Below are 71250 nucleotides of genomic sequence, written 5' to 3' on the forward strand. Positions count from 1 at the left end.
TGATAGAGTACGGCACAATACTATTCAATAAAACACAAACTATATTTATCCACCTGTTACATCCATCTGCTCTGCCCTCAACCCCATTCATAAACAACACAAAAACACATATTTTGAGATTAGCACTTCAATTCCTTTGGTCTGGGGTAGTATATGTATTCATTGTATGTATAACTAATCAGGAAGTCCAGAGAAAAATGCCATACAGTTTACAATGACTTGTCTTTAATACAGTAACTCTCAAATAAAACACATTTCTTTCCTCAGAATCAGTATTCTATATATACAGTATTATACAGTATAACTAAAACTGTATAATATATAAAATATATCCCTTTTTTCCCCCCTTCAAACGAGAGCAACATTTACACACTGGGAATGCGAAAAGCCTCATATATTATTCATACTGTATATATTTGCGTTCGTTTAGCTTGGACTGATTCTGCTCTCGGCATTGGCTAGAGATCAGACTTATTTATCCTCGTCATTGTCATTGTAAATAAACCATTAGCAATGCAGCTGCAGCTGATTATTTGAATTACAGTTGGGGTGTAGAGATTTAAATGTGATGCTCAGTGGTGGGCTATGGAGAATTATTGTCATGTCCGTAGGGACGAGTCATTGAGACCAAATCTGTTTCTGTGACCTTTCGTAAAAGAGGCCTGGAGTATCATATGGAAGTGCACTGCAACATTTCGATAGCTTTATCCATGAGAGAGAATGTTGTTTTGACAGTATTATACAATAAAACATGTATTCATTATTTGCAGTATATGGCAATGCACTCTTGGTGATTATTATATTTTTTTTAGGCATAAACAGTAAGTTATACTGTAAATTCCAAATAAACTTTGGTTTAACAGTACTTTACTGTAACCCCACAGCATTTGGGCCTCCCTACTGGCACCTGCATCTTAGTGCAAGAGGTGTGTTCCTGGCTCCTTAACATATTTTGAGGCGTATAAGAGGCTAATGAAGAGGCTAAATTTGTGCCGCCCGTGAGCGAGAGTCCTGTGCCAACTAAACTGATTGGCCGTAGCAGTGTTTCTACACTTAAATGTGTATATAGGGGACAGATTGGAGTGGTGGCAAGTGTCACTATTTGCCACGTCCTTTGGCCTGTTTTACCCTGTATTCACTGCCAGTGTGGGAGCCTTTGTTAAGGCCTCTTGAAGTGAAAGTGGTATTATACCTTTTATACCCCCTAAAATTACGGTAAAATACTGTAAAAAAAAAAAAATTCAAAAAAATCTCTTCTCCCCCTTAGTTGTTTGTAAGTTACAGTAAAAACAACTGGAAAGGTTTTTAATGGTGTAGCTAAAGTCTCTGCACAAGTACAAAACAATGTGCTTTATACAATCTTCTTCTTCTTCATTTATCTATAAGTACATATCCTCTTCTCTTCTCAAGTCAGGGGCAAAAAAGCTGATTTCCATGGTGTTCATGTTGAGCTGCAGCTCTGCTCTATACTGAACAAAAATATAAACGCAACATGTAAAGTGTTGGTTCCATGTTTCATGAGCTGAAAAGAAAATGAGCTGAAAATAACATTTTTCTATACGCACAAATAGCTTATTTCTCTCCAATTTTGTGAACACATATGTTTACATCCCTGTTAGTGAGCAATTTCCTTTGGCAAGATAATCCATCTACCTGACAGGTGTGGAATATTAAGAAGCTGTTTAAATAGCATGATCATTACACAGGTGTACCTTGTGCTGAGGACAATCTCTTTGTGAGACGCGATGTGGGTGAAGGTATAATCTCCACATGTCTATTTCCCACCGTGAGCATAGAGGAGGTGGTGTGATGGTGTGGGGGTGCTTTGCTGGTGACACTGTCTGTGATTTATTTAGAATTCAAGGCACACTTAACCAGCATGGCTACCACAGCATTCTGCAGCGATACACCATCCCATCTGGTTTGGGCTTAGTGAGAATGTCATTTGTTTTTCAACAGGATAATGACCCAACACACCTCCAGGCTGTGTAAGGGCTATTTGACCAAGAAGGAGAGTGATGGTGCTGCCTCAGATGACCTGTCTTCCACAATCACTCGACCTCAACCAAATTGAGATGGTTTGGGATGAGTCGGACCGCAGAGTGAAGGATGTGTGAACTCCTTGAAGACTGTTGGAAAAGCATTCCAGGTGAAGCTGGTTGAGAGAATGCCAAGAGTGTGCAAAGCTGTCGTCAAGGCAAAGGGTGGCTATTTGAAGAATCTCAAATACAAAATATATTTGGATTTGTTTAACACTTTTTTTGGTTACTACATGATTCCATATGTGTTATTTTGCAGTTTTGATGTCTTCACTATTATCCTACAATGTAGAAAATAGTAAAACTAAAGAAAAACCCTTGAATGGGTAGTTGTTCTAAAACCTTTGACTGGTAGTGTAAATACTGTATTCGATTCTACTGTATTTCAGTCAATGCCACTCTGACATTGCTCGTCCTAATATTTATATTTTTCTTAATTCCATTATTTTACTTTTAGATTTGTGTGTATTGTTAGATACTAATGCACTGTTTGAGCTAGGAACACAAGCATTTCGCTACACCCACAATAAAATCTGCTAAATATGCATATGTGACCAATAAAATGTGATTTTATTTTATTTGGTAGTAAGTGGCAGGTGCACCGGTGTGACTGTGTCAAGAACTGCAACGCTGCTGGGTTTTTTACACTCAACAGTTTCCCGTGTGTATCAAAAATGGTCCAACACCCAAAGGACTTCCAGCCAACATGACACAACTGTGGGAAGCATTGGAGTCAACATGGGCCAGCATCCCTGTGGAACTCTTTAGACACCTTGTAGAGTCCTTGCCCCGACGAACTGAGGCTGTTCTGAGGGCAAAATGAGGTCCAACTCAATATTAGGAAGCTGTTCCTAATGTTTTCTACACTTTAGTGTACATCCAAATGGATATTGTACAGAGATGAGTTATTCTTCTAACAGACTACTTACTCATGAAACATATTAGAATCTCATTAAACCGGAGCTCTTGTACATGTATTCTAACAGCACAACTGGCTGTAGGTAGTAGACATCTGCCTTAACTCTTTCTTTCTATTTTTACACCTGAATGACCTCGGCTCAAAATAATTCTGGCATCTCTTCTGCATACCCCCAAGGTTATGTGAGCTACCAGTAGGTATGGAGAGTGGGAGTGGACACACGGTTTGGTTTTTGTCGGCAGCGACAAAATAGCTTTAGAGATACTGCTCGTGTCTCCTGTGTTGATATTTCTTGAACAGAATGTTCCTTCACTGTGTGGACACAGCCATTGTCTGAGCTCTGTTTACCAATGACCTCGTTTGATGGCACTGCTGAAAATATACAACATCCATACATATGTTTATAATGCTCTTTCAAATGAATTATAAATCCCCCAAAATTTTGCAACATATTTTATTCAACATACTGTATGTAAGTGAGGTATACTTGTTTGTTTTAGGTAGTTTGTGCACTAGAAAGGGATTTGACAGATTCATTCCCACTTGATTTGAAAATCAACTTCCTCTTTTCAAGCTTCTTCGTTGTGCACTGATACAAATATTAACTTGTGAGGATAAGGTCTGTTTTGCTGTGTTCTGATCTCTACAGAATCAGACAGCTTTTCCACGTTTTCTGTTTTCTCTTCAGCTGAAGATCTAGGTCCAGCAGCAGAGCCAGGAAGTTCCTGTTCGGGTAAATAGCTCTTTTCTGGATTACTTTCTGAAGAGCACAATGGAGGGGGATGTGACAATACAACATGAGGTACGCCAACACCAAGGTAGACGATCTGCTCATACCCATAATGCAATGGACGAGAATCTTCCCTGGAGAGGAGAGAAGAGGAGAGAGGAGAATTGTTTGTTTTTATATATTTAACCTTTATTTATCCAGGCGGGTCAATTAAGAACGAATTGTTATGTAGAATGACGGCCTGAGAAGTGGCCAGAAAAGTAGAAAAGAGAGAAGAAATTAGTGAGAGGCCGTGTTATTAATATCATACATGACTGCCTGCCTCAAACTGTGGCCTTTCTGTTCCTTTCAGAGATCTAAAAATAGTTTCCATAATTCATTGCCTTTGATCATTTAAGTTGCCTTTGCAGAGAGAGAGAGAGCGAGAGAGAGGCCTAGGCTGCTTGGCTGTCACATCATTCCAATGTTGTCTGTCCTCTGGTGGTGAGGCTCTCTGAGAGGATCCATGGTTAGACTTTATAAAGTTCTGCAAGGTAAGATGTCTTATTCTTCTTTGTGTGGATTGGAAGTAGTTACTGTATAACTAACTATTCAATGTGCTTTACAGGGACAGGCTCGGGTACTGTGGGAATGGGTTGAGGTCGGTGCTATACAGGGACAGAGTGGTGTACTGTGGGAATGGGTTGAGGTCGGTGCTATTCAGGGACAGAGTGGTGTACTGTGGGAATGGGTTGAGGTCGGTGCTATACAGGGCCGGAGTGGTGTACTGTGGGAATGGGTTGAGGTCAGTGCTATTCAGGGACAGAGTGGTGTACTGTGGGAATGGGTTGAGGTCGGTGCTATTCAGGGACAGAGTGGTGTACTGTGGGAATGGGTTGAGGTCGGTGCTATACAGGGACAGAGTGGTGTACTGTGGGAATGGGTTGAGGTCGGTGCTATACAGGGCCGGAGTGGTGTACTGTGGGAATGGGTTGAGGTCGGTGCTATACAGGGACGGAGTGGTGTACTGTGGGAATGGGTTGAGGTCGGTGCTATACAGGGACAGGGTGGTGTACTCTGGGAAGGAGTTGAGGTCGGTGCTATACAGGGACAGAGTGGTGTACTCTGGGAAGGAGTTGAGGTTGGTGCTATACAGGGACAGAGTGGTGTACTGTGGGAATGGGTTGAGGTCGGTGCTATTCAGGGACGGAGTGGTGTACTGTGGGAATGGGTTGAGGTCGGTGCTATACAGGGACAGAGTGGTGTACTGTGGGAATGGGTTGAGGTCGGTGCTATACAGGGACAGAGTGGTGTACTGTGGGAATGGGTTGAGGTCGGTGCTATACAGGGACAGAGTGGTGTACTGTGGGAATGGGTTGAGGTCGGTGCTATACAGGGACAGAGTGGTGTACTCTGGGAAGGAGTTGAGGTCGGTGCTATACAGGGACAGAGTGGTGTACTCTGGGAAGGAGTTGAGGTTGGTGCTATACAGGGACAGAGTGGTGTACTGTGGGAATGGGTTGAGGTCGGTGCTATTCAGGGAGAGAGTGCTGTACTGTGGGAATGGGTTGAGGTCGGTGCTATACAGGGACAGGGTGGTGTACTCTGGGAAGGAGTTGAGGTCGGTGCTATACAGGGACAGAGTGGTGTACTCTGGGAAGGAGTTGAGGTCGGTGCTATTCAGGGACAGAGTGGTGTACTGTGGGAATGGGTTGAGGTCGGTGCTATACAGGGACAGAGTGGTGTACTGTGGGAATGGGTTGAGGTCGGTGCTATTCAGGGACAGAGTGGTGTACTGTGGGAATGGGTTGAGGTCGGTGCTATACAGGGACAGAGTGGTGTACTGTGGGAATGGGTTGAGGTCGGTGCTATACAGGGACAGAGTGGTGTACTGTGGGAATGGGTTGAGGTCGGTGCTATTCAGGGACAGAGTGGTGTACTGTGGGAATGGGTTGAGGTCGGTGCTATTCAGGGACAGAGTGGTGTACTGTGGGAATGGGTTGAGGTCGGTGCTATACAGGGACAGAGTGGTGTACTGTGGGAATGGGTTGAGGTCGGTGCTATACAGGGACAGAGTGGTATACTGTGGGAATGGGTTGAGGTCGGTGCTATACAGGGACAGAGTGGTGTACTGTGGGAATGAGTTGAGGTTGGTGTTTTTGTAAAGACCAAATGTCAGCCTAACAGATTAAATGTGTCAACTTCAAATTATCTTTTTTGCTGTTCATGCATGTAAAGATATTCTATATAAAATGACAGAACCCAAAATATAAGCTTGTTTAACACCAATGTTTGTAAACATTGGAAATGTAAACAAACAAGGCAAAACACTTGGTTATAGTTTCAACTGCTGATTGGCTCTACTTGACTTAGAATAGGAGTCTTACCATCTGGTTGTTTCAATGCTTTGTGAATGAAATCAGCTGCGGGCTTGAAGTAAACATCCAGATCAAAGTGAGTCGAGTCCTCTGCTGGAATACCATAATAAACAAAGCTGTTGCCATAAAATCTGTGGTCCCCTATGCTGCCTGGCTTGGCATGAGCAGCGTTTAAAACATGAGTGACGCCTAACTTCTGTAAGGTACTCCTGTTTTGGGCTATTGCCCTGGTAAGACAAAGAGAGAGAAGGTGGTGAGACTGAACTATTGTAAATGTAGTGCAGCACTAGCTATATTAGTTTGTCAAATAGTTTTCAACTCGTCAGAAACTGTACCAACGATAAACAATACTTCTGTTGAATTACATTAGATGTTTGCAGTAGCCTGTGATATGACCTTGGGTTATACTTGATCTGTTTACTGTGACATCGACATAGAATTGATCATAACTGCATGAGTATTTTTATCTACAAATGCTTGAACTATAAACTAAGTGTAATGCGATTTAGATTAATAATTGTTCAAATGAATACTTACACATTTCCTATGAATATGTTCGGCCAAACCTCATTTATCTGGGTCAACCGCAACGTGCAAGAATCCAAAATCTTTTCCAAGTCCTTCACAGATAGGTACTCTTTCCTGGGTTCTTTTTTGGTCTTCCGGAATGCCATTATTCCAATTCCAAATTCCCCTCAAATTACAAATGAATGACTAGGCTACTACTCAATGTTTTCAGTGTGTTAAAGCAGCAGTACACTCTATACTCCCACTTCAGCTGATAGGTGTGAGCTGGCGTTTGTTTACCCTCACTGGGACAGTTACCCAATATGGAGCGCTCAGGCTATGCGTGTGAGTCAGGCAGGATCACAAACTGGCGGCTGTGACTGTGTCCTTTCACACCACCCCGGGTGTGTGTCCGAGAATGGCACCCGATTGCCTATGACTACTTTTGATCAGAAACCTATGGGCCCTTGGGGCGGCAGGGTAGCCTAGCGGTTAGAGCGTTGGACTAGTAACCGGAAGATTGCAAGTTCAAACCCCCGAGCTGACGAGGTACAAATCTGTCGTTCTGCCCCTGAACAGGCAGTTAACCCACTGTTCCTAGGCCGTTCTTAATTTAATTAACTTAATTTGTTCTTAACTGACTTGCCTAGTTAAATAAAGGTAAAATAAAAAAGAATTGGTCAGAAGTAAAGCAGTATACAGGGAATAGGGTGTCGTTTGGGATGCAGACAAAGATCCTTAATTCAGTAAGCCACAAACAGAGAGGCAGCACCTGACGGACATGTTAAACATGTCCAGGTAATCTACTGTAGAGTAGTAAATCATTTTATTCGTCCACTTTCATGTCCAACCGAAATTTGACTTCCACTTGAACCCAACCTACCGAAAGACACACACATATTAGAGAGGTTGGAGCCACCACACTGGGTGCCCGTGGAGCAGTTGTTGTGTTTTTTTTTAAATGGCACTGGATTTTGATACCCCCCCACCCTCCGGTTGCAGCATCCAACCAGATCTTTCCCGTAAGATCCAGGATTCTAAATGGCAACTCTCCGTTTGCTGGCTCACGTCCTTATCCACTAGACTACCTGCTGCCAATACCTTTTTGACATGCGGTTTTTTCAGGATTTTTGGGGGGGTTGTTATTCTGTCTCTCACTGTTCAAATAAACTGATCATTAAAATTATAGACTGATCAATTCCTTTGCCAGTGGGCAAACGTACCAAAATCAGCAAGGGATCAAAAACTTTTTCCCCTCACTGTACCTGCACACGTTTGTCCACTCCAAAGTAATTTTAGTATCCAAATCCATTTGCCGAATGGAAACACATCCGTTATAAAACACACCAAAAAAAAAGACATTCGGCCATTGTCATTAGGCCTACACTCTTGTTGCCCAAATTAGTTGGTGCGTCCTGCTGACAAATTGACCTTTTTGTAAAAAGAAAAGTCAAAGACACCTGAAAAGGGGCTGAAATATGGGACCGTCCCGGGTGCAATAAGTCCAAGTAACAGATTGGAATAGTTTAGAAAAATGTATGTTATTTATATTTAAGTAGCATTAGATTAATTCATCAATCAATGTACATGCAAAAACATTGATATTGAAACAAACAATTATAAAAATCAACCTGCAATAGAGTATGCTGGAAAATATAATAATGGTTCAACTCTGGTTATTAACCCCAACACTGAGGTTCTTTTACAACACTGAGTGTTAATGTAACATTTTACAGTGTTAATTTACCTGTAAAATTTACCTATCACTAGAAATGTTATACTGAAAACAATCTACACTAGTTAACACTGGCCAATTTGCTGTGTGCTATGAAAGGGACACATCTGCAGGCTTCCAGAACCTTTCAAGAACCTTTTAGAATGAAGAAGAATTCTAAACGGAACCCCACACGTTTAACTCAAAGGTTCTTTATCAGGCAAGAGTTCTCCAAGGAACCATACGAGCTGAGGAAGAACCATTTAAACAAAGATGACTTTTTTAAAGTGTACCTACAACATACAAATCAAATAAAAGTGTATTTGTCATATGCACAGGATACAGTGTAGTGTAATATACAGTACAATGAAATGCTTACCTGCAGGCTCTTCTGTCAAACAATGCAACAGCTGTACATTATATTCAATATAATACATTTAGAAAGACAGGAACACACATACAGTCTGGTAGAAATGGTTCTCATGAGACATCCGCTATCTTTCCTTTTCATGTTCTGGTGTTGTAGGATGGTAATTAGCCTAGTTGAGGCTTTAGGCCTATGTATAGTAACAAGAACAGGTGCTGTTCCTTCGCCTCAGTCTAAAATTAAGATTACCTGATTGATGTCTGTTTGTGTAATTGAACTTAGACCTATGTCTTAAATTTTACATGTGTCTTGCAACTTTACATAGAGCTAATGTTGGCTACAGTGACTCACCTCATTTAAATCTATTCTACATTATGCAACCTGGACTCAGGCTTCGATGTAACAAAGTAAATGTAAATCCACCAAATGGTATGTGCTATGTTACATCTCGTATGGTATGTATTAATTTGTGGGTGTCAACAACCATTTTGTAAATGTTACAAATTACAATTAGTATATGTTACAAATTGCAATTAATTCAATATATTATGAATTGTAATTCTTACAAATAGTTACAAAATAGCTAATTCCAATTTGTTGTGGCTAATATTAGCTAGTTGGCTAACGTTAGCTAGGCTAGGGGTTAAGGTTAGGAGTTGGGTTAAAGGGTTAGGAGTAAAAAAAGTAGTTGCTAAAATGCTAAAGTTTTCCGTGATGAGATTCAAACATCAAATACACAACCTTTGGGTTGCTCGACATATCTTTCTGTCTTATGTATACATACCAAACATAACATACTGTAGCAACCCGCACAGACAGCGAGCGGTGTGTTAGGCTATTAGTGGGTTGTGTTGTACTTACCAGTGTTCTTGGGTTCGACATGCCAATCAACCTGCTATCAGCCAATCACCGGAATGCCTGGAATGTTCTGATGCCGGGCATCCTGGTGGTTGGCGGAGTGGCGTGGAGGGGGTTGGGCAGGGGGAGGGAGGGAGCATTGGAAGTTAAGACCAGGTTTAGCCATTGTTCTCTCTCTTATGTCTGGGTTTCACAAGAGAAGGTCACGGTTGGCTTATCTTTAATTTATTTGGCGTGGGCTATGGCCAAACAGTAGCCTGTGTAAAGTTGGGTTAATAAACCGTCAATTCGTAAACTCTGGATTGACATTTACTATGTTACGTCTAGTTTCTGAGACCAGGCTGACGTTAGGTTACTTCACTGGTCATGAACAATACATTGTTTCAGTGTGAGTACATGCTGTGCTGTCTTTGCATACCGATACTGTAATTTCACCAGTAGAGGTCAGTGTAGTGACTATAAATTCAGCAATGAGCGACGCTCGATTCAGTACGAGAAAACTACCTGGTGCTCGGCTCCTTCCAGTGTTGTCAACCGCAAAGCGGACGAAATGATTTGCTTCAATCGTCTTATCACACTAAACGTAAATATAGTTTCGTCAGACTCATGTGAGATGCCGTATAGTCATTTTTTACTCTCCGCGGCAGCTCATTAAAAGTTGAGTCTGAATTCCGGTGAGTATTTTGCTGTTATTATTGCTAACTAGCATATCAGGCTAACGTTAGCATACCAACAAGCTGATAACGTTATGACCGGAATGTACACGTTGTTGCTGATAGCTAATGTATTCTGAGCATTGAAATGTGTTTTTGTATAGTTAACTATCCACACAGCAAGATAATTGGGCTTTTGGTAGTATATATCAGTCAGATGTGTATGGCTAACTAGCTAGCTACTGTTAGCTAACTAACCCCTCTGCCTGGCCTGCTGGAGACACAGTAGGCTGTTGCTAGAGATGTCACCACCCTTCTCTGTCTGTCTTGTTGTTTTAGTATTAATGACCGACTGTGCTATTAGCACCCAATACTAGTTTTCTGTATTGCGTTTTCATGTTTTGCAAGGAGGTGAGTAGAGACATGACATGGGACAGTTTTTCTTGCCAGGGGACACTGACCTCTAAGTAGTCTGATTTTTAACTAGGCTTTATTACACAATTACTCGGTATATACAGAGGTTTTCTGACAGTGTACTGTAGGCTAGACTTAACGTTAGTCCTTAGAAGTTTCGGCTGAAAACTGCGTTGAGTGACTACAATTTTAATCAGACTGGAAGAAATGGAGAAGATTGTCTTGAAACAGTGTGAAGTCAGTGCCTCGTGTAGAAATATTGTATGCTAGACAGGGAACCAGACAGTATTGCTGAAATGCTGATTCAGTGAAAAATGGTGACTGCCTAGTTCTCCGTGGCTTGTGTAATGACTGTGTTGCAGTGTTTTCTCTTTTGAAATGGTACTGGCTCCTCCAATCGATATGGGGACTTTGTCTATTCCACACACTGCATATCTTTTCATGTGATATGCATGTTACCTGTGACCGACTTAAAGAGCGACTGCCCTTTTTAAAAAGCTTTTCTCGTTTTGAAAATGGCCTATGTTGCATCGTTATGAGTTTAAAAAAATGTTATTCTAGTGTCAAAATTTACTACAAAGTGTAAAGTCAGTCTGGTCCAAAACAGAGATTTGCAAGATGATTAGGGAATAGAATGTTATGTCACGGAATGAAGGGTACAGTAAGTTTTCCTTGTGTTTATTTCAATCCAGCTGGCAGCACCCAAGTAATGAATTCAGAGCGCAGCTGCACTCGACCGGATCCTTTTCATTTACATTTGAGTCATTTAGCGACTTACAGGAGCAATTAGGGTTAAGTGCCTTGCTCAAGGGCACATTGATAGATCTTTTTCCCCCCTCTCCACTTAGTCGATTCTATAGATGGGTTTGCTGAAACCGCCACGAACCCCATGCTTCAATGGGACAGACGTCCGTGTTGTGATTCTGGATGGCCAAATAGCTTGCAACAATGACGAACTGCCACGTGGGGAATGCTAAGGGGTCGTTCCATTACGTTTTTCATCTTCTTGATTCCTTGTTTTGACTATGCTAATATGGCGCACACAAAAATTCGCTAACCAACAACTGTAACATTTATATTTGATAAACAAGTGCTCATTGTGCAGCTGTTTGTTGACGATGTTTATTGAATACAGTATAAACCAACCCGTCTGTTTTGTCCCATAGATGCGCACGCCGCGGTCTTGTTGCTGAACAACCCAACCTGTATTGTTGGAGACCAATCAGTAAATTGCATATGGAACAATATTTTAACAGTTCAATAGCTCCAAATTTCAATGACTTTAACCTCAAATCAACTATACATTTTTAGAAATTCCTATACAAATATTGAAAGCCTTTAATGAGACAACTAAAAAGATGTGCGACATTAAAATATTTTCTTGTGTAATTTGAGGGTCCCGAACTATCCCCAGAGATGAGGTAACCAACTTTGCCACGGTCAAACACCAGCCTGCTGAAGCTAATTGGTGAAATAATTTAACTCATCCCACCTGTGAGAGCCACATCAAACCACACCCCAGACACAAACTCATGTTTTGAATTCAGTCACTGCCACTAGCATTTCTTAACGAATCAAATATAAAAAGAGGTCAAATCAGGAATGCAGTTGCCCTTTTTAAGAGCATGTTTGATTTGGTTTTGGAGTCGAGATTAATCTTTTATTTTTTGTCTTCTACAGTTTACAGAGTGAAGGGGAGATGTCTAGTAGTACCCAGCTGAGCATCCAGCATTGGACCACCAAGCACGTAGCCAAGTGGCTGAAGGACGAGGGCTTCTGCCACTATGTAGACCTGCTGTGCAACAAGCACCGTCTGGATGGCATGTCTTTACTCACCCTGAGTGAATACGACCTCCGCTCTCCCCCGCTGGAACTCAAGGTGCTGGGGGACATCAAGAGGCTGATGGTGTCCCTCCGCAAGCTGCAGAAACACAACCTGGACATCCTGGAGGAGCTGGGGGTCCCGTTCGACGGGCACTCGCCTCAGGGTGGGGACTGGCACTGCAACGGAGACTCCAGTAGAGAGTGCGATAACTCGAACACAGACACAGCACCGGTTGGAGAGCAGTATCTTCAGTATAGGAATGGGAAGTACAAGCACGGAGGGAGCAGGAGGCTGGACCCTGAGTACTGGAAGACGGCGCTTAGTGCCATCTATGTGGTGTTTGTGTTCGGATTTACCTCTTTCGTTATGGTGATTGTGCATGACAGGGTGCCGGACATGCGCACTTACCCGCCCTTGCCAGACATTTTCTTAGACAGGTGGGTTGCTCATGCTGTTCCTCCACATCCTAAGCAATGTGTGTGTGTGTACATTTAGACTGACTTGATCTTGTGACTTTTTTTTATTTTTATTTTTTTCACCTTAACGGATGCTTTGGTGACGACATGTACGACCAACCAAATACGAGCAAACGGAATGAAACTGGGAGGAACTCATCTGAATTTCATTAATATAAACTCTATTTCATACAAAAATGTTTTCCGTTTGGAGTAAATTCGCTTCTGTTGCAGAATGTATTCATTTAGTCTGTTTGACTAATGAATACAACCCTGACTAGGCTTGCAGAGCAACAGTGAAAGTTTATCTTGATAATGAAGTGAAACATGATGGTGCGGGGGGGGGGGGGGGGGGGGGGGGAGGAAAATCAGTCTGGATGGACATTGTGATACTTGCCCTACTTTCTGATAGCAACTGTCTATTATAAGCCTGACATGGGGTGTGTCCCAAATTGCTCCCATGAAGTGTACTACTACTCTATGGGACCTGGTTGAAAGTAGTGCACTATATAGGAATGTGGTGCCATTCGAGACGCAACTATTGCCTGTTCTGAATCTCGATAGCATGTCCTGCCATCAGGTGTTCTTGGATTGTCTGATCTTCTGTTCACAATGACCTCCAATTGGGACAGTAGATCTAGCTGTTCTGCCATAATGAATGTCTGGCTTGTTCTCACCGAGTGCTGAGTCTGACTTACTCATGGTGTGATAATGTGTCAGATTACTGTTGGTGAAATGACTAAGCAGTAATTAGGCTAAATGTAGCTCCGTATGTTTATGGTCGAGCAAGACTAGAGGTTGACGTCGAGACGCGGCATAGTGTGAAATAGCGAAAGGGTTAGCCTTTTGTGAGAACTTCATGCAGGTCTGTCAGGTATTATCCCAGTTGAGCTGGATGACCCTATGCATCCTTTAAGTGGGATAGAAATCTACGAGGCTGTTTCGTTTGTTCCAGTCAAGTAATGTTGAATATAGGTTAATACTTTTCATTAGGTTATTAGCGATTAGGCTTGAGTGACACTTTTTGAAAAAAAGTAGAGGTTGGCTAAGCCTGGGAGAATAACCCACAGTGCTCCGTAGCAGACAGCTTGAAGATCAGCCTATAACCATTTATCTTTCTTTTTAACAGTGTACCTAGAATACCATGGGCCTTTGCCATGGCAGAGGCATGTGGAGTCATCCTGTGTAATATCTGGCTGCTAGTTCTGCTGCTGCACAAACACAGGTAGGGTACTGGTTACTGGTCCACAGGAAAACATGTTCATCGCACAGCCTAGACATTTAAAAAAACATTTAAGCTAGTATCTAGAATTTCTCCTCGACTAGAATAGAGGAATTATGTAGAATAGAAGTGTGTAGTCCAGCAGTTTCAGTTTCTTCTCCAAGGAACCTGTTTCGTTTATTCAATCTATTCCAGAGCTAGCACACCTGATTCAACTTGTCAACTAATCATTAGGCTTTTATCTACTTGAATCAGGTGAGCTAGTTTTTAAGGCTACAACAAAAGTGTGAAACTTCCAAGGGTCCCTGAGGAGAGGTTTGAAAACCTTTTTGGCCTAGTTATTGAAGTTGTGGTAGTATGTTCTATGTTAATGTGTGTAATGTTTGCTCTGCTGAAGGTCCATTCTACTGCGGCGACTGTGCAGCCTCATGGGGACTGTGTTCATGCTGCGTTGCGTCACCATGTTTGTGACCTCCCTGTCAGTGCCAGGGCAGCACCTGCAGTGCTCAGGAAAGGTACCACCGCTCTACTAGCTAAATCAAAACTGTGTAGAAATGATGACGGAACTACATTTACAGTCTTTTCACTCTGTCCAGCTTGATACGTCCTCTATAGTCACTTTTCATTCTGTCTAGCTTGCTAACAGTAATCGAAATGAAAGCTAGACAGTCAGAATCGCAAATTCTAAAAGTGATGGTCAAATTTTGACGCTGAGCAAATGTAACCAATTTTAAGTTTGGCCCTCTGAACCCCCCCCCCCCCCCCCCCGCCCCCTGCTGTCCACAGGCTATAGATGGCAATTTATACTTCTCACAACAGGCTAGAATATCAATCGTGACTCTTTCCTTCTCTTTCCCCCTAGGTGTATGGTGATATGTGGGCCAAACTGCATCGAGCTCTGGTCATATGGAGTGGATTTGGAATGTCCCTCACAGGGGTCCATACGTGTGGGGACTACATGTTCAGTGGTCACACGGTGGTCATCACCATGCTCAACTTCTTTGTGACAGAATGTAATTGTTCCATATCATTTATTGTTACTGTCTTCTTGGTGCAGACTATAAGATGTCATTGGCTGTAGTGGGAAGAAGGTCTGTGTCCATCAGCTATAACTACATGAAGACCAGACCACTGACAGCTTTAAACTGTTGTTATAATCTACAGGATCACTTGAAGTTGTCATTCAATTCCTGATTGGAACAGAACTGAAACTGAAAACCATCCTAACACATTGTTCAATGTTCTGCTTGTATGTCTTCACTAACAGACACCCCGCGTGGCTGGAACTTCATCCACACCTTGTCCTGGGTCCTGAACTTGTTTGGCATCTTCTTTATCCTGGCGGCCCATGAACACTATTCCATCGACGTCTTCATCGCCTTCTACATCACAACCAGGCTGTTCCTGTACTACCACACGCTGGCTAACACCAGGGCCTACCAGCAGAGTCGCAGGGCCCGCATCTGGTTCCCCATGTTCTCCTTCTTCGAATGCAACGTCAACGGCCCCGTGCCCAACGAGTACGGCTGGCCCTTCTCTAAACCCGCCATGATCCGGAGCATGATTGGGTACTAGGTGGTAGCGTACACTGGTCCGCGATGCAGCCACGACGACGTTGATCTCTTCTAACACACACACTAACGCTGTTTACTCTGAGCCCCGTCGTGCTATTTTGCTGCTGTGCTGCCTTCAAGGAGTTGCCAACTGTGGTTGTGTGATATTGACTTTATATTCCAATAGCTGCAGAGACTGTAAACTGAGATGTCTTTGTAGGATCCTATCGGTGCCACAGTGAGACAGGGTACGGGGAGACTTGATTACTCCTATTCGGTGACTTAGTGGTTGGCTGGCGTTTGTCCCACGGCAGCCTGTTGAAAGGGATTAAACTAAGGATGTGTCCAAAATGACACCCTACTCATTTATAGTGCACTACTTTAGACCAGAGCTCTATGGCCTCTCGTCAAAAATAATGCACTACATAGGGAATAGGGTGCCATTTTGGATAAATGCTAAAGACTAATCCTCTCCACTTCCTCTCATTTGAAAAGGGATTGAGATTTTTGAAGATATTTCCCACACCTTTTGCCATGATCAATAACCAGGTTACAGATGTGATGTAAGTGCTTTAGTCAACTCCTCGTCTCTTGTTATGCCTTACTGTTTATGGCATGACGGCGAACTCGACAGAGGAGTTGGCTACAGCACAAACTGACCTGCTACTGCCAGGCTAGCATTTCCACGCTTTTAACGCCTCTTAACTTGCAGTCTTGAGTGAATGTCGACGGTAATAACATCAAGCTAGAGGTTTGGGGGGAGAAACATGAAAGCAGAATTCTCAGGCAGCCTATTGTAACCAAATTTTTTTATTTTTTAAGTCCAATAGAATTTGTTTAATCTGAAGTTCAACAGTATTATAGTAAAAAAAATAAAAAAGCATGTGTTCATTTAGATATCCTGAGAAATTAGGGTATATTATTGTGGTGTTCATCTGGACTTTGGCTCTTATACAGTTATGGCCCACCTTTTTTTGATTTTTTTTAAAAGGAATTTTCAAAATGTCACAGATACTGTTCCTGAATTTCTGTGTAACAATATCTAAGTTCCAGATGTTGCGAGAGGTATTGTTACTTGTTTATCTTTATTACTTTAGGTAGTGTGAAAAGTTTCTGCATTCCTTCAGACACTACTGTGGGGTTTGGCTGTACTACTGTATTATTGAATTCGTCATGTTGACATGAACTACACTACATGACCAAAAGTATGTGGACACCTACTTGTCGAACATCTCATTCCAAAATCATGGGTGTTAATATGGAGTTGGTCCCCGCCCCTTTGCTGCCATAACAGCCTCTATTCTTCTAGGAAGGCTTTCTGCTAGATGTAGGAACATTGCTGCTGGGCATTAGAGGTCGGGCATTGATGTTTAAGCAATTAAGCCGGGCTCGCCATTGGTGTTTCAATTCATCCCAAAGCTGCTCGATGGGGTTGAGGTCAGGGCTCTGTGTAGGCCAGTCGAGATCTTCCACACCGATCTCGACAACCCATTTCTATATGGACGTCACTTTGGGCGGGGGGCAGTGTCATGCTGAAACAGGAAAGGTCCTTCCACAAACTGTCGCCACAAAGTTGGAAGAACAGAATTGTGTAGAATGTCGTTGTATGCTGTAACGTTAAGATTTCCCTTCACTGGAACTAAGAGGCCTAGCCCGAACCATGAAAAACAGCCCCAGACCTCGGTAGTGAGTTTTTTTATTTTATGTACGCGCTTCAGCACTCAGCGGTCCCGTTCTGTGAGCTTGTGTGGCCTACCACTTTGCGGCTGAGCCGTTGTTGCTCCTAGATGTTTCCACTTCACAATAACCACTTACAGTTCACCAGGGCAGCTCTAGCAGGACAGAAATATAAGGAACTGGCTTGTTGGGAAGGTGGCATCTGAGCTCATCAATAAGGCCAGTCCACTGCCAATGTTTGACGTGGCTGTGTTCGATAAAAATGTTTATACATCTGTCAGCAACGAGTGTTGAAGAGGTGTCCACATACGTGTGTGTATAATGTATTGTTCAGTTCTTACCTTTTTTCCGAACTACACCTTGCCGTAAAACGGGGCTGTTACCAAGGAGATCACAAAAAGCAGCCAAAACTATGGAATGGAAAATGGTGAACAATCGTTTTTAAATATCATTCCATTTGCCAATAACTTTAGGTGTTTATAGTAACATTGTCTTTTTATAAGAAATGCATATCTCAGATGTTGCGTACTTGCTTGTAATTTAGTAAATGCCTATGCTTCGCGATAACATACAAGGATGTAAATTCTTATAAAATAATAGTTTTACTTCCACCACAGATCCCTTGGTCTGTCTTAATTTATTTAATTTTGTATATGTCAATAGAATTTTGTTTTTATTAAATATTTGATATACATAAAGGATATTGCAATATACACTTGAACAGGAATATGTTTACAGTTGTGAGGAAATATATTTGTTTAAAACACAATGTGCTTTTATGTATAGGGTTGATTTTTTTTTTTTTGTTGAGAATCACCCTCTCACCCAAATCATTAAAACAAATTCGAACCAACACAAACCCCTGCCCCACACAGTCACTCAAATCAGATCTGAAACGACCATTAATGGTATTGGTTTTACAACCCACTTTTGTAAGACAATTAAGTATTACTTTACTGGGCAAAGATGTCAGTTCAACGTCAAATTTTTGAAATGTATCCTACATTTGATTAAATTCACGCAAGTTGACAACTCGATGTAAAAAAAATATATATATATATATATATATATATTCGAACCATGAAATTGGATATAAGTGAAAAAAGGACACATTTTCCAAATTCTTTTTATGTTGAGAATCGAATCCGTTTTCCACCATGCTTCATCGTCATCACATTTGTTTCTATGTCAGATTTTTTTTAAACATTTTTTGTTGTTGTTGTAAGTAATATTTATGGTTATTTAACCGGTTTGTGTCCAGTGGGTTAAGTCTCATCTCCATCCCATGTTTTATTTGGAATTTCAGCTGTGGAATAGTTACTAGATCCCTTACATGCTATGAGTCTTTTTATTCGCCCCCCCCCCCCCCCCCCCCCCCCTAATAAAGTGATGCATTGAACTTCTGGCTTGACTAATGCCAGCTTGTCCTAACTGCAAAACTATCATTTGCTGCTAAGATGTTTTTTTTTAGACATGTACAGGAGAATTGTGGCTTTTCTCTTATGTATTTGTTCTTGTCACTTTTAACCCCCTATAAAAAATGGTTTCTAACCCTTATCACTGGTGTGGTTATACTGGTATGTTACATACCTCCAAGATGCAGTAATTAGCTACCATTTTGTAATGGAAATGTAGCAATCACACAAAGTGTGGTTGTATTGGGTAAATGGATTAATGTCTTTGCCATCATTAAACAGTTGACATCAATGATGTGACTTGGATGTGATTGTTCAGAAGAGAAGGGTTTGAGTGTAGTGTGACATTGTCCCTGTATGCTGATCTTGTTCCCTACAAATGTTTAAAGTTAGTATTGTGGAGGGGAAGTTGATCCGAAATCTTTAACTAGTCAAAAGTCACCCGTGAGCACTGTGGGCAAGAATGTAATTCAGTTAGCTACATGGTTAGAGGACATGGTGACACATCTGCACGGGATAGAGCCAGAGTGCAGTGGGATTTAAGCGGATTCTGGGAATCGGCTCAGAGCTATCCTGAGCAGTTTACATATTGGAAATCCCGTCCAGTTGACGGCCATGGTTCCCACTGCGTCTGAGGTCCAGTGTCTAATCATGGATTTAACCTACTACTGAGTTTACATGCCAGGTCGGTCTGCTATGGAAAACCAGCATGTCTGTTCAGCCTTATCTTATTAGCTTAGTTAGTACCACTTCAGGTCAAGTCCTCTGACGGTGCTGATTCAGTGTTTACTGTTTTTGGATAGCTAGACCATCTGTTTCTGTTGTGACCACCAAAAGCTTTTTCCAACCCATTCTTCTTCAACCACACTGCAGCCCTCCGCTAGCAGCACAGTGATCAGCTCCAGGAAATGTTTATTTCATCACAGCTCAGTTAGTGTAATTCCTTATCATGCAGAATTCTTCTAGTTAAGGTTTCTTGAAGTGTTTCTGACAGCCCCTGTTATAGTTGCTAATCCAGCTGTCAACAAAATGCTAACCTCCTGAAACTGTACAGAAAAAAAGATGACTGCTAGATATATTACCAGGATGTGTACTCTGAGCATGTGCTGACCAACTGGCAAGTGTCTTCACTGACATTTTCAACCGGTCCCTGACCGAGTCTATAATACCAACATGTTTCAAGCAGACCACCATAGTCCCTGTGCCCAAGAATACTAAGGTAACCTGCCAAAATGACTACCAACCTGTAGCACTCACGTTGATAGCCATGAAGTGCTTTGAAAGGCTGGTCATGGCTCACGTCAACACCATTATCCCAGAAACCCTAGACCCACTCTAATTTGCATACCGCCCCAACAGATCCACAGGTGATGCAATCTCTATTGCACTCTACACTGCCCTTTCCCACCTGGAAAAAAGGAACACCTACGTGAGAATGCTGTTCATTGATTACAGCTCAGCGTTCAACACCATAGTGCCCTCAAAGCTCATCACTAAGCTAAGGACCCTGGGACTAAACACCTCCCTCTGCAACTGGATCCTGGACTTCCTGATGGGCTGCCCCGAGGTGTAAAGAGGAGGTAACAACACATCCGCCACGCTGATCCTCAACACGTGGGCCCCTCAGGGGTGTGTGCTCAGTCCCCTCCTGTACTCCCTGTTCACTCATGACTGCATGGCCAGGCACGACTCCAACACCAAGTTTGCCAATGACACGACAGTGGCAGGCCTGATCTCCGACAACGATGAGACAGCCTATACGGAGGTCAGAGACCTGGCCATGTGGTGCCAGGATGACAAGCTTCCTCAATGTGATCAAGACAAAGGAGATGATTGTGGACTACAGGACCGCTCACACCCCAATTCTCATCGATGGAGCAGGTTGAGTGCTTCAATTTCCTTGGTGTCCACATCACCAACAAACTAGCAGTTCACAAACAGTCGTTAAGAGGGCGCGACAAAGCCTAGACAAAAGACTCCTGAACAACTAATCAAATTGCTACCCAGACTATTTGCATTGTCCCCCCCCCTCCTTTTAAGCTGCTGCTACTCTCTGTTTATTATCTATGCATAGTCACCTACAACTCTACCTACATGTACATATTACCTCAATTATCTCGACGAACCTGTGGCCCCGCATATTGACCGCCTGTATAGCCTCTCTCCTGTTATTTTTACTGCTGCTCTGAATTTTTGTATATTTTTTTACTTCTCTATTGATAGGCTTGATAGTGAGCATGTCACTAAGGTCTACCTACACATGTTGTATTCGGCGCATGTGACAAATAGAATTTGATTTGTGATTAGCTGACTGCTAGACCTATCGTGTAAGGTGAAGCACCGTGGTTTCTATGGTGATAAAGACATCTTCTAGTTGCCAGATATATTATTTGTAAAGACAATTGTATTAAGTAAATTAATACACAAATATGAAAGTGTTTCAGTCTTGTATTAACAAAATAATTAAATATGGACATAGAAATACTCAAATAAACCCAGAACTCAGTCATCCTACTTTGATTTAGACAGGCGAAAAAACGAACACCTATATCTATAGGGTCCTGCGATCCTGGGGTCATGAGAGGTTGTTTTGCTTTCGCTGTTTCTCCTTCATCGCCCTCCAGCTGGAAAGGACTGTCGCGACTCGGTGTTAGAAACTGCTTGAAAACAACGAACCAACTATCAGCACCAACGCAAAAAAATCCAGTAAGTAATTGCCATAGTTTTGTTGTTCTTTCTAATTAGATACCTTGCTTGCCAGCTAACTAGCTAAACGTTAGCTAGGTAGGGGACATGGCCGGGATCCAGCGCTGAGAAATCTGTAGCCAGATAGCTACCGGTTACATGGATAGCTAACTAGCTAACGTTAGTCCCACTGTCAAGGGTAAATACATATCCCGATCTTTGACACATTAACTACAGTATAACTAATTATATTTTTGACTTCGAGGTGGAAATATGATGTACCATTGCCTAGCTACGTCTTCTTATTGTCTAGTTCAAGTTGAGAGAACAGATTGCTGCTGTGAGCAAATGCCTGTCTGATGTTAATGGCTTGTTAACTTGCTCGCCGGCTTGCTATTTTGCTAACGGCTACTAGCTCGCTAACTTGACTTTCATTGAACCAGCCGCCAGTCACATTGATATTGCATATTGTAACGATCTACTGTAGCTAACTAGCTAGGCAGGCAAACAACTTGAGACTTGGCAGGGGCTTTGACGTACTAATATCGACGTCAAGATGGCTGCTGGCAGATAACCTTGTTCTTCAAAGCTTTACGTTTGTAGAGATGGTTGTGTAGGCCTGGCTATATCCCTTAAAATGTGTTCACAGTCCTACGAGAAGATGATCCGTACATTCCCTACTATCTGATCATTTACTTGGTGGTGGAGTACACTGCTACTAGTCAATAAATGGCGAGCATTTTAGGACTATCCCTTTGTGGCAATACCATCTTTGTCCTACATTTGCTGCAATAGGCTACATGCGGAACTCGGTCAGTAGTACTATGATAGCATCATTTGTCATCTGCCATTTTCCTTGTCATAGGTAGAATGGCTGTTCCTCCATCATATGGTGACCTTGGTAAATCTGCAAAGGACATCTTCAACAAAGGATACGGTAAATGTCTTTGAAACTGGTTGGTTTACCCCTGTAGGAATAATGGGCAGGACACTCATTAATGTAACAGGGGCATCTTCTGACAACTTAAACTGTTCACATCACTTTCGTTTGGCCTCTCTTGAGCCCTTGTAAGGGAATGTTTCTGTCAATGCACAGAACACATTTCACACTGACGTGACATTTTACAAGGAAGTTAACATCATACCCGGACATTCAATTTGTTCAAGACGCGTCACAATTGGGCCGAATGGATCAGTATTCTCCATGTAGTAGTCCATTTGGCAAGTATTTAAATGTTAAGTAGATGCTAATCAAAACAAGGTTAACGCCACTACCTTAATATGTAATGGAACGTGGTGTTCTGAATGTTATGGTTTGTTCTATTATTAGGTTTTGGATTGGTGAAACTTGATGTCAAGACTAAGTCTTCAAGTGGAGTGGTGAGTTTTAGCTTTTCAATCCTACCAGGGTTACTGTACATTCTGGTCCTCCATTGCAAGATATAGGCTTACTAAGTCTGTCATTGTTGTTATTTAGGAATTCAAAACCTCTGGCTCATCCAACACTGACACCAGCAAAGTCAATGGCAACCTGGAGACCAAGTACAAATGGGCTGAATACGGCCTGACGTTTACAGAGAAGTGGACCACAGACAACACTCTGGGGACTGAGATCACCGTTGAAGACCAGGTAGAGAGGAGAAACCAGTCTATACTGTAGTTTGTGAACTTTCTATTCAGTTATGCTTAAGTTTTTTTCTTTTTCCATAGATCACCAAAGGGCTGAAACTTACGTTCGACACCCAATTCTCACCAAATTCTGGGTAAGGTTTTTTAATTTCAAGCACAACTAAATGATTCTCATCAGTCTTTTGGAACCCTGACATGGATAACATTTATTGTGCACGTTCAGCACTGCGTAATCCACCACCCATCTTCCTTTATTGAAAAGAATCAGTGATGACTGAACGAGAACAACAGAGATATCAGACTGATGTTTATTCATCCTATTTTCCTCCTCTATTCTCCTTCTAACAGCAAGAAGAGCGGTAAGGTGAAGACTGCGTATAAGCGTGAATACGTCAACTTGGGCGTGGATGTGGACTTTGACTTTGCCGGCCCAGCCATCCATGGGGTGGCGGTGGCCGGATACGAGGGATGGCTGGCTGGCTACCAGATGACCTTTGACACGGCGAAGTCCAAAATGACCCAGAGCAACTTTGCTGTTGGCTACAAAACGGGAGATTTCCAGCTGCACACCAATGTGTAAGTTTCATATGGATTGTATTGTTGGAGGACTTGTGTAAGCTTCATATGGTGCGGCAGGGTAGCCTAGTGGTTAGAGCGTTGGACTAGTAACTAGAAGGTTGCAAGTTCAAACCCCCAAGCTGACAAGGTACAAAATCTGTCGTTCTGCCCCTGAACAGGCAGTTAACCCACTGTTCCTAGGCCGCCATTGAAAATAAGAATTTGTTCTTAACTGACTTGCCTGGTTAAATAAATAAAAATATGGATTGTATTGTTGGAGGACTTGTGTCTCAGCAGTGAAGTGAAAAGTACTATGGTCTTAACAAGTTACATACGATTTTAACAAGTTCTAGGTGGATTTGAGCGTTTCAGTTAATCTTTGAGTTATTATTAAACATAAAAGAGCTCTTCATCAGACAATGATAACACAATGTATGGTCTGTTTATGTCCTATATCCCAGTAATGATGGCACAGAGTTTGGAGGGTCCATTTACCAGAAGGTGAATGACAAGCTGGAAACTGCTGTGAACCTGGCCTGGACAGCAGGCAGCAACAGCACGCGCTTTGGCATCGCTGCCAAGTATCAGCTGGACTCCAGTGCCTCCATATCTGTGAGTGCTGCTCTTTTGGTTGTCTTGTTTAGTATTCAGAGACTGGTTCTGCAGGATTAGTAGTTTATTAAATGGGAATGGGTTGTGTCAAATGAGATGTTTTAGGAAGTAACTGGAGAATAAAGTGATGTTCTTATGCAATGACAATAATTATCGTAACCCATTGTATTCCTTTGTTAATTGTATGTGTTTGTTATATTTTCCAGGCTAAAGTTAACAATGCCAGCTTGGTGGGAGTGGGCTATACCCAGACGCTGCGACCAGGTAAGAACCGTCTCTCGCTACTTTGCAATAGCACTGCCGGCCATCACCAAAGTGGATTGTTGTAGCCATGTCATTTATTTTTCCTGTTCTGCAGGTATGAAACTTGTCCTGTCTGCACTGGTGGATGGCAAGAGCATCAACGCCGGTGGCCACAAGCTGGGACTGGGCCTGGAGCTGGAGGCATAAGTATCTAGCTATCCTTTCTAGTGAAGTCTTCATGTTTTAATATTTGAGGGAATATTAGAAGAATTTGGCCTTATTTATTTCCAACCCAACAACCAGTAAGGGATGTCTCAAAGGAAAGCGATGAATCTAATCTAAAACATCAACAACATAGCCCTCAGTTCTGTCAGTTAGATGGAATCCTGACCTATCAGCCACTGTCATTTCCTTTCAGTTGGTTTGTAGTCAGTCATCCTGTGTGTCCTATGAACAGTAGCCCAGTACTACTAAGCCTGTGATGTATTGGTTTGTAGTCAGTCATCCTGTGTGTCCTATGAACAGTAGCCCAGTACTACTAAGCCTGTTATGTATTGGTTTGTAGTCAGTCATCCTGTGTGTCCTATGAACAGTAGCCCAGTACTACTAAGCCTGTGATGTATTGGTTTGTAGTCAGTCATCCTGTGTGTCCTATGAACAGTAGCCCAGTACTACTAAGCCTGTGATGTATTACTGTACCACTAGTGAAATACATCCTCCTTCTCAAAGAGCGTGTTTATTCTGCATGTTTTACGTTTGTTTTATTGGTTTGGCCTGGACAATCCATGGAGGGTTATATTAAGATGTATACTTTGATTTAATTCTATATATAATAACAATGTTATGTTGTCATTATGTGACAATCCTGAACTGTTGTTTTGCACACTAGCAAATTATATTATACCTTAATTTATATCCTTTCTTTCCCTGTTTCATTTGCACATAGAGTAGACAACGCTTTGCCTGTTGTCAGGACGGCTCCTACTCAGAATGTTCATCGCGTTTTCTGGAGACCTTAAACCTCTATTCTATTGGGTGTTGATCTATTTAGCTAATATTCTTGAGGACATGTTAATTAATTATGCTTACTGCTTCGCCACCCATTCTGCGGTCTTTTTGCAGACCCACATGATCTTGACCTGTTTCCTAGTTGAACATGGTAATATAAATTGCAAGACATTTGCCAAATGGGATTTTCTGGGTGTCATTAGAAAGGAAAAAGGGAAAGTATTATAACTGAGCGACTCCTTCACCTCCCCTTCCCCTAGCTGTGTATAAATTATGACTGGGAAACCAAGTCCACTTGTCTGTCTACCTTTACAATAAAGTCTTTAAACAAGTCAGTCCTTTGTTCTTGGATAAGTCATGGCGCCTTCACACGGTTGGACAAGCATGAAACTGTACACGACAAGTCACTTGTTTTACAGCTCAACCATAATGAACATTTAAAACAGCCGTAACCGTGAAAGTATGGCTCGCCTGAGTACAATGTGTAGAACTGTAAACATTACTTTGGTCCTTTCTAGGGCCATCAAGTTTTATTTAATCACAACTTCAGAATTTGCTCAAATTAAGATGTGATAAGATTTTTCATTAAAAAAACAAGAATATTGACATCTTCATTTTATCTAAAGTAACGGTTGGCAAAATGTAAATTGAGAAAGCAGACACTCGACTTGTTTTCAGTATATTTTTGAATGCCTTCAGACAACATATTTTTTTTAAATGCACAAAAATTACAAAGTTACCTGATTAACTCTGACAGTCCTAGTTCTTTCATTTAAACCTTTTCAGGTCACATATATTCAAGGGCAGCATTACATACATGTATTTAATTACCTATAAACAACCATTTTACAAGTCAGCACTTGGCAAGTACTATCTGATTATCGTAATGTAAAGCTACTTCTCAGTAATTGGGTACTACAGTTTACCACAGTACAGACCAGTGTTGGTCAATCATACCCCAAAGCTACTTGTAACTGGTCTGTACTGTAGTATCGAAGTAGTGTTGGCCAATCTTCCATTTAGTACTATAGTTTTAAGACCTGTCTCCTACATAGTGTTAGAGTTTGAAGGCCAGTGTCACGCCGTCTCCCACAGTGAGCATGCTGATGTTGATCCTGACATCCCGGTACAACTTCTTGTTCAGCTTGTCAATGGCCTGGGTGTCAATGTCATCAGCTGCAGGGTTCACCACCTTCCCACTCCACAGAACCTAAAGCACAGAGCGGCATCAGCGTTCCAATGTGTGTGTATATACATTACCATTCAAAAGCTTGGGGTAACGTAAATGTCCTTGGTTTTTGAAAGAGAAGCAATGAAAAAGCCTAATCGAACCCACAACCGTTGATGCTCCAGATACTCAATTGGTCTAAAGGACAGTTTTATTGCTTCTTTAATCAGTGCAACAGTTTTCAGCTGTGCTAACATCATTGCGAAAGAGTTTTCTAATAATCAATTAGCCTTTTAAAATGATAAACTTGGATTAGCTAACACAGGAGTGATGGTTGCTGATAATGGGCCTCTAGATATTACATTAAAAAAATCTGCCGTTTCCAGCTAAAAGTCATTTACCACATTAACAATGTCTACACTGTATTTCACTGAACAACAAAAAAAAGTGCTTTTCTTTCAAAAACAAGGACATTTCTAAGTGACCCCAAACTTTAGAACAGTAGTGTGTGTGTGTGTGTATGTATATATATATATATATATTTTAGTTGCTTACGGCTGTCCATGTGATTTTAGATTAGCCTTCAGTCCTCATTGAAACACTCACGTTATCAATGGCAATAATGCCTCCTTTCCTCACTAGCTGGAGGGATTTTTCATAGTAGTTGTCATAGTTTGCTTTGTCTGCATCGATGAAGACGAAGTCAAATGTCTCGGCCTCGCCATTGGCCAAGAGGTCATCTGAGGAAGAGGAGTGAGTGTGAATACATTTGTTCATGGTCTTGTTTTGTAATGGATCTGTTATAAACATGTTATTACTATACCTAGAGTTTTCAATGCCGGCTGGATGCGTAGATCTATTTTTTGTTCCACTCCAGCCTGCAAAGAAAGCACAGAAGTAGGCCTGGGGGTTGAGTTATGCATGGTTACGCATTACTTTTTCTGACAAAAAAATGTACTCTGCTTACAATGTCAACAAGAAGGGTATTTTCTGGAAGGTGGTAGGTGAGTATTGATAAGAACTTCTGTTATCAGGTGAGACCGTTAGTAATGGATCCTCTGACATGCTCTCTCGATGATGGATCAGATTACTTTCACATTCCCATCAATCTATCACACAATCGCAGCCAGTCTCTCAAAAGCTTGAATTGAGATACTGTGCAAGTAGAGACTCTGGAGTGCAAAATAAATAAATAACAGTATGGGGATGAGGTAGTTGGATGGGCTATTTACAGATGGGCTATGTACAGCTGCAGTGATCTGTGAGCTGCTCTGACAGCTGAGGCTTAAAGTTAGTGAGGAAGATATGAGTCTCCAGCTTTAGTGATTTTTATAGTTTGTTCCAGTCATTGGCAGCAGAGAACTGGAAGGAAACGCGGCCAAAGGTTGGCTTTGGGGATGACCAGTGAAATATACCTGCTGGAACGCGTGCTACGGGTGGGTGTTGCTATGGTGACCAGTGAGCTGAGATAAGTCGGGGCTTTTCCTAGTGGGTTTGGCGACGAATATGAAGCGAGAGCATACAGGTCGCACTGGTGGGTAGTATATGGCACTGTGATAGACTACATCCAATTTGCTGAGTAGAGTGTTGGAGGCTATTTTGTAAATGACATCGTCAAGGATCGGTAGGATAGTCAGTTTTACGAGGGTATGTTTGGCAGCATGAGTGAAGGATGCTTTGTTGCGAAATAGGAAGCTGATTCTCGATTTAACTTTGGATTGGAGATGCTTAATGTTAGTCTGGAAGGAGAGTTTACAGTCTAACCAGACACCTAGGTATTTGTAGTTGTCCATATATTCTAAGTCAGAACCGCCCAGAGTAGTGATGCTGGACGGGCGGGCAGGTGTGGGCAGCGATTGGTTGAAGAGCATGCATTTAGTTTTACTTGCAAATGTAGCTTGAGTACCAGTCTGTTTTTCTTTCATCATGCCAACTATAACCATCATGCCAACTATAACCATCATGCCAACTATTACCATCATGCCAACTATTACCATCATGCCAACTATAACCATCATGCCAACTATAACCATCATGCCAACTATAACCATCATGCCAACTATTACCATCATGCCAACTATAACCGTCATGCCAACTATAACCGTCATGCCAACTATAACCGTCATACCAACTATAACCATCATGCCAACTATAACCGTCATGCCAACTATTACCGTCATGCCAACTATAACCATCATGCCAACTATAACCATCATGCCAATTATAACCGTCATGCCAACTATAACCGTCATGCCAACTATAACCGTCATGCCAACTATTACCGTCATGCCAACTATAACCGTCATGCCAACTATAACCGTCATGCCAACTATAACCGTCATGCCAACTATAACCATCATGCCAACTATAACCGTCATGCCAACTATTACACAAACAGATCTGGGACCAGGCTAATGTGAATATAATAGTTTCAGAATGTAATTTGTTACCTGGGGATCTTGACAAGGCTATCCCTTACAAATACACCCATGTCTGGCCTGCACACGCCAGAATCACTACAATGGTGTGAGAGATGACATATAGTCAATCAAATGATTCTGCCCGCTGAAATGCCTGTCAAAAAGAGTTACGTCAACAGTAGGTCACGTAGCACTGGTGTGTCAGAGAAAGCAAACGTAAATTCACATATCACCTCTTTCCAGAAGGGTTTGCCGATGTTGGGGTATTCGTCTTTGATGTCACAGGCCACCATCTTCCCGTCGTCTGGCAGAACCAGCGCTATGCTCAGTGTGTTGTACCCTGTGTATACTCCTACAGGGAAGACAAATAAAACGAGTATTATGAGACTTGTATACAGTAAATGTTTCACATAAAAACAGTTTGTTTTTGCGAGCCAATATGGACTAGAATTACACTGTTATTGGTGGTAAAAGCACCATGAAATAAAAACAGAAACTAGTGAGAAGAGATTATTAAGTGTGATAAAGAGTATAATGTGAATAACGTTTACCGATTTCTATAGCTTTCTTGGTTTTGATGAGTCTTGCCAGGTTAGCCATCAGCTGAGACTGCTCAGCGGCAACCATGATGAAGTTCCACGAATCATCCATAGTCCTCTGGAAGATAAAACAGAAGAAAGGAGATGTTCATTCTTGGTTTTTCTCCAGAAATAGAAAAGTTAACATGAAAAACAGCCTGTTTACTAAGTGTACATTTATATTTACAAGTCTCAGACCCAGACACTTGTGAACAGAGAGTGTGCGCTCAGTCCCCTCCTGTACTCCCTGTTCACTCATGACTGCATGGCCAGGCACGACTCCAACACCATTATTAAGTTTGCCGATGACACAACAGTGGTAGGCCTGGTCACCGACAACGATGAGACAGCCTATAGGGAGGAGGTCAGAGACCTGTCAGTGTGGTGCAAGGACAACAACCTTTCCTTCAACGTGATCAAGACAAAGGAGATGATTGTGGATTACAGGAAGAGGAAGGCCGAGCACACCCCCATTCTCATCGACAGGTCTGTAGTGGTGCAGGTTGAGAGCTTCAAATTCCTTGGCGTCCACATCACCAACAAACTAGATTGGTCCAAACATACCACGACAGTCGTGAAGAGGGCACGACAAAGCCTATTCCCCCTCAGGAAACTGAAAAAACGTGGCATTGGTCCTCCGACCCTCAAAAAGTTCTACAGCTGCACTATCGAGAGCATCCTGACTGGTTGCATCACTGCCTGGTATGGCAACTGCTTGGCCTTCAACCGCAAGGCACTACAGAGGATAGTGCGTACGGCCCAGTACATCACCGTGGCCAAGCTTCCTGCCATCCAGGACCTCTATACCAGGTGATGTCAGAGGAAGGTTCTAAAAATTGCCAAAGACTCCAGTCATAGACTGTTCTCTCTGCTACCGCACGATACCGGAGCGCCAAGTCTAGGTCCAAAAGGCTTCTTAACAACTTCTACCCCCAAGACATAAGACTCATGAACAGCTAATCAAATGGCTACCTGGAGTATTTGCATTGTGCAGTCGCAAAAACCATCAATGATGAAACTGGCTCTCATGAGGACCGCTACAGGAAAGGAAGACCCAGAGTTAACTCTGCTGCAGAGGATAAGTTCATTAGTTACCAGCCTCGGAAATTGCAACCCAAATAAATACTTCAGAGTTCAAGTAACAGACACATCTCAACATCAACTGTTCAGAGGAGACTGTGTGAATCAGGCCTTCATGGTCGATTTGCTGCAACGAAACCACTACTGAAGGACACCAATATTAATAAGAGACTTGAAAGGGCCAAAACACACAAGCAATGGACATTAGACCGGTGGAAATCTGTCCTTTGGTCTGAGATGAGTCCAAATAGGAGATTTTTGGCTCCAACCGCCGTGTCCCCGCAGAGTAGGTGAACGGATGATCTCTGCATGTGTAGTCCCCACCATGAAGCATGGAGGAGGAGGTGTGATGGTACAGTGGGCAAAAAACGTATTTAGTCAGCCAACAATTGTGCATGTTCTCCCACTTAAAAAGATGAGAGAGGCCTGTAATGTTCATCATAGGTACACTTCAACTATGACAGACAAAATTAGAAGAAAAAAAATCCTGAAAATCATATTGTAGGATTTTTAATGAATTTATTTGCAAATTATGGTGGAAAATAAGTATTTGGTCACCTACAAACAAGCAAGATTTCTGACTCGCACAGACCTGTAACTTGTTCTTTAAGAGGCTCCTCTGTCCTCCACTCGTTACCTGTATTAATTTGTTATCAGTACCCCAAACAGTCACACTCCAAACTCCACTATGGGCAAGACCAAAGAGCTGTCAAAGGACACCAGAAACAAAATTGTAGACCTGCACCAGGCTGGGAAGACTGAATCTGCAATAGGTAAGCAGCTTGGTTTGAAGAAATCAACTGTGGGAGCAATTATTAGGAAATGGAAGACATACAAGACCACTGATAATCTCCCTTGATCTGGGGCTCCACGCAAGATCTCACCCCGTGGGGTCAAAATGATCACAAGAACGGTGAGCAAAAATCCCAGAACCAACACGTGGGGACCTAGTGAATGACCTGCAGAGAGCAGAGACCAAAGTAAAAAGCCTACCATCAGTAACACACTACGATTTTGAGTGAAAACCTCCTTCCATCAGCAAGGGCATTGAAGATGAAACGTGGCTGGGTCTTTCAGCATGACAATGATCCCAAACACACCGCCCGGGCAACGAAGGAGTGGTTTCGTAAGAAGCATTTCAAGGTCCTGGAGTGGCCTAGCCCAACCCCATAGAAAATCTTTGGAGGGAGTTGAAAGTCTGTGTTGCCCAGCAACAGCCCCCAAAAATCACTGCTCTAGAGGAGATCTGCATGGAGGAATGGGCCAAAATACCAGCAACAGTGTGTGAAACCTTGTGAAGACTTACAGAAAACGTTTGACCTCTGTCATTGCAACAAAGGGTATATAACAAAGTATTGAGATAAGTATTTGGTCAATATTTTTCACCATATTTTGCAAATAAAAAAATAAAAAAATCCTACATTGTGAATTTATGGATTTCTTTTCTTCTCATTTTGTCTGTCATAGTTGAAGTGTACCTATGATAAATTACAGGCCTCTCATCTTTTTAAGTGGGGGAACTTCCACAATTGGTGGCTGACTAAATACTTTTTTGCCCCACTGTATTTGCTGGTGACACTGTCTGTGATTTACGTAGAATTCAAGGAACAGTTAACCAGCATGGCTACAACAGCATTCTACACATCTGGTTGGCGCTTAGAGGGACTATCATTTGTTTTTACACAGGACAATGACCCAACACACCTCCAAGGGCTTTTAAATATATATATATATTTTTTAATTATTTTACCCCTTTTTCTCCCCAATTTCGTGGTATCCAATTGGTAGTAGTTACTGTCTTGTCTCATCGCTGCAACTCGGGAGAGGCGAAGGTCGAGAGCCATGCGTCCTCCGAAACACAACCCAACCAACCCGCACTGCTTCTTGACACAACTCACAACCCACCCGGAAGCCAGCCGCACCAATGTGTCGGAGGAAACACTGTACACCTAGCGACCTGGTCAGCGTGCACAGCGCCCAGCCCACCACAGGAGTGCGCGATAAGACAAGGATATCCCTGCCGGCCAAGCCCTCCTAACCCAGACGACGCTGGGCCAATCGGGCCTCCCGATCCTAGCCGTCTGCAGCAGAGCCTGGGCTCGAACCCAGAATCTCTGGTGGCACAGCCAGCACTGCGATGCAGTGCCTTAGACCACTGCGCCACCCGGGAGGCCCGTGTAAGGGATTTTTAACCAAGAAGGATGGAATGCTGCATCAGATGACCTGGCCTCCACAATCACCTGACCTCAACCCAATTGAGATGGTTTGGGATGAGTTGGACTGCAGAGGGAAGGAAAAGCAGGCAACAAGTGCTCAGCATATGTGGGAACTCCTTCAAGACTGTTGGAAAAGCATTCCTCATGAAACTGGTTGAGAGAATGCCAAGAGTGTGCAAAGCTGTTATCAAAGAAAAGGGTGGCGACTTTGAAGAATCTCAAACATCAAAAATATATTTTTGATTTGTTTAACACTTTTTTTGTTACTACATGATTCCATGTGTTATTTCATAGTTTATGTCTTCACTAATACTCTACAATGTAGAACAGTTTTTTTAAATAAAGAAAAATCCTTGAATGAGTAGGTGTGTCCAAACTTTTGACTGGTACTGTACATATTGCATCAATTACCTCAACTAACCTGTGCCCCCACACATTGACTCTGTACCGGTACCCCCTGTATATAGCCTCCACATTGACTCTGTACCGGTACCCCCTGTATATAGCCTCCACATTGACTCTGTACCGGTACCCCCTGTATATAGCCTCCACATTGACTCTGTACCGGTACCCCCTGTATATAGCCTCCACATTGACTCTGTACCGGTACCCCCTGTATATAGCCTCCACATTGACTCTGTACTGGTACCCCCTGTATATAGCCTCCACATTGACTCTGTACCGGTACCCCCTGTATATAGCCTCCACATTGACTCTGTACCGGTACCCCCTGTATATAGCCTCCACATTGACTCTGTACCGGTACCCCTTGTATATAGCCTCCACATTGACTCTGTACCGGTACCCCCTGTATATAGCCTCCACATTGACTCTGTACCGGTACCCCCTATATATAGCCTCCACATTGACTCTGTACCGGTACCCCCTATATATATAGCCTCCACATTGACTCTGTACCGGTACCCCCTATATATATAGCCTCCACATTGACTCTGTACCGGTACCCCCTGTTTATAGCCTCCACATTGACTCTGTACCGGTACCCCCTGTATATAGCCTCCACATTGACTCTGTACCGGTACCCCCTGTATATAGCCTCCACATTGACTCTGTACCAGTACCCCCTGTATATACCCTCCACATTGACTCTGTACCGGTACCCCCTGTATATAGCCTCCACATTGACTCTGTACCGGTACCCCCTGTATATAGCCTCCACATTGACTCTGTACCGGTACCCCCTGTATATAGCCTCCACATTGACTCTGTACCGGTACCCCCTGTATATAGCCTCCACATTGACTCTGTACCGGTACCCCCTGTAATATAGCCTCCACATTGACTCTGTACCGGTACCCCCTGTTTATAGCCTCCACATTGACTCTGTACCGTAATAACCTGTATATAGCCTCCACATTGACTCTGTACCGGTTCCCCCTGTATATAGCCTCCACATTGACTCTGTACCGGTACCCCCTGTATATAGCCTCCACATTGACTCTCTACCGGTACCCCCTGTATATATCCTCCACATTGACTCTGTACCGTAATAACCTGTATATAGCCTCCACATTGACTCTGTACCGGTTCCCCCTGTATATAGCCTCCACATTGACTCTGTACCGGTACCCCCTGTATATAGCCTCCACATTGACTCTGTACCGGTACCCCCTGTATATAGCCTCCACATTGACTCTGTACCGGTACCCCCTGTATATAGCCTCCATATTGACTCTGTACCGTAATACCCTGTATATAGCCTCCACATTGACTCTGTACCGGTACCCCCTGTATATAGCCTCCACATTGACTCTGTACCGGTACCCCCTGTATATAGCCTCCACATTGACTCTGTACCGGTACCCCCTGTATATAGCCTCCACATTGACTCTGTACCGGTACCCCCTGTATATAGCCTCCACATTGACTCTCTACCGGTACCCCCTGTATATATCCTCCACATTGACTCTGTACCGTAATAACCTGTATATAGCCTCCACATTGACTCTGTACCGGTTCCCCCTGTATATAGCCTCCACATTGACTCTGTACCGGTACCCCCTGTATATAGCCTCCACATTGACTCTGTACCGGTACCCCCTGTATATAGCCTCCACATTGACTCTGTACCGGTACCCCCTGTATATAGCCTCCATATTGACTCTGTACCGTAATACCCTGTATATAGCCTCCACATTGACTCTGTACCGGTACCCCCTGTATATAGCCTCCACATTGACTCTGTACCGGTACCCCCTGTATATAGCCTCCACATTGACTCTGTACCGGTACCCCCTGTATATAGCCTCCACATTGACTCTGTACCGGTACCCCCTGTATATAGCCTCCACATTGACTCTCTACCGGTACCCCCTGTATATATCCTCCACATTGACTCTGTACCGTAATAACCTGTATATAGCCTCCACATTGACTCTGTACCGGTTCCCCCTGTATATAGCCTCCACATTGACTCTGTACCGGTACCCCCTGTATATAGCCTCCACATTGACTCTGTACCGGTACCCCCTGTATATAGCCTCCACATTGACTCTGTACCGGTACCCCCTGTATATAGCCTCCATATTGACTCTGTACCGTAATACCCTGTATATAGCCTCCACATTGACTCTGTACCGGTACCCCCTGTATATAGCCTCCACATTGACTCTGTACCGGTACCCCCTGTATATAGCCTCCACATTGACTCTGTACCGGTACCCCCTGTATATAGCCTCCACATTGACTCTGTACCGGTTCCCCCTGTATATAGCCTCCACATTGACTCTGTACCGGTACCCCCTGTATATAGCCTCCACATTGACTCTGTACCGGTTCCCCCTGTATATAGCCTCCACATTGACTCTGTACCGGTACCCCCTGTATATAGCCTCCACATTGACTCTGTACCGGTTCCCCCTGTATATAGCCTCCACATTGACTCTGTACCGGTACCCCCTGTATATAGCCTCCACATTGACTCTGTACCGGTACCCCCTGTATATAGCCTCCACATTGACTCTGTACCGGTTCCCCCTGTATATAGCCTCCACATTGACTCTGTACCGGTACCCCCTGTATATAGCCTCCACATTGACTCTGTACCGGTACCCCCTGTATATAGCATCACTCCTGTTATTTTATTGTTGCTCTTTAATTATTTGTTATTTGTCTATTTTTTTTATTTTATTTTAAATATCAGTTTATTTTTGTAAATACTTTAACACTTATTTTTCTTAAAACTGCATGGTTGGTTAAGGGCTTGTAAGTAAACATTTCACTGTAAAGTGTTGTTGTATTCGGCGCATAATACATATAAAATTAGATTTGATGTGATTTGTACAACATAATAAATGGTGCCCCCTTGTGGCAAAAGACAGACACTATGGACTTTGGACAGTTTCTACTGTTTGGCAAATATATGAACATATTTGATACTGAAGACATGTGTAAATCCGGACCTTCTTACCAGTCTGAGTTTTTTCAGGGCCGGATGCTCCCTCATTGAATGATTGAGGACATACTGCATCAAAGGGTTATCTTTTGCCCCAGAGTGACTCTTGAAGATGTCCATGGAAAATGTGGATCTTCTTTTGCCTGGAGGGAGTAATCGTGTCAAATGATGAGTAATCTCAAGATGGCTATAGGGTACAGATACTGTTGTTTAAGTGTTTGATAATTTAACAATAATGGGAAACAATACACGATGACTCTCTCTGTCATATTTGACTGTTCAACGTCATCTTGACATGTGATGAAATTGATAAGGCGGCACGTTGATTCAAACCCCCCCCCCCCCCTACCAATGTAATAACCAGCCACAAAGACAACTCCAAGTGTAGCCGAGCCGATCAATGCTTCTCTGGACACACTGTGAAAAGACATTGTAACAATGTTTCTCCTCGCTTTAACATTGACCGATCAAGGACTTCTTACCGTGTAACAAGTTCTTTCCTTGTTTGCTATACGTAACCGCGAAGCTGTAATAGAGTGGCGCACCCTAAATATAATGCATACACATGAACGGACAATATATTCAAATTGCGCGTATATTACAACGTTCTAGGTCAAATTAATAATACGCGCGTGCACGTGACCGCTCATGTGCTAAAACCACCCCAAACGGCTGTATAATGCCCATAACCACAAGTGGTCTGCAATTTAACGCCATTTTACTCTGAGCAAGATACTGTTGAATTGTTAACTTGTCATCCTAATCCATTCAGACACTGATATTTTGTACCATTATATTTTATGGCTGCAAAATTATCCGAATGATTTGTACAAAGTTCCTCATCAACATGAACAAATAACCCGATCTTCACATGACGGAGCACCAAAAGTAATGCATACAGTAACCTACTTACCGCGTATAAAGAGATGAATTCGATGAACTACGAATCTGCGTGGTGCCAGTTATGTTGTACCGTTATGTGATTCACTGTATAAAAATGGCCTCTGAGAACAGGGAGGGATGGAGGGAGGGTCTCTGATCCCTGAATCATGAATAATCAATTGAACACTTGCTTCACCAAATCTAGATAAGGCCTTTGCTTTATCATGTGCTCATAACCATGGTAGTTTTACACAAAGACCTAGCTGTGTGGTGCGTCACCACACAGCTTCTGTGTCTCTGTAAAGTTGTGTATTGCATTACGACAGTTCCCCCAATCCTATTCCATTACTGGTTTGTGGAACATACAGTACCATGGACCCTGCTGTTACAGAAACAACAACAACAACAACAACAGAATCCTAGAACACTTAGAGAATGTGGATCATTGGTTGTCATCACAACACAGAGGAGAACAAGGACAGTCGGTTTGAGCAGTGTGTTTACTTTGAACTCGATGTAAAACTCGTCTGACAATAGTTCCAGTAGGAATATGTGAATAGGTCTTGTCCAAAACATTAGCCCTATAGCGTATTTGCAAGGCCATGTCTCAACAAAAAAAAATCATATAATTCTAGACTACTATAATTTTGCAATGTCATTGTTGAATTGCAAATTCTATAATCTTAATGACTACAGTCAGTGTCCTAGGTATGTAGTATTTACTTTTCTACCACAGCACAGTCGGAAACCATGGACTGTTATTTACCTTTTGATGTAATTTCAGATACCTTACGAGGGTAATGACACGGTCAACCTCCAGTTGATTCTGTATCGCAGAAAATCCAGGTCAACCCTACTATTACCCCCGTGTTCATCTGGGCTGTTTGTGACCGTCTGAAATATCTCTTTAGAGCATCCATGACGCATGTAACGTGATCATGAACAAAATAAATAGCTGAGGGGGATGACCAACATGTGATGCATACTTTCGTACAGAGAGGGGCGCTGTTGTCATGTCAATGTTCAGTATACTGTATTGTGGGAGATATATATCCACTGGGCCATTGGTCTGCTACTTTCACCTAACAAAAATTTAATGTTATTGCATCTACAAGAGTAATGTTATTGCATCTACAATGTGCTCTTGCATTTCAGCTGGTTAAGTTATTTTCTATCATATTAAAAAGCAGTAGGATTTTTCACTAGGCTACACAATGAAGTCCTTGTCAACAATGTAACATAGACCAACTCTCTGCCTCTATGGTATTTTGACCCAGTTACATACAGTATGTGTTGGTGTGGTGATCAGCAGGCCAGTGCGAGCTGATATCTCTGATCCGTAGCTGAAGTGAATAGCAGTCTTCTCCTCAGGGCCTTTTAGTTCCACAACCATGCCGTGTGATAGTGTGGTGACAGCATGTTCCCAGCGAGAGACGTGGCTCTGCATGGAGAGACGGCTGGAGGATGGTGGGCGTCATCACAAGGCCCTGTGTAGGATCCTAATAGTGCCAGACACACACCATAGCAACATCCCAAATGGCATCCTATTCCCTATGTAGTGCATCACTTTTGACCAGGGCCCATAGGGCTCGATCTGGTCAAAAGTAGTGCACTATGTAGGGAATAGGGTGCTATTTGGAATGCACACATCCCATATCAGCGGTTAATCCAGTCATGAGGGGACGACTCCCTTTCATCAGCTGCTCTGAGACACATGAGCACAAGGTCAAGAGCAGCTGGCGTTATGTCAGAGACAAATGGTGTAGATAATTAACTTCAGGGGAAAGAGGGGGAGGAGGAGCAGAGAGAGGGGATGGGAGAGGAGAGGGGAGGGAATGAGAGAGGAGGGGAGAGGGAATGAGAGAGGAGGGGAGAGGGAATGAGAGAGGGGAGAGGAGGGGAGGGAATGAGAGAGGAGGAGCAGAGAGAGGGGGTGAGAAAGGGGGGGAGAGAGGAGGAGAGAGGAGGGGGGAGGGAATGAGAGGGGGGATGGGAGAGGAGGGGAGAGAGGAAGAGAGAGGAGAGAGAGGGGATGAGAGAGGAGGAGAGGGAGGAGGGAATGAGAGAGGAGGAGAGGGAGGAGGGAATGAGAGAGGAGGGGAGAGGGAATGAGAGAAGAGGAGCAGAGAGAGGGGATGAGAGTGGAGGGGAGAGGGAATGAGAGGAGGGGAGAAGGAATGAGAGAGGAGGGGAGAGGGAATGAGAGAGGAGGGGAGAGGGCATGAGAGAGGGGAGAGGGAATGAGAGAGGAGGAGCAGAGAGAGGGGATGCGAGTGGAGGGGAGAGGGAATGAGAGAGGAGGGGAGAGGGCATGAGAGAGGAGGGGAGACGGGGAGAGAGAGAGGAGACAGAAAATGTCAGTGCCTCCATGACTATGTCATTACATAATCTAAAATCATTATTGACTGCATTAGTTCATGATATGCCTCAGTTTTAAGAGCTTTGGGTGATGATATGCCTTAGTTTTAAGCGCTTTGGATGATGATATGCCTCAGGTTTGACAAGCACAGGGCAGAATAAACTCAGGATAACACAGTGACTAACCAATTATATTATTATTTCTCGTCCCCAGGAGAAAGGTCAGGGCAAGCAGCTGCCAGGTGTGCCACTAGAAGGGTGCAAATAGCACCAATTAATTTAGAGAGAGAGAGAGAGAGAGAGAGAGAGAGAGAGAGAGAGAGAGAGAGAGAGAGAGAGAGAGAGAGAGAGAGAGAGAGAGAGACACAGAGAGAGAGAGAGAGAGAGAGAGAGAGAGAGAGAGAGAGAGACACAGAGAGAGAGAGAGAGAGAGAGACTAGCAGAGTATTATCTAAGAGACCTGGTGAGTAAGAAAGTTCCCAATCTAAAATACGAATCACGTGAGGTGATACACAGTTCCAGAATCTGTCTCTCTGAGTGTCTACAGGTTCCATCCTGTCCAGATGAACTGTGAATACATAATCTGTCTGTCTGAGTGTCTACAGGTTCCATCCTGTCCAGATGATCTGTGAATACAGAATCTGTCTCTCTGAGTGTCTACAGGTTCCATCCTGTCCAGATGATCTGTGAATACAGAATCTGTCTGTCTGAGAGAGTATTTCCCCATGGGGACCAAACATGGGAGCTCACAGCCACAGCTGGCCCACTGAGGTGAGGAAAAGTCTGGAGGAGTCTGCCAAGGGGCACCCCTCACCCCTGGTAAGGGAGTAAAGGCAATATCACACCATCACACAACGAATCCAGATGGGATGCATTACTCCTCCGTATATCGGGGAAATTGCTGTGGTGTGAAGGATATCATTATGAATGCCATTCTATTTCTCTGAGCTCTACAGTCTTAGGCTACTGTGAAGGATATCATTATGAATGCCATTCTATTTCTCTGAGCTCTACAGTTTTAGGCTACTGTGAAGGATATCATCATGAATACATTTTTGTACATAATGTTGCCGCAACCGTCTCTAATGACTGAAAACAACTTCTAGACATCAGGACTGCGATTACTCACCACGGACTAGCAGAATCCTTTTTCTTCTTTCACGACTCTGACGAGCCCGAGGCGGAGGATCTTCGGCTCGAATAAACCCCCAATCCCTCAATTCTGCTCGCAAACATGCAATCTTTGGACAATAAAATGGATGAGTTATTAGGAAGATTAAACTGCCATCGGGACAATAAAAACTGTAACATCTCATGCTCTACGGAGTCTTGGCTGAACGACGGCAATATCAACATACAGCTGGCTGGTTATACGATGTACCGACAAGATAGAACAGCAGCGTCTGGTAAGACAAGGGGCGGAGTCTATGTATCAAAACCTTAATGACTTGGAGAAGATCTGCAAAGAGGAGTGGGACAAAATCCCTCCTGAGATGTGTGCAAACCTGGTGGCCAACTACAAGAAACGTCTGACCTCTGTGAAAAAATTTATTTGCATTTTAATGAGGGAAATAAGTATTTCACCCCTCTGCACAACATGACTTAGTACTTGGTGGCAAAACCCTTGTTGGCAATCACAGAGGTCAGACGTTTGTTGTAGTTTGCTACCAGGTTTGCACACATCTCAGGAGGGATCCTCTTTGCAGATCTTCTCCAAGTCATTAAGTTTTCGAGGCTGACGTTTGCCAACTTGAACCTTCAGCTCCCTCCACAGATTTCCTATGGGATGAAGGTCTGGAGACTGGCTAGGCCACTCCAGGACCTTAATGTGCTTCTTCTTGAGCCACTCCTTTGTTACCTTTGCAGTGTGTTTTGGGTCATTGTCTGGAATACCCGTCCACGACCCATTTTCAATGCCCTGGCTGACCCAAGATTTGACGGTACATGGCCCCGTCCATCGTCCCTTTGATGCGGTGAAGTTGTCCTGTCCCCTTAGCAGACAAACACCCCCAAAGCATAATGTTTCCACCTCTATGTTTGACGGTGGGGATGGTGTTCTTGGGGTCATAGGCAGCATACTCCTCCTCCAAACACGGCGAGTTGAGTTGAGGCCAAAGAGCTCCATTTTGGTCTCATCTGACCACAACACTTTCATCCAGTTGTCCTCCGAATCATTCAGATGTCCATTTGCAAACTTCAGACGGGCATGTATATGTGCTTTCTTGAGCAGGGGGAACTTGCGGGCGCTGCAGGATTTCAGTCCTTCACGGCGTAGTGCGTTACCAATTGTTTCCTTGGTGACTATGGTCCCAGCTGCCTTGAGATCATTGACAAGATCCTCCAGTGTAGTTCTGGGCTGATTCCTCACCGTTCTCATGATCATTGCAACTCCACAAGGTGAGATCTTGCATGGAGCCCCAGGACGAGGGAGACTGACAGTTCTTTTGTGTTTCTTCCATTTGCGAATAATCACACCAACTCTTGTCACCTTCTCACCAAGCTGCTTGGCGATGGTCTTGTAGCCCTTTCCAGCCTTGTGTAGGTCTACAATCTTGTCCCTGACATCCTTGGAGAGCTCTTTGGTCTTGGCCATGGTGGAGAGTTTGTAATCTGATTGATTGATTGCTTCTGTGGACAGGTATACAGGTAACAAACTGAGATTAGGAGCACTCCCTTGAAGAGTGTGCTCCTAATCTCAGCTCGTTACCTATAAAAGACGCCTGGGAGCCAGAAATCTTTCTGATTGAGAGGGGGTCAAATATTTATTTCCCTCATTAAAATGCAAATCAATTTATAACATTTTTGACATGTGTTTTTCTGGATCTTATTGTTGTTATTCTGTCTCTCACTATTCAAATAAACCTACCATTAAAGTTATAGATGGATCATTTCTTTGTCAGTGGGCAAACGTACAAAATCAGCAGGGGATCAAATACTTTTTTCCCCTCACTGTAGCCTACTTTTTGAAGTGATTTGTTTGACAATCAGATGAAAACATAATGACTGGTTGTGTATATGTCACATTAAATGGCAATTACATTTTTACCATTAAATGACATGTCTTTACAATTAGGCTCATAAAAAACCATTACAGACTACAAAGGGCAGCACAGCCGAGAGCTTCCCAGTGACACGAGACTACCGGACGAGCTAAACTACTTCTATGCTCGCTTCGAGGCAAATAACACTGAAACATGCATGAGAGCACCAGCTGTACAGGAAGACTGTGTAATCACGCTCCCCACAGCCGATTTGAGTAAGACTTTTAGACAGGTCAACATTCACAAGGCCGCAGGACCAGACAGATTACCAGGACGTGTACTGCGAGCATGAGGTGACCAACTAGCAAGTGTCATTCAACCTCTCCCTGTCCAAGTCTGTAATACCAACATGTTTTAAGCAGACCACCACAGTGCCTGTGCCCAAGAACACTAAGGTAACCTGCCTAAATGACTACTGACCCGTAGCACTCACATCTGAAGCCATGAAGTGCTTTGAAAGGCTGGTCATGGCTCACATCAACACCATCATCCCAGAAACCCTAGACCCACACCTTTTTGGATACCACCCCAAACAGATCCACAGGTGATGCAATCTCTATTGCACGCTACACTGCCCTTTCCCACCTGGACAAAAGGAACACCTATGTGAGAATGCTATTCATTGACTACAGCTCAGCGTTCAACACCATAGTGCCTTCAAAGCTCATCACTAAGCTAAGGACCCTGGGACTAAACACCTCCCTCTGCAACTGGATCCTGGACTTCCTGACTGGCCGGCCCCAAGTGGTAAGGGTAGGTAACAACACATCCGCCACACTGATCCTCAACACAGGGGCCCCTCAGTGGTGCGTGCTCAGCCCCCTCCTGTACTCCCTGTTCACTCATGACTGCATGGCCAGGCACGACTCCAACACCATCATTCAATTTGCCGGTGACACAACAGTGGTAGGACTGATCACCGACAACAACGAGACAGCCTATAGGGAGGAGATCAGAGACCTGGTCGTGTGGTGCCAGGACAACAACGACACAACCTATTCCCCCTCAGGAGACTGAAAAGATTTGGCATGGGTCCTCAGATCCTCAAAAGTTTCTACAGCTGCACCGTCGAGAGCAGGTTGCATCACTGCCTGGTATGGCAACTGCTCGGCCTCTGACCACAAGGCACTACAGAGGGTAGCGGGAATGTGGTCAAGCTTCCTGCCATCCAGGACCTCTGTACCAGGCGGTATCAGAGGAAGGCCCCGAAAATGGTCAAAGTCTCCAGCCACTCTAGTCATAGACTGTTCTATGACTATTGACTCTGTACCGGCACCCTGTATATATATATATATTTTTTTACTGCTGCTCTTTAATTACTTGTTACTTTTATCTCTTATTCTTATCCGTAATTTCTTTAACTGCATTGTCGGTTAGAGGCTCGTAGGTAAGCATTACTGTAATCCATGTTGTATTCGGTGCATGTGACTAATAACATTTGATTTGATTTGAATACCTTACCTCTGAGCTCTACAGTCTTAGGCTACTGTGAAGGATATAATCATGAATACCTTTCTATTTCTCTGAGCTCTACAGTCTTAGGCTACTGTGAAGGATATCATCATGAATACCATTTTATTCCTCTGAACTCTACAGTCTTAGGCTACTGTGAAGGATATAATCATGAATACCTTTCTATTCCTCTGAGCTCTACAGTCTTAGGCTACTGTGAAGGATATCATCATGAATACCTTTCTATTCCTCTGAGCTCTACAGTCTTAGGCTACTGTGAAGGATATCATCATGAATACCTTTCTATTCCTCTGTGCTCTACAGTCTTAGGCTACTGTGAAGGATATCATCATGAATACCTTTCTATTCCTCTGATCTCTACAGTCTTAGGCTACTGTGAAGGATATCATCATGAATACTTTTCTATTCCTCTGAGCTCTACAGTCTTAGGCTACTGTGAAGAATATCATCATGAATACCTTTCTATTCCTCTGATCTCTACAGTCTTGGGCTACTGTGAAGGATATCATCATGAATACTTTTCTATTCCTCTGAGCTCTACAGTCTTAGGCTACTGTGAAGAATATCATCATGAATACCTTTCTATTCCTCTGATCTCTACAGTCTTAGGCTACTGTGAAGGATATCATCATGAATACCTTTCTATTTCTCTGAGCTCTACAGTCTTAGGCTACTGTGACGGAAATCATAATGAATACCTTTCTATTCCTCTGAGCTCTACAGTCTTAGGCTACAACCTGATGCTGGTATGACTTGCTGGACTTGACATATTCCTTTCAGCTCCTAGCGGAGTGAAGAACCTCAACGGCTGTTGGGGTGGCAGGTAGCCTAGTGGTTAGAACGTTGGGCCAGTAACTGAAAGGTTGCCAGATCGAATCCCCGAGCCGACAAGGTGAAAATCTGTTGCTCTGCCACTGAACAGGGCATTTAGCCCACTGTTCCTAGGCTGTCATTGTAAATAAGAATTTGTTTTTAACTGACTTCTCTAGTTAAATAAAGGTTAAGTAAAAAAAAAAAATATATATAGTGTATCTCCAGCTAACTTAATGTTGTGGTATCCCGGGAGGTACTTGCTGCGACGTTGGCTCCGTCTGCTGGGAGTACACGAGCTGAGCACCCTGGCACGGATAGCTCCAAGTGGAGCTAATTAGGGGAAAGTGCCAACCAGCTGTGGAGGCCACATAAAAGAAGCACTGTGGCACACCGCGAGAGAGACTGACAGAGAGCCAAACCTATGTGATTTTCTTTGTTATGTTTATTTTATGGCCTAGTAAAGTCATGTTTGCTGACTAAAACCTCCTGGTCTCTGTGTTAATCACTGCACACTCAACAGCTCACAGTTTACCGCAATATGTTGTGAAAGATACAAATAAATTCAGGAAGACTATATTGACCGGTACGGTATGTAGTTTATCTGACGGCATGCGTAAATCATAACCAACAAGTCTACTGTGCTTTTGTTGAAATGCTATGTATCTATAGTATGGGTGTGGTATACTTCCTCATTCATACCAGAGAGGTTATACCCTATCATCGGCTACACAAACAGCTACCTGTTCTCTACATAGTGGTCACACGTAGTGCACTATGTCGGGAATAGGGTGACATTTGGGAAACAACCCTTTTCCTGAGGACCAGTTAGGTATATATATATTTTATTTTTATTTAACTAGCCAAGTCAGTTAAGAACAAATTCTTATCTTCAATGAAGGCCTAGGAACAGCGGGTTAACTGCCTTGTTCAGGGGCAGAACGACAGAATTGTACCTTATCAGCTAGGGGGTTTGAACTTGCAACCTTCCGGTTACTAGTCCAACACTCTAACCACTAGGCTACCCTGCCGCCCCATGTAAAAATACCCTTCAAATACCTCCCTATCACCCAGCTCTCACTGTGAAATGTTAGCTTGTCAGAATACCCTTCAAATATCTCTTTATCACCCGGGTCTCACTGTGAACTGTTAGCTAGTCAGACAACTCCGTTTCTCTCAACTCTTCAATTTGACTTTGGCAGGAGTCTTTCTCCTTTGATTGACAGGTGAGCGAGCAATAGGGCTTCATCCAAAAGTGCAGTCTTGACGGTTCGATTTGACAGCCCTTTTCAAGCTAAATATACTCATACCGCATCGTCTTGACAAGAGAGTGCAGTGAGAGACAAAACCTAATGTTGAGGAGGTTGATAGTCTATTATTCTGCTTCATTCTTTTTAGCCGGTCAAATCCATACATATTATTTGATATATTCCATAACATAATATGTAATATTACAAATAAACAATATCTGTATTTATTATGGATCCCCATTAGTTCCTGCCAAGGCAGCAGCTACTCTTCCTGGGGTTTATTATGGATCCCCATTAGTTCCTGCCAAGGCAGCAGCTACTCTTCCTGGGGTTTATTATGGACCCCCATTAGTTCCTGTCAAGGCAGCAGCTACTCTTCCTGGGGTTTATTATGGATCCCCATTAGTTCCTGTCAAGGCAGCAACTACTCTTCCTGGGGTTTATTATGGATCCCCATTAGTTCCTGTCAAGGCAGCAACTACTCTTCCTGGGGTTTATTATGGATCCCCATTAGTTCCTGTCAAGGCAGCAGCTACTCTTCCTGGGGTTTATTATGGATCCCCATTAGTTCCTGCCGAGGCAGCAGCTACTCTTCCTGGGGTTTATTATGGATCCCCATTAGTTCCTGCCGAGGCAGCAGCTACTCTTCCTGGGGTTTATTATGGATCCCCATTAGTTCCTGTCAAGGCAGCAACTACTCTTCCTGGGGTTTATTATGGATCCCCATTAGTTCCTGTCAAGGCAGCAGCTACTCTTCCTGGGGTTTATTATGGATCCCCATTAGTTCCTGTCAAGGCAGCAGCTACTCTTCCTGGGGTTTATTATGGATACCCATTAGTTCCTGTCAAGGCAGCAACTACTCTTCCTGGGGTTTATTATGGATACCCATTAGTTCCTTTCGAGGCAACAGCTACTCTTCCTGGGGTTTATTATGGATCCCCATTAGTTCCTGTCAAGGCATCAACTACTCTTCCTGGGGTTTATTATGGATCCACATTAGTTCCTGCCGAGGCAGCAGCTACTCTTCCTGGGGTTTATTATGGATCCCCATTAGTTCCTGTCAAGGCAGCAGCTACTCTTCCTGGGGTTTATTATGGATCCCCATTAGTTCCTGCCAAGGCAGCAGCTACTCTTCCTGGGGTTTATTATGGATCCCCATTCGTTCCTGTCAAGGCAGCAACTACTCTTCCTTGGGTTTATTATGGATCCCCATTAGTTCCTGCCGAGGCAGCAGCTACTCTTCCTGGGGTTTATTATTGATCCCCATTAGTTCCTGCCGAGGCAGCAGCTACTCTTCCTGGGGTTTATTATGGATCCCCATTAGTTCCTGTCAAGGCAGCAACTACTCTTCCTGGGGTTTATTATGGATCCACATTAGTTCCTGCCGAGGCAGCAGCTACTCTTCCTGGGGTTTATTATGGATCCCCATTAGTTCCTGTCAAGGCAGCAGCTACTCTTCCTGGGGATTATTATGGATCCCCATTAGTTCCTGCCAAGGCAGCAGCTACTCTTCCTGGGGTTTATTATGGATCCCAATTCGTTCCTGTCAAGGCAGCAACTACTCTTCCTTGGGTTTATTATGGATCCCCATTAGTTCCTGCCGAGGCAGCAGCTACTCTTCCTGGGGTTTATTATGGATCCCCATTAGTTCCTGTCAAGGCAGCAGCTACTCTTCCTGGGGTTTATTATGGATCCCCATTAGTTCCTGCCGAGGCAGCAGCTACTCTTCCTGGGGTTTATTATGGATCCCCATTAGTTCCTGTCAAGGCAACAGCTACTCTTCCTGGGGTTTATTATGGATCCCCATTAGTTCCTGTCAAGGCAGCAGCTACTCTTCCTGGGGTTTATTATGGATCCCCATTAGTTCCTGTCAAGGCAGCAGCTACTCTTCCTGGGGTTTATTATGGATCCCCATTAGTTCCTGCCGAGGCAGCAGCTACTCTTCCTGGGGTTTATTATGGATCCCCATTAGTTCCTGCCGAGGCAGCAGCTACTCTTCCTGGGGTTTATTATGGATCCCCATTAGTTCCTGTCAAGGCAGCAACTACTCTTCCTGGGGTTTATTATGGATCCCCATTAGTTCCTGTCAAGGCAGCAGCTACTCTTCCTGGGGTTTATTATGGATCCCCATTAGTTCCTGTCAAGGCAGCAGCTACTCTTCCTGGGGTTTATTATGGATACCCATTAGTTCCTGTCAAGGCAGCAACTACTCTTCCTGGGGTTTATTATGGATACCCATTAGTTCCTTTCGAGGCAACAGCTACTCTTCCTGGGGTTTATTATGGATCCCCATTAGTTCCTGTCAAGGCATCAACTACTCTTCCTGGGGTTTATTATGGATCCACATTAGTTCCTGCCGAGGCAGCAGCTACTCTTCCTGGGGTTTATTATGGATCCCCATTAGTTCCTGTCAAGGCAGCAGCTACTCTTCCTGGGGTTTATTATGGATCCCCATTAGTTCCTGCCAAGGCAGCAGCTACTCTTCCTGGGGTTTATTATGGATCCCCATTCGTTCCTGTCAAGGCAGCAACTACTCTTCCTTGGGTTTATTATGGATCCCCATTAGTTCCTGCCGAGGCAGCAGCTACTCTTCCTGGGGTTTATTATTGATCCCCATTAGTTCCTGCCGAGGCAGCAGCTACTCTTCCTGGGGTTTATTATGGATCCCCATTAGTTCCTGTCAAGGCAGCAACTACTCTTCCTGGGGTTTATTATGGATCCACATTAGTTCCTGCCGAGGCAGCAGCTACTCTTCCTGGGGTTTATTATGGATCCCCATTAGTTCCTGTCAAGGCAGCAGCTACTCTTCCTGGGGATTATTATGGATCCCCATTAGTTCCTGCCAAGGCAGCAGCTACTCTTCCTGGGGTTTATTATGGATCCCCATTCGTTCCTGTCAAGGCAGCAACTACTCTTCCTTGGGTTTATTATGGATCCCCATTAGTTCCTGCCGAGGCAGCAGCTACTCTTCCTGGGGTTTATTATGGATCCCCATTAGTTCCTGTCAAGGCAGCAGCTACTCTTCCTGGGGTTTATTATGGATCCCCATTAGTTCCTGCCGAGGCAGCAGCTACTCTTCCTGGGGTTTATTATGGATCCCCATTAGTTCCTGTCAAGGCAACAGCTACTCTTCCTGGGGTTTATTATGGATCCCCATTAGTTCCTGTCAAGGCAGCAGCTACTCTTCCTGGGGTTTATTATGGATCCCCATTAGTTCCTGCCAAGGCAGCAACTACTCTTCCTGGGGTTTATTATGGATCCCCATTAGTTCCTGTCAAGGAAGCAGCTACTCTTCCTGGGGTTTATTAGGGATCTCCATTAGTTCCTGTCAAGGCAGCAGCTACTCTTCCTGGGGTTTATTATGGATCCCCATTAGTTCCTGTCAAGGCAGCAGCTACTCTTCCTGGGGTTTATTATGGATCCCCATTAGTTCCTGCCGAGGCAGCAGCTACTCTTCCTGGGGTTTATTATGGATCCCCATTAGTTCCTGTCAAGGCAACAGCTACTCTTCCTGGGGTTTATTATGGATCCCCATTAGTTCCTGTCAAGGCAGCAGCTACTCTTCCTGGGGTTTATTATGGATCCCCATTAGTTCCTGCCAAGGCAGCAACTACTCTTCCTGGGGTTTATTATGGATCCCCATTAGTTCCTGTCAAGGCAGCAGCTACTCTTCCTGGGGTTTATTAGGGATCCCCATTAGTTCCTGTCAAGGCAGCAGCTACTCTTCCTGGGGTTTATTATGGATCCCCATTAGTTCCTGCCGAGGCAGCAGCTACTCTTCCTGGGGTTTATTATGGATCCCCATTAGTTCCTGCCAAGGCAGCAGCTACTCTTCCTGGGGTTTATTATGGATCCCCATTAGTTCCTGCCGAGGCAGCAGCTACTCTTCCTGGGGTTTATTATGGATCCACATTAGTTCCTGCCGAGGCAGCAGCTACTCTTCCTGGGGTTTATTATGGATCCCCATTAGTTCCTGTCAAGGCAACAGCTACTCTTCCTGGGGTTTATTATGGATCCCCATTAGTTCCTGCCAAGGCAGCAGCTACTCTTCCTGGGGTTTATTATGGATCCCCATTAGTTCCTGTCAAGGCAACAGCTACTCTTCCTGGGGTTTATTATGGATCCCCATTAGTTCCTGCCAAGGCAGCAGCTACTCTTCCTGGGGTTTATTATGGATCCCCATTAGTTCCTGTCAAGGCAGCAGCTACTCTTCCTGGGGTTTATTATGGATCCCCATTAGTTCCTGTCAAGGCAGCAACTACTCTTCCTGGGGTTTATTATGGATCCCCATTAGTTCCTGTCAAGGCAGCAGCTACTCTTCCTGGGGTTTATTATGGATCCCCACTAGTTCCTGTCAAGGCAGCAACTACTCTTCCTGGGGTTTATTATGGATACCCATTAGTTCCTTTCGAGGCAACAGCTACTCTTCCTGGGGTTTATTATGGATCCCCATAAGTTCCTGTCAAGGCAGCAGCTACTCTTCCTGGGGTTTATTATGGATCCCCATTAGTTCCTTTCGAGGCAACAGCTACTCTTCCTGGGGTTTATTATGGATCTCCATAAGTTCCTGTCAAGGCAGCAGCTACTCTTCCTGGGGTTTATTATGGATCCCCATTCGTTCCTGTCAAGGCAGCAGCTACTCTTCCTGGGGTTTATTATGGATCCCCATTAGTTCCTGTCAAGGCAGCAACTACTCTTCCTGGGGTTTATTATGGATACCCATTAGTTCCATTCGAGGCAACAGCTACTCTTCCTGGGGTTTATTATGGATCCCTATTAGTTCCTGTCAAGGCAGCAGCTACTCTTCCTGGGGTTTATTATGGATCCCCATTAGTTCCTGTCAAGGCAGCAGCTACTCTTCCTTGGGTTTATTATGGATCGACCTTAGTTCCTGTCAAGGCAGCAGCTACTCTTCCTGGGGTTTATTATGGATCCCCATTCGTTCCTGTCAAGGCAGCAGCTACTCTTCCTGGGGTTTATTATGGATCCCCATTCGTTCCTGTCAAGGCAGCAGCTACTCTTCCTGGGGTTTATTATGGATCCCCATTAGTTCCTGCCGAGGCAGCAGCTACTCTTCCTGTGGTTTATTATGGATCCCCATTAGTTCCTGTCAAGGCAACAGCTACTCTTCCTGGGGTTTATTATGGATCCCCATTAGTTCCTGTCAAGGCAGCAGCTACTCTTACTGGAGTTTATTATGGATCCCCATTAGTTCCTGCCAAGGCAGCAGCTACTCTTACTGGAGTTTATTATGGATCCCCATTAGTTCCTGTCAAGGCAGCAGCTACTCTTCCTGGGGTTTATTATGGATCCACATTAGTTCCTGCCAAGGCAGCAGCTACTCTTCCTGGGGTTTATTATGAATCCCCATTAGTTCCTGCCAAGGCAGCAGCTACTCTTCCTGGGGTTTATTATGGATCCCCATTAGTTCCTGTCAAGGCAGCAGCTACTCTTCCTGGGGTTTATTATGGATCCCCATTAGTTCCTGCCGAGGCAGCAGCTACTCTTCCTGGGGTTTATTATGGATCCCCATAAGTTCCTGCCGAGGCAGCAGCTACTCTTCCTGGGGTTTATTATAGATCCCCATTAGTTCCTGCCAAGGCAGCAGCTACTCTTCCTGGGGTTTATTATGGATCCCCATTAGTTCCTGCCGATGCAGCAGCTACTCTTCCTGGGGTTTATTATGGATCCCCATTAGTTCCTGCCGAGGCAGCAGCTACTCTTCCTGGGGTTTATTATGGATCCCCATTAGTTCCTGCCGAGGCAGCAGCTACTCTTCCTGGGGTTTATTATGGATCCCCATTAGTTCCTGTCAAGGCAGCAGCTACTCTTCCTTGGGTTTATTATGGATCCCCATTAGTTCCTGCCGAGGCAGCAGCTACTCTTCCTGGGGTTTATTATGGATCGCCATTAGTTCCTGCCGATGCAGCAGCTACTCTTCCTGGGGTTTATTATGGATCCCCATTAGTTCCTGCCGAGGCAGCAGCTACTCTTCCTGGGGTTTATTATGGATCCCCATTAGTTCCTGCCGATGCAGCAGCTACTCTTCCTGGGGTTTATTATGGATCCCCATTAGTTCCTGCCGAGGCAGCAGCTACTCTTCCTGGGGTTTATTATGGATCCCCATTAGTTCCTGCCGAGGCAGCAGCTACTCTTCCTGGGGTTTATTATGGATCCCCACTAGTTCCTGCCGAGGCAGCAGCTACTCTTCCTGGGGTTTATTATGGATCCCCATTAGTTCCTGTCAAGGCAGCAGCTACTCTTCCTTGGGTTTATTATGGATCCCCATTAGTTCCTGCCGAGGCAGCAGCTACTCTTCCTGGGGTTTATTATGGATCCCCATTAGTTCCTGCCGAGGCAGCAGCTACTCTTCCTGGGGTTTATTATGGATCCCCATTAGTTCCTGTCAAGGCAGCAGCTACTCTTCCTGGGGTTTATTATGGATCCCCATAAGTTCCTGCCGAGGCAGCAGCTACTCTTCCTGGGGTTTATTATAGATCCCCATTAGTTCCTGCCAAGGCAGCAGCTACTCTTCCTTGGGTTTATTATGGATCCCCATTAGTTCCTGCCGAGGCAGCAGCTACTCTTCCTGGGGTTTATTATGGATCCCCATTAGTTCCTGTCAAGGCAGCAGCTACTCTTCCTGGGGTTTATTATGGATCCCCATTAGTTCCTGCCGAGGCAGCAGCTACTCTTCCTGGGGTTTATTATAGATCCCCATTAGTTCCTGCCAAGGCAGCAGCTACTCTTCCTTGGGTTTATTATGGATCCCCATTAGTTCCTGCCGAGGCAGCAGCTACTCTTCCTGGGGTTTATTATGGATCCCCATTAGTTCCTGCCGAGGCAGCAGCTACTCTTCCTGGGGTTTATTATGGATCCCCATTAGTTCCTGCCGAGGCAGCAGCTACTCTTCCTGGGATCCAGCAACAGATTCGAAGACCAGATAAATATAATGTCCCTTTAAAAGCCATTCAAGCTTTATTTGTCAATTATTCATCTGTAATCTGAAATGTGTTTTTCCATCAGCAATGCCGTTCTGTGTGCCGATCTGATTATTTAGTTACTTCTGCCGTCTACATTCGGAGAGGGTTAATTCAAACCATCGTGATTGTACTTACCAACATCCCCCATTTAGCTAATAAAAAAACATAAATGATTCATGCCATAGACCATTTACATAATTCCTCATTAAATCGCAACTCGATGGGGTGGAATTTATTAATTGGTAAAATGCATGTGCCGCCATCATAATACACAAATGAATATATTTGGTTTTGATTGGCACATCGCTCGCTCAGCTGTAGTCAGAGCTATTAGGTGTAGTTATGGGGTAGGACTAACAACAACTGATCTGTACGTTTAGGTGGGATGTTGGGGGCTCACATCACAGTGATGGCTACAATATGCATTTGCCTTAAGAAGTTTAATGTAGATTCTCTTCTATTGAACTTGTCACATGCTCGGGGTAATCAGTTTGAACACTGTTGAAGATGAGAGATCATTTATTTCCATCCACCGGCTAGACTGAGCAGCCAGAGCTGCAGGCCTATACGGCTGCTCTGATGATGGGGGTTCGGAGACCTTTCCTACAGTCCACCGAACACATTAAGAATCCACTTCCTGATGGAAATGTCTACGGCCGTCGGTTTATAAAGATAAGCAGTGGTGGCAAGAAAGTGTCTTAGTGTCATGTAATTTTCAGAGTAATTCACCCCAAAAAATTATTTCGAATTTTGCTTGACTTGACTTTCAGGTCAACTTCTGTCTTTGTCCACAGGTGAAGAGAGAATCTCAGGTTGTATAACTTATGGTGACTTATTCCCTTTATAGTAAACATTTGACAGAAGTAGTGCACTATATAGGGAATAGGGTGCCATTTGGGATGGGCTGGTCTTTCACCATTCGACAAACAAAGAAGTCCTCTCCACTAATGGCCCCTCAGGGGTCACGAGAAAGCCGTGACTATCTATTGGTCCGGTGTCACCCACTTTCTGTGACTTCCCCTAATTCCCATTACCGTGTACATCATGGTCTTATCAGCGAGAGCAATATGCCTCGTGTCACCCAGGGTGGAACTATGAGTGGATAGTGTGTGAAGAGGGAAAACATGAGGTTGAGTTGGTGCATTCTTGTGTGCATGTGTACGTCCGTGTGTGTGTGTGTGTGTCTGGTGTGTGTGTGTGTGTGTGTGTCGTGTGTGTGAGTGTGTCGTGTGTGTGTGTCTGGTGTGTGTGTCTGGTGTGTGTTTCTGGTGTGTGTGTGTGGTGTGTGTGTGTGTGTGTCTGGTGTGTGTGTGTGTGTCTGGTTTGTGTGTGTGTGTCGTGTGTGTGTGTGTGTGTGTGTGTGTGTGTCGTGTGTGTGTGTGTGTGTGTGTGTGTGTGTGTGTGTGTGTGTGTGTGTGTCGTGTGTGTGTGTGTGTGTGTGTGTGTGTGTGTGTGTGTGTGTGTGTGTGTGTGTGTGTGTGTGTGTGTGTGTGTGTGTGTGTGTGTGTGGTGTGTCTGGTGGGTGGTGTCTAACTTAGGAATGTTTGCAGATGAATCAGAAAATTGGATCTTGCTCATTTCATAAAGAGTAGCAGCTCCAAAAATAAAGAGCTAGCCCCTTCTGCTATTAACCTGTCACCGAGATATGTCTCTACCAATGATGATACTCAATCCCCTTTCCCCCTCCAGTCCCCCCTAGCTCCCAGAGCCACTAGCTAGCTGCTATCTCTTCCTTTCAATTATATGTTTCTCTGCTCTTTTAGACAACGAGTAATAATGCTATAAATCGTGTATCCCGCTGCAGGTATAAAGGTTTTGTCTCCGAGCTGCTGTTGAAACTGCCATAAACCACCCACATAGTCAAAGATAAGGATTTACAGCTATTTAACATTCACCTTGTCCCCTAAATCACAGTGATAAGGTAATTAAGTGATGACTATAGGTTATTTGCTCTCTGGATATTGATGTTTCTAACAGAGAGGCCCCACGGGCAGCAATGTTTTTATTGAGTACCCTATTGGCTTACAGTTTACCCCGTACTCGGCTAATTCTTGATTCAGACAGAATTTTATGTACACAAATACGCAATGTCTTGATCTAGCAATTGACCCCAGATTTTATTTCAGAATTGTTATTTCCAAAATGCTTTTTAAAACACCATCTTAGGTTACATTTGCATAAACCTCAGAGTAGACAAAGCTCAAGTCGTTGAGCATTAGCTTTTTTCAACTCTCATCTTTACAACCCATCGGTGGCATTCCTTCCATTGTAGCCACTCTGAATTCAGCCAGGTCAAGGCGCAACCTGGTCTCAGAGAATTTTATATTATTCTGTACGTAAATCCGAGACACTTCATTTAGTATATGTTACATAAGATAGGTGGTTACTTAAGGCAAAAGTGAAAGGAGGGTGGGTGGTTGATGTGGGTGGTTATGGGTGGGTGGTTGATGGGTAGACGTATAATGCGAAGGCCTAGCAACCCAAAGGTTGGAATCTTATCACTCCTAAACTTTTTGTTGTTGTTGTTACCTTTATTTAACTAGGCAAGTAATTTAAGAACACATTCTTATTTTCAATGATGTTGTAGGAACAGTGGGTTATCTGCCTGTTCAGGGGCAGAACGACAGCTTTTTACTTTGTCAGCTCTGGGATTAGATCACAGCAACCTTTCAGTTACTAGTCCAATGCTCTAACCACTAGGCTACCTGCCACCCCAACTTAACCTTAACCTTAACCCTAACCCCTAGCCTAACTAATGTTAGCAAACTAGCTAACATTAGCCACCTAGCTAGCACTCATAAAATACATTTAGCAAATTCATAACATATTGTATGTTTTGCAAATTCTTAACAAGTAATTAGAATTGTAATTCATAACATAGCATTCATAATGGGAAATGCAAATGAATAATACATACAATATGAAACGTAACATTTCATACTTTGGGTTGCTAGACATTCGCGTTATACATCTATCTATCCACACCAACCAACCACCCTCCTTTCACTTTTGCCTTAAGTAACCATCTGTCTTACGTAACCATACCAAACATAACATAAACTAAATGGGGTGTCTCGGATTTACGTACAGAATAATACGAAATGCTATGAGACCAGGTTGTAAGGTGAGGTCAGATCCGAAAGATTGTTTTTCTAAACAACAGTGGTTGGGAATCTGCCTGTCCTGTTTTGGTTGTTGAAACCGATCCCATTGGGCAAAACTGGTTGAAATGACATCATTATAACCGGAAAATTACGTCTGATAATTGTAACCAGCTATAACCAATTTAGCTGTTGGGAGATGAGTTGAAATGCTGGATGCTAATCAACAATACAGCTACCAGTGCTGTAAAGTACTTTAAATAGCTGGATAGTAGATATAGCTGAACTGTATTCATCGTATTACAAGAGGTATCGGTCTGTCCTGTACAGTGCCTTGCGAAAGTATTCGGCCCCCTTGAACTTTGCGACCTTTTGCCACATTTCAGGCTTCAAACATAAAGATATAAAACTGTATTTTTTTGTGAAGAATCAACAACAAGTGGGACACAATCATGAAGTGGAACGACATTTATTGGATATTTCAAACTTTTTTAACATATCAAAAACTGATATGTTGACCTAAATGACTAATGATGATAAATACAATCCACCTGTGTGTAATCAAGTCTCCGTATAAATGCACCTGCACTGTGATAGTCTCAGAGGTCCGTTAAAAGCGCAGAGAGCATCATGAAGAACAAGGAACACACCAGGCAGGTCCGAGATACTGTTGTGATACTGTTGGATACAAAAAGATTTCCAAAGCTTTAAACATCCCAAGGAGCACTGTGCAAGCGATAATATTGAAATGGAAGGAGTATCAGACCACTGCATATCTACCAAGACCTGGTCTTCCCTCTAAACTTTCAGCTCATACAAGGAGAAGACTGATCAGAGATGCAGCCAAGAGGCCCATGATCACTCTGGATGAACTGCAGAGATCTACAGCTGAGGTGGGAGACTCTGTCCATAGGACAACAATCAGTCGTATATTGCACAAATCTGGCCTTTATGGAAGAGTGGCAAGAAGAAAGCCATTTCTTAAAGATATCCATAAAAAGTGTCGTTTAAAGTTTGCCACAAGCCACCTGGGAGACACACCAAACATGTGGAAGAAGGTGCTCTGGTCAGATGAAACCAAAATTGAACTTTTTGGCAACAATGCAAAACATTATGTTTGGCGTAAAAGCAACACAGCTCATCACCCTGAACACACCATCCCCACTGTCAAACATGGTGGTGGCAGCATCATGGTTTGGGCCTGCTTTTCTTCAGCAGGGACAGGGAAGATGGTTAAAATGTATGGGAAGATGGATGGAGCCAAATACAGGACCATTCTGGAAGAAAACCTGATGGAGTCTGCAAAAGACCTGAGACTGGGACGGAGATTTGTCTTCCAACAAGACAATGATCCAAAACATAAAGCAAAATCTACAATGGAATGGTTCAAAAATAAACATATCCAGGTGTTAGAATGGCCAAGACCTGAATCCAATCGAGAATCTGTGGAAAGAACTGAAACCTGCTGTTCACAAATGCTCTCCATCCAACCTCACTGAGCTCGAGCTGTTTTGCAAGGAGGAATGGGAAAAAAAGCCTGAAATGTGGCAAAAGGTCGCAAATTTCAAGGGGGCCGAATACTTTCGCAAGGCACTGTAGATGTAACCTGTTAAGAATTAAATTTTTTTGCATTATTGTGTTCTCAGAAACATATTTCTCTAGAATAGTCAGTGATATTTACATTAAATTGACCACATAATAATCCTAATCGGCTTGTTAAACCACCCATTGTTTTGTTGCCTATTCTCTCAAGAATATGCCTTTTTTATGCCCAGCATGTTCCAGTTTAGACAAAGATGAGTTTGGCCTAGGGCAAGTTAGTCTCTCACTTCAGCATGAAATCACTAGTGTTGATTGAGAAAACAAAGCAGAAGGACCCCATTTAATGACTCAGTGGCATTTAGCTTGACGATCAGTGTGTGTGTGTGTGTGTGTGTGTGTGTGTGTGTGTGTGTGTGTGTGTGTGTGTGTGTGTGTGTGTGTGTGTGTGTGTGTGTGTGTAACACCACTGCCTACCAACCCACCCATCATCTCACTATTAACTGACAAAGCAGACGGTTATGTAATGCTACTTATTGCCACGTTGGTGGGTTGAATGTCTATATCACCAGCCACGTTGGTGGGTTGAATGTCTATATCACCAGCCACGTTGGTGGGTTGAATGTCTATATCACCAGCCACGTTGGTGGGTTGAATGTCTATATCACCAGCCACGTTGGTGGGTTGAATGTCTATATCACCAGCCACGTTGGTGGGTTGAATGTCTATATCACCAGCCACGTTGGTGGGTTGAATGTCTATATCACCAGCCACGTTGGTGGGTTGAATGTCTATATCACCAGCCACGTTGGTGGGTTGAATGTCTATATCACCAGCCACGTTGGTGGGTTGAATGTCTATATCACCCTAATAAAAAGGGATGAAGGCCTATATTCATATTTTATTTAATCTTTACTAATAAAAACATCTATTTTTAAAGAGAGACCAGAACCAAGACAGCAGCATCAACCCATGAGTTTCAGACAATCAACCAGACAAAGATTTATAAATGTAAAAAGCAGTGTGAAGAACACGACATAAGTCCAAAAAAACTGAGTGCAACACTTCAAAAGGCAGGTCCATCATACACCCAGCCTTATCCATGGGTGTTTTGATCATTTGTCTTTGAAAACTATCAATTTCATTTCCATATCACTGAATGAGACTTAGAGGCTGTACTAGTATGTCATATCAACTCATTAATACTCACATGATTACAATGAATAAACATATTACATTGACGGGTTTTACGGGATCGGTGTCCCTCCACCGGGACGGTTGAGCTAACGTGCGCTAATGTGATTAGCATGACATTGTAAGTAATTAGAACATTTCCCAGGACATAGTGTTAGGTGGAGAGGCACAGGGGAACCCAAGAGCAGACTCAAATGAGGAAACTGGATGAATAAATCAAAGAATTTATTACAAAAACAGGGAGAGATGGAGTGCAGGCCAGAGGAAGTTCAAGTGGGTTGTAGCAAACCAGATACGGAGGCTGAGGTTGGAGTGAACGGGATTGGAACAGGGTAAGCCGGTCCGGAGGTGAATCCAAGGGATTAGTAGTGTGCTGAAACCACAACAGGGTAGCGTGGTGTGGAACAGGAGACAGGGACCAGAGTCAGGGAGGCGAAATGAGCAGAGATTACATTCTGACAGAGTGGAAGTGGCAGGACTGATTATTTGTAGAGGTCTTGATTGTGGAATGGGTTGCAGCTGGTGGGGATCTGCTCTGACTTCAGCACACCTGTCTCCAACCACACAATCACACAAACAGAGAGGGCGAGAGAGAGAGCGTGTACTGGGAGAGTGGCTGCGGGTCAAGGAGACACCTGGATGAACACCAGAGGTTGTAGAAGGAGCAGATGTGACACATAGACATACAGGTATCTGATATGGGCAGAAAGCTTAAATTCTTGTTAATCTAACTGCATTGTCCAATTTTCTGTGAAAAAATGCCATGCTATTGTTTGAGGAGAGTGCACAACAACAAAAAACTTGTATCACGGCAACTGGTTTGATACATTCATCTAATAATGCACTTACATCGTTCAATCTGAAACTTTGCACACCCACTGCTGCCATCTAGTGGCCAACATCTAAATTGCGCCTAAAATGCAAATATTGCATTATGGCCTTTCTCTTGCATTTTAAAGGTGATGGAAATATATACATATATATATATATATATATATATACAAAAACCAAGTGTTTCTTTCTTTGTATTATATTTTACCAGATCTAATGTGTTATATTCTCCTACATGAATTTCACATTTCCACAAACCTCAAAGTGTTTCCTTTCAAATGGTATCAAGAATATGCATATCCTTGCTTCAGGTCCTGAGCTACAGGCACTTAGATTTGGGTATGTCATTTTAGGAGAACATTTAAAAAAAAAGGTTCCAATCCTTAAGAGGTAAGAAATAAGGCCCAGATTCAATCAGATCAAGTTTTAACCAGCAATAGCGCTGGAGGTCGAACGGTGCTGGAGGTGGCGGTGCTGGAGGTGGCTGTGCTGGAGGTGGAGGTGCTGGAGGTGGAGGTGCTGGAGGTGGCGGTGCTGGAGGTAAAACGGTGCTGGAGGTGGTGGTGCTGGAGGTGGAACGGTGCTGGAGTTGGAAAGGTGCTGGAAGTGGCGGTGCTGGAGGTGGTGGTGCTGGAGGTGGAACTGTGTTGGAGCTGTCAAATCTGTGAGCATCTGCTCTTTATCATTGTCATGAAGCCACACCCCTCCCAATATGGCTATTATATTGATCACAATATAATAGCCATATCTAGGAAAACAAAAGCTCCAAAGGCTGGGCCTAAAATATTGTATAAGAGGTCATACAATAAGTTTTGTAGGGATTTATATGTTGATGTAAAGAATGTTTGCTGGTCTGTGGTGTGTAATGAGGAGCAACCAGATGCTGCTGGTCTGTGGTGTGTAATGAGGAGCAACCAGACGCTGCTGGTCTGTGGTGTGTAATGAGGAGCAACCAGATGCTGCTGGTCTGTGGTGTGTAATGAGGAGCAACCAGACGCTGCTGGTCTGTGGTGTGTAATGAGGAGCAACCAGATGCTGCTGGTCTGTGGTGTGTAATGAGGAGCAACCAGGCGCTGCTGGTCTGTGGTGTGTAATGAGGAGCAACCAGACGCTGCTGGTCTGTGGTGTGTAATGAGGAGCAACCAGATGCTGCTGGTCTGTGGTGTGTAATGAGGAGCAACCAGACGCTGCTGGTCTGTGGTGTGTAATGAGGAGCAACCAGATGCTGCTGGTCTGTGGTGAGTAATGAGGAGCAACCAGACGCTGCTGGTCTGTGGTGAGTAATGAGGAGCAACCAGACGCTGCTGGTCTGTGGTGTGTAATGAGGAGCAACCAGATGCTGCTGGTCTGTGGTGTGTAATGAGGAGCAACCAGACGCTGCTGGTCTGTGGTGTGTAATGAGGAGCAACCAGACGCTGCTGGTCTGTGGTGTGTAATGAGGAGCAACCAGACGCTGCTGGTCTGTGGTGTGTAATGAGGAGCAACCAGACGCTGCTGGTCTGTGGTGTGTAATGAGGAGCAACCAGACACTGCTGGTCTGTGGTGTGTAATGAGGAGCAACCAGATGCTGCTGGTCTGTGGTGTGTAATGAGGAGCAACCAGATGCTGCTGGTCTGTGGTGTGTAATGAGGAGCAACCAGACGCTGCTGGTCTGTGGTGTGTAATGAGGAGCAACCAGACGCTGCTGGTCTGTGGTGTGTAATGAGGAGCAACCAGACGCTGCTGCTCTGTGGTGTGTAATGAGGAGAAACCAGACGCTGCTGGTCTGTGGTGTGTAATGAGGAGCAACCAGACGCTGCTGGTCTGTGGTGTGTAATGAGGAGCAACCAGACGCTGCACTTGACGCATTTATGAAACTACTTATTCTAGTTACTAATAAGTACGCACCCATTAAGAAAATTACTGTAAAAACTGTTAAATCCCCTTGGATTGATGATTAATTGAAAAATTGTATGGTTGAGAGGGATGAAGCAAACACTATGGCAATTAAGTCTGATTGGCAAACCTACTACAAATCATGTGACTAAACTAAAGCAAAATAAACTACACTATGAAACTAAGATAAATTATATAAAGAATGACATTAAAAAGCTTTTAAATGTTCATGTCATTATTTCTATAAAACCCTTTCTTTCACTTTCTTCTTCTGAACTATTAACGTAATTAGTATTTATTATTTACTATGGAAATGAAAAAAATAATGAAAAAAAGAACTTGCTTCAAATATTTGAAAACAAAAAACCCGTAAATAAGATCTGGTGCAACCAATTACCTTCAGAAGTAACATAATTTGTTAAATAATATTCACCTGTGTGCAATCTAAGTGTCACATGATCTGTCACATGATCTCAGTATATATACACCTATTCTGAAAGGCCCCAGAGTCTGCAACATCACTAAGCAAGTGGCACCACGAAGAACAAGGAGCTCTCCAAACAGGTCAGGGACAAAGTTGTGGAGAAGTACAGATCGGGGTTGTGTTATAAAAAAATAAGCGAAACTTTGAACATCCCACGGAGCACCAAAAAATACATTATTAAAAAATGTAAAGAATATGGTCGCCTCAACAAACCTGCAAAGAGCGGGCCGCCCACCAAACCTCACGGACCAGGCATGGAGGGCATTAATCAGAGAGGCAGCAAAGAGACCAAAGATAACCCTGAAGGAGCTGCAAAGCTCCACAATGGAGATCGGAGTATCTGTCCATAGGACCTCGGTCATCGCCGTCGAATGAAGTAGACCAAAGCACAGTGTGGTGAGTGTACATATTCCTTTTTATTAGGATGACGCCGACAAAAACAATACAAAAACAACCGTGAAGCTTAAGGGCTGTGTGCCACAAACAAAGTTAACTACCCACAAAGATAGGTGGGAAAAGGGGCTGCCTAAGTATGGTTCACAATCAGAGACAATGATAGACAGCTGTCCCTGATTGAGAACCATACCTGGCCAAAACAAAGAAATACAAAACAGAATGCCCACCCCACATCACACCCTGACCTAACCAAATAGAGAAATAAAACTTCTCTGGAAAGGACAGGGCGTGACAACCACTTTAAGTCGTACACTCCACAGAGGTGGGCTTTACGGAAGATTGGCCAGAAAAAAGCCATTGCTCAAAGAAAAAATAAGCAAACATATTTGGTGTTCGCCAAAAGGCATGTGGGCGACTCCCCAAACGTATGGAAGAAGGTACTCTGTTCAGATGAGACTAAAATTGAGCTTTTTGGCCATCAAGGAAAACTCTGTCTGGCGAAACCCCAACACCTCTCATCACCCCACAGTGAAGCATGGTGGATGCAGCATCATGTTGTGGGGATGTTTTTCATCGGCAGGCACTGGGAAACTGGTCAGAATTGAAGGAATGATGGATGGCGCTAAATACAGGGAAATTCTTGAGGGAAACTTGTTTCAGTCTTCCAGAGATTTGAGACTGGGACGGACGTTCACCTTCCAGCAGGACAATGACCCTAAGCGTACTACTAAAGCAACACTTGAGTGGTTTAAGGGGAAACATTTAAATGTCTTGGAATGGCCTAGTCAAAACCCAGACCTCAATCCAATTGAGAATCTGTGGTATGACTTAAAGATTGCTGTACACCAGGGGAACCCATCCAACTTGAATGAGCTGAAGCAATTTTGACTTGAAAAATGGAACCATGCTGTACCATGCTTCTAGAGACATACCCCCCAAAAGACTTGCAACTGTAATTGTTGCAAAAGGTGGCTCTACAAAATATTGACTTTGGGGGGTGAATAGTTATGCACGCTCAAGTTCTCTGTTTCTTTGTCTTATTTCTTGTTTTGTTTTACAATATAAAATATTTTGCATCTTCAAAGTGGTAGGCATGTTGTGTAAATCAAATGATACAAACACTTCAAAAATCTATTTTAATTCCAGGTTGTAAGGCAATAAAATAGGAAAAATGCCAAGGGGGGAAGGCTTTCGCAAGCCACTGTATCTACAGTACTAAATCCATGCGTATTTATTGTGTGTGTGTGTTTGCATGTGTCTGTGCCAATGTTTGTGTTGCTTCACAATCCCTACTGTTCCATAAGGTGTTTTATTATCTGGTTTTAAAATCTGATTTTACTACTTGATCGATAATGTCAAAAGCTGCAATAATGTCAAAACAAGACGATATTGCCACTCCACAATCATTTTATCATCCCTTTCTCTCAGCCAATCATCAGTCATTTGTGTAAGTGCTGTGCTAGTTGAGCATCCTTCCCTATAAGCATGCTGAAATTCTGTGAAATAGCATTGTATCTAGTCAAACACCATTTTTTTCCCCCAGAAGTTTACTAAAGGTTGGTAACAGGCTGATTGGTCGTCTATTTGAGCCAGTAAAGGGGGCTTTACTATTCTTGGGTAGGGGAATGACTTTAGCTTCCCTCCAGGCCAGAGGGAACACGCTCTCTAGTAGGCTTAAATTGAAGATGTGGCAAATAGGAGTGGCAATATCGTCTGCTATTATCCTCAGTAATTTTCCATCCAGAATGTCAGACCCCGGTGATTGATAGACAACAATACTTATTTTCATCTCTTCCACACTGACTTTACGGAATTCAAAAGTACAATTCTTGTCTTTCATAATCTTGTCAGATATACTTGGATGTGTCGTCTCAGCGTTTGTTGGTGGCATGTCATCCCTGAGTTTGCTTATCTTGCCAATGGAAAAGTTATTAGAGTAGTTGGCAATATCAGTTGGCTTTGTGATGAATGAGCCATCTGATTCAATGAATGATGGCGCCAAGTTGGCTTTTTTTCCCCAAAATGTCATTTTAACATAGTGGTGTGCCATTTTTTTTTTACCTTAAGACAACACAAGGTTTAAGAGCCTTGGTCAGGGGCACATTGACAGATCTTTTACCTAGTCAGCTGGGGATTCAAACCAGTAACCTTTCAGTTACTGGCCCAACACTCTTTACCACTAGGCTACCTGCTACCCCTGTATGAGTCTTTTGTTTTTTCACTTTACAAATGTGGTTAGTGTGTACACGTCTTTTCATGTGGTTCCTGCCTTCTTCGTCTCACAAGGCGGTAGTAATGTGTAACTTCTCACGATCCTGGCTAGATTACAGGATATGGTTAGGTCAGCTCTCTGAACCAGCTCTGTGTTCTCTCAACAGAAGATTCGTGTCTACTTGGGCTCCTGAGTGGCGCAGCGGTCTAAGGCTCTGCATCTAGAGGTCTCACTACAGACGGCCTGGTTCAAATCGAAGCTGTCTTACAACCAGCTGTGTTTGGGCGGTGCACAATTGGCCCAGTGTTGTCTGGGTTAGGCTATCATTGTAAATAAGAATTTGATCTTAACTGACTTGCCTAGTTCAATAAATAAAAGTGTTAAAAAAGAGACATATTATGTTTGTATGTAGGTTAACAAAACAGATGATACTGCAAAATCCTCGGGTGTGTTTTCAAAGATTTCTGTTTGTCATTAATCAAGGCTATTGCCATACAGGAAGTGGATTAACAGTTTCTTTAATCATTTCTCTGCGTTTAATTTGTTTCTTTATTTAACCAGGCAAGTCAGTTAAGAACAAACTCTTATTTTCAATGACGGCCTGGGAACAGTGGGGTTTAACTGCCTGTTCAGGGGCAGAACGACAGATTTGCCCCTTGTCAGCTCGGAGGTTTGAACTTGCAACCTACCGGTTACTACAACACTCTAACCACTAGGCTACCCTGCCAATTATGACCACCTAGACCGGTGTAAAAGAGCACGCATGACAATCAAGTCCTCTTAAGAGTGCCATCCCCCCTATGCCAAATCACAGATGAACAAAACAATAGTCAAGCCATAGGCCTAAGCATTTGAATTGCACACAACATGCTAAGAACAAGTTATTGCAGGCTATATTTTACCTGAAAACACCACATATTATATAAATCTGTCTTTATTCTGTACATCGATGAGAAACAGTAGGTTTTAATGTAATTGCATGGGGCATCGAATCTTCCCTGATGCTTGGATTTAAAGGTTAATGGGCTTTGAAAGATGCCGTTTCCCCCTGTTAGCTTATGTGAAGTCGATTTCCTTTACTGTATGAATCACAGGAGGAATCATTACTAAGCTAGACTCTTTCATTATGAATCACAGGTGGAGTCATTACTAAGCTAGACTCTTTCATTATGAATCACAGGTGGAGTCATTACTAAGCTAGACTCTTTCATTATGAATCACAGGTGGAGTCATTACTAAGCTAGACTCTTTCATTATGAATCACAGGTGGAGTCATTACTAAGCTAGACTCTTTCATTATGAATCACAGGTGGAGTCATTACTAAGCTAGACTCTTTCATTATGAATCACAGGTGGAGTCATTACTAAGCTAGACTCTTTCATTATGAATTACAGGTGGAGTCATTACTAAGCTTGACTCTTTCATTATGAATCACAGGTGGAGTCATTACTAAGCTAGACTCTCATTATGAATTACAGGCGGAGTCATTACTAAGCTTGACTCTTTCATTATGAATCACAGGCGGAGTCATTACTAAGCTTGACTCTTTCGTTATGAATCACAGGCGGAGTCATTACTAAGATAGCATTCATTTTAATGAAAGAGTCTAACTACTTCTCTACCTCAGAGCCTCTGGTAGAATACACTGTACATCCTACAGAGAGAACACATTGAAGGCAGTAACGTGTTTCTCTTTTACACCTGTCTAGGTGGTCATAAACGGCAGGGTGGCCTAGTGGTTAGAGCGTTGGACTAGTAACCAGAAGGTTGCAAGTTCAAATTCCTGAGCTGACAAGGTACAAATCTGTTGTTCTTAAGTTAACCCACTGTTCCTAGGCTGTCATTGAAAATAAGAATTTGTTCTTAACTGACTTGCCTAGTAAAATAAAGGTTAAAAAAATTTGGTAGGGGAAAAGAAATAGCCTACAACAGATTGTCTACATCATTAAGCTTTCAATATTTTAAATCTGGTTGGTGTGATAATACATACACTGATGAAAGTTAAATTGGGCCTAGTAGGTGATAAATGCGATTGGAAAATCTTGCACTTATCTAAAAGAGTAATACGAAGAGCGAAGGAAATGCATTCATAAAAATGCACTGGCTACACCCACATAGAAGCCAAAATACCTTCACATGACGTGTTAAAAAAACACTTTTTAAATTAGATTGTTGATAACGGATGACTTTACTCTAGATTGCTCTCCCTTAGAATACATTTCTCTCTCACGCACCATCTCAGACACTGTATTGACTCTCCAAATGAAAAGACATTAATGTAGATAATGGCCATTTTTGAATTCTCATTGGGGTTTCACTGCCAATCTGGAGACATTGTTTATATATTAACAGTGGTGATCACGGCTAGTTATTAACGGGAGAAATCAAATAGAAAATAAATCCAATCCTGAAAGAGGAATACCTGCTGTTCATCTTGTTGGGGACCATTGGGTTGTCTGTTTTAACATTTTTGTATCTAGTCGTTTGTGTCCACTTCCTGATAATGCATTTATTCTGAATAATGTTCTAGAGATAATATAGTCAACACTACTAAATGGAAAGCCATCTTTAAAAGCGGTTGCCTCTCACATCCAACCATTCATTAAACATGCTGTAGTACGCTTAATTGTCTACATTTTCAACTATATATTATAGACACTTTTTTAAATCAATGTGCATTGGTACAGTTTCAATTCTATGATCTTGTTTAAGAGAAGTACATACTATTTATTTTATTAATTTAACCTTTTTATTTAACTAGGCAAAGTCAGTTAAAGAACATATTCTTATTTACAATGACACCCTAAATACAAACAGTAGTTAACTAAAAATAATGAGTGGTTCATTTTACAACACCACAACCTCTACACGTGAAGTCCTCGCCAAGATTCTGTCGTAGTGGTGCATAACGTCATGAGCAAATGGGACATGAAATGATGGTGATGAAGTTTTCCATTGTAACACACAAGGCTGACATCACAAATCACATGCAAAGGCTGTCGCGCCTCAGCCCTTTATCCTACGCGTCCAAAACGGCACCCTGTTACCTGTTACCTATTTAGTGGACTACTTTTGATCTAGAGTGGGGTTTTGGGGGGCCTATGAGGCTCTGGTCTAAAGTAGTGCCCTACATTTGGGAATAGGGTGCCATGTGGGACAAATCCCTTCTTTCCAGTCCTCCTGAAGTGGCTCTGGCAGCCAGAGCATCTGTACCTCTGGGTTGTTGACAAGGGTCCTGAGAACCAGGCAGGAAGGCAGGGCCTTGTGGATTATCTTCCCCTGTCTAGTCACCCAGGAAGAAGCTCCTGACTGAGTCCCGAGCTCACTGATAGTGATAGGGAGTGTCAAAATGTGTTCGTTTACAGCTGGGAAAGTTCTGGCTGGATTTTTTTTAAAGGCGGTTCTGTCAGCAACATCCTTGCACTCCCGACTTAAGAGTGACTGTTACGGACCACTGATGACAAACGATGTTGACACTGAGCTCAGCTCAGTGATTAATTGTGTTGTAGAGTTTACTGGAGGACTGAGGCCAAAACACACAGAGGAATAGTCCTGTTTGACATAGTACTGTAATCCAAAACACACAGAGAGGAATAGTCCTGTTTGACACATAGTACTGTAATCCAAAACACACAGAGGAATAGCCCTGTTTGACAAACAGTACTGTAATCCAAAACACACAGAGGAATAGCCCTGTTTGACAAACAGTACTGTAATCCAAAACACACAGAGGAATAGCCCTGTTTGACAAACAGTACTGTAATCCAAAACACACAGAGGAATAGCCCTGTTTGACAAACAGTACTGTAATCCAAAACACACAGAGGAATAGCTCTGTTTGACAGTACTGTAATCCAAAACACACAGAGCGGAATAGCCCTGTTTGACACATAGTACTGTAATCCAAAACACACAGAGGAATAGCTCTGTTTGACATAGTACTGTAATCCAAAACACACAGAGGAATCGCCCTGTTTGACATAGTACTGTAATCCAAAACACACACATTGATTTTGTTGCCCCAGGCAAGCTCAATCAAAAGAAAAGCTTTTGAAAGAAAATAAATACTATTTGAACCCATGTCTGGCACTAGTCATAGTAACAGCTGATGACTGGGTTCAGCAGGGAGTTACCGCTGTTACAATAAATCAGTGAACACAGTGTCATCATACAGAGATCCTGAATTATCATTCAACGTGTCCTCACCGGGGATTTACAGTCCAATCTTCTTTCTATACCAACATGTCTATCAGTAACTGATTTCACCTGTATTCCAACACTTTGGACTTCAACGTCAATCTCAGCTTTGTATAATCAAGGGAAACTATTATATTTATCATAGTGATTGAGGAGAAACATCATTAAAAGGGAATAATATGCCCCATCAACATTAGACAACTATACAGAAAACCCTCAAACTGCTGAGATAGTAGTGTGTTGGCATCAGAATGATCGGCATACCCCAAATCCAGAGATCGTGAGTTCAAATCACAGGTGTGGTCATATTGTCACAACGCCTGGAGTGGTGGGTGCGGAGTCAAACGAAGAGAGCAGAGGATACGGGGAAAACCGTATTGAAAAGTCAATACTAAGTTATCATGTTGTTGATTTAAAGATTTTTACACTATTTTAGCTGAATAACGTACAACTTACCTTAAAACACCCATACAATTTAATTACTTCCCTTACCCCCCCCCCCCCCCCCCCCCCCCCAAAAAAAAATAAAAACATGTTAAATTTGCAGTTGCAAAAATTGAAATAACTGTTTCCACATGTTGAGTTGAACATTTCACATGGAAAAACAAAAGAGACACGTGAGGTCAGTTGTTCCCAATGTATTCAATATAGAGTTCACGTGTTAATAGTTGTTCCCAATGTATTCAATATAGAGTTCACGTGTTAATAGTTGTTCCCAATGTATTCAATATAGAGTTCACATGTTAATAGTTGTTCCCAATGTATTCAATATAGAGTTCACGTGTTAATAGAGCCACCTCTTCACACGTCTTCACACAGGAGAATAACGTGTTTTCAACTCGCATGCGAATTGCAGAATTTTCGGTATCATGTGAAAAACTCTCAGATGTGGAATTCAGTGGCAGTCGGTGCTGTTTAAGATTATAGAGGATCATTTTATTTTTCATGAGCATGGCCTTGTTTCTAATATGGCATATTGGATGACTCATTCATATTCCATTCACCCAGTTCAATGTAACATGGATAGGTTTAGGCTACTACATGATACCCATCATGAGCTTGCTACAACCTAGCCTATGAAGGAACGTTTACAATGTAGGTGCACAGATCGAGAGACAAATTGGAGAAATTTGAGTAATCAAGGTGGCCGACAGTGACACATTCAATACTGCCTTGCACACTCTTGCTTGAATCTAGCTGATCTAGGGTGTAATCATTAGTCCAGCAGTTGCAAACAAGAGTTTGTATTGGACAAATTCAGGTAGGTTTATCACCATTTCATTCCGTTTGCTTCCGTTTTAAGAAACGTTTTCAACAGAATCGTTGGAATGAATACACCCCTAATCACCCACACTCACAGTTCACTTTCATCAATCAATCAATGTATTTAATTCAATCAAATGTATTAATAAAGCCCTTTTTACATCAGCAGATGTCACAAAGTGCTATAAAGAGAACCCAGCCTAAAACCACAAGCAATAACAGATGTAGAAGTGACTGGGAAAAACTCCCTGGAAAGGCTGGAACCTTTTAAAGAAACCTAGAGAGGAACCAGGCTCTGAGGGGTGGCGTGTCCTCTTCTGACTGTGCTGGGTGGAGAGGAACCAGGCTATGAGGGTTGGCCAGTCCTCTTCTGGCTGTGCCGGGTGGAGAGGAACCAGGCTGAGGGGTGGCCAGTCCTCTTCTGGCTGTGCAGGATGGAGAGGAACCAGGCTATGAGGGGTGGCCAGTCCTCTTCTGGCTGTGCAGGATGGAGAAGAACCAGGCTCTGAGGGGTGGCGTGTCCTCTTCTGGCTGTGCCGGGTGGAGAGGAACCAGGCTGAGGGGTGGCCAGTCCTCTTCTGGCTGTGCAGGATGGAGAGGAACCAGGCTATGAGGGGTGGCCAGTCCTCTTCTGGCTGTGCAGGATGGAGAGGAACCAGGCTCTGAGGGGTGGCGTGTCCTCTTCTGGGTGGAGAGGAACCAGGCTCTGAGTGGTGGCCAGTCCTCTTCTGGCTGTGCAGGATGGAGAAGAACCAGGCTCTGAGGGGTGGCGTGTCCTCTTCTGGCTGTGCCGGGTGGAGAGGAACCAGGCTCTGAGGGGTGGCCAGTCCTCTTCTGGCTATGCCGGGTGGAGAGGAACCAGGCTCTGAGGGGTGGCGTGTCCTCTTCTGGCTATGCCGGGTGGAGAGGAACCAGGCTCTGAGGGGTGGCCAGTCCTCTTCTGGCTGTGCAGGATGGAGATTATACGAGTACATGGCCAAGATGTTCAAACATTCAAAGATGACCAGCAGGGTCAAATAATAATCACAGTGGTTGTAGAGGGT

General features: G+C 43.4%; 4 protein-coding genes across 8 annotated transcripts; 2 read left to right on the plus strand and 2 right to left on the minus strand.

Moving 5' to 3' along the window:
- Positions 1–3395: 3395 nt before the first annotated feature.
- On the minus strand, positions 3396–6974 carry LOC109870162 (dual specificity protein phosphatase 13-like). The gene is made up of 3 exons (XM_020460539.2): positions 6583–6974; positions 6055–6272; positions 3396–3822 (listed from the first exon to the last, which is right to left on the minus strand). Exons 1-3 carry the CDS (start codon positions 6717–6719, stop codon positions 3602–3604), a joined length of 576 nt encoding a protein of 191 aa, XP_020316128.1. The 5' UTR covers positions 6720–6974; the 3' UTR covers positions 3396–3601.
- A 2691-nt stretch (positions 6975–9665) lies between these two features.
- Positions 9666–18998, plus strand: LOC109870161 (sphingomyelin synthase-related protein 1-like). Of its 2 annotated transcripts, none has more exons than XM_020460536.2 (6): positions 9666–9879; positions 12239–12820; positions 13968–14063; positions 14458–14575; positions 14923–15073; positions 15328–18998. In XM_020460536.2, exons 1-6 carry the CDS (start codon positions 9806–9808, stop codon positions 15633–15635), a joined length of 1329 nt encoding a protein of 442 aa, XP_020316125.1. In that variant the 5' UTR covers positions 9666–9805; the 3' UTR covers positions 15636–18998. The 2 variants fall into 2 exon arrangements, with proteins under 2 accessions (XP_020316125.1, XP_020316126.1); XM_020460537.2 differs by lacking the exon at positions 9666–9879 and adding an exon at positions 9958–10165 and having other exon boundaries at positions 15328–17908.
- A 2259-nt stretch (positions 18999–21257) lies between these two features.
- LOC109870163 (voltage-dependent anion-selective channel protein 2) lies at positions 21258–25775 on the plus strand. Its single transcript, XM_020460540.2, has 9 exons — positions 21258–21411; positions 22256–22327; positions 22721–22770; positions 22868–23020; positions 23101–23153; positions 23368–23595; positions 24039–24189; positions 24396–24453; positions 24548–25775. Exons 2-9 carry the CDS (start codon positions 22261–22263, stop codon positions 24637–24639), a joined length of 852 nt encoding a protein of 283 aa, XP_020316129.1. The 5' UTR covers positions 21258–21411; positions 22256–22260; the 3' UTR covers positions 24640–25775.
- A 177-nt stretch (positions 25776–25952) lies between these two features.
- LOC109870165 (catechol O-methyltransferase domain-containing protein 1) lies at positions 25953–38151 on the minus strand. 4 transcript variants are annotated; one of them, XM_020460543.2, is made up of 7 exons: positions 37966–38151; positions 36333–36460; positions 29580–29685; positions 29262–29380; positions 27432–27486; positions 27215–27348; positions 25953–26650 (listed from the first exon to the last, which is right to left on the minus strand). In XM_020460543.2, the coding sequence occupies exons 2-7, from the start codon at positions 36435–36437 to the stop codon at positions 26498–26500; spliced, it is 672 nt and encodes a 223-aa protein (XP_020316132.1). In that variant the 5' UTR covers positions 36438–36460; positions 37966–38151; the 3' UTR covers positions 25953–26497. The 4 variants fall into 4 exon arrangements, with proteins under 4 accessions (XP_020316132.1, XP_020316131.1, XP_020316133.1 ...); XM_020460542.2 differs by lacking the exon at positions 37966–38151 and adding an exon at positions 37231–37353; XM_020460544.2 differs by lacking the exon at positions 37966–38151 and adding an exon at positions 36800–36913.
- Positions 38152–71250: the final 33099 nt, after the last annotated feature.

The sequence above is a fragment of the Oncorhynchus kisutch genome, linkage group LG25 (assembly GCF_002021735.2).
Source record: "Oncorhynchus kisutch isolate 150728-3 linkage group LG25, Okis_V2, whole genome shotgun sequence".
NCBI lineage: Eukaryota > Metazoa > Chordata > Actinopteri > Salmoniformes > Salmonidae > Oncorhynchus > Oncorhynchus kisutch.

Bases quoted from the DNA above. Each gene is read 5' to 3' on its own strand.
- LOC109870163 (XM_020460540.2), top strand. From the start codon at position 22,261: ATGGCTGTTCCTCCATCATATGGTGACCTTGGTAAATCTGCAAAGGAC. The intron at 22,328-22,720 runs GTAAATGTCTTT...TTCTATTATTAG, and splicing joins CATCTTCAACAAAGGATACG to GTTTTGGATTGGTGAAACTT. The intron at 23,154-23,367 runs GTAAGGTTTTTT...TCCTTCTAACAG, and splicing joins CAATTCTCACCAAATTCTGG to CAAGAAGAGCGGTAAGGTGA.
- LOC109870161 (XM_020460536.2), top strand. From the start codon at position 9,806: ATGTTACGTCTAGTTTCTGAGACCAGGCTGACGTTAGGTTACTTCACT. The intron at 14,064-14,457 runs GTAGGGTACTGG...GCTCTGCTGAAG, and splicing joins CTGCTGCTGCACAAACACAG to GTCCATTCTACTGCGGCGAC. The intron at 14,576-14,922 runs GTACCACCGCTC...CTTTCCCCCTAG, and splicing joins ACCTGCAGTGCTCAGGAAAG to GTGTATGGTGATATGTGGGC.
- LOC109870162 (XM_020460539.2), bottom strand. From the start codon at position 6,719: ATGGCATTCCGGAAGACCAAAAAAGAACCCAGGAAAGAGTACCTATCT. The intron at 6,273-6,582 runs GTAAGTATTCAT...TTGTCTTACCAG, and splicing joins AACATATTCATAGGAAATGT to GGCAATAGCCCAAAACAGGA. The intron at 3,823-6,054 runs GTAAGACTCCTA...TCTCCTCTCCAG, and splicing joins AGCATTGAAACAACCAGATG to GGAAGATTCTCGTCCATTGC.
- LOC109870165 (XM_020460541.2), bottom strand. From the start codon at position 36,748: ATGTCTTTTCACAGTGTGTCCAGAGAAGCATTGATCGGCTCGGCTACA. The intron at 27,487-29,261 runs GTGATATGTGAA...CTTTCTTTGCAG, and splicing joins GCAAACCCTTCTGGAAAGAG to GCTGGAGTGGAACAAAAAAT. The intron at 27,349-27,431 runs GTATAGTAATAA...CCTCTTCCTCAG, and splicing joins GCCGGCATTGAAAACTCTAG to ATGACCTCTTGGCCAATGGC.